At 40.2% G+C, this 63,098-nt stretch overlaps 2 protein-coding genes, 1 long non-coding RNA gene and 2 pseudogenes across 4 annotated transcripts; all 5 read left to right on the plus strand.

The window, feature by feature from the left end:
* Positions 1-2,019: 2,019 nt before the first annotated feature.
* On the plus strand, positions 2,020-5,273 carry LOC121649980 (UDP-glucuronosyltransferase-like). Its single transcript, XM_042001158.1, has 5 exons — positions 2,020-2,995; positions 3,728-3,859; positions 4,267-4,354; positions 4,462-4,681; positions 4,807-5,273. The coding sequence occupies exons 1-5, from the start codon at positions 2,135-2,137 to the stop codon at positions 5,087-5,089; spliced, it is 1,584 nt and encodes a 527-aa protein (XP_041857092.1). The 5' UTR covers positions 2,020-2,134; the 3' UTR covers positions 5,090-5,273.
* Positions 5,274-15,061: 9,788 nt separating this feature from the next.
* Positions 15,062-23,015, plus strand: LOC121649977 (annotated as a pseudogene).
* Positions 23,016-28,532: 5,517 nt separating this feature from the next.
* Positions 28,533-47,069, plus strand: LOC121649979 (UDP-glucuronosyltransferase-like). Of its 2 annotated transcripts, XM_042001157.1 has the most exons (6): positions 28,533-28,615; positions 41,323-42,206; positions 42,766-42,897; positions 43,546-43,633; positions 43,727-43,946; positions 46,627-47,069. In XM_042001157.1, exons 2-6 carry the CDS (start codon positions 41,346-41,348, stop codon positions 46,907-46,909), a joined length of 1,584 nt encoding a protein of 527 aa, XP_041857091.1. In that variant the 5' UTR covers positions 28,533-28,615; positions 41,323-41,345; the 3' UTR covers positions 46,910-47,069. The 2 variants fall into 2 exon arrangements, with proteins under 2 accessions (XP_041857091.1, XP_041857090.1); XM_042001156.1 differs by lacking the exon at positions 28,533-28,615 and having other exon boundaries at positions 41,252-42,206.
* Positions 28,644-34,813, plus strand: LOC121649849 (annotated as a pseudogene).
* LOC121649988 lies at positions 37,648-53,130 on the plus strand. Its single transcript, XR_006012193.1, has 3 exons — positions 37,648-37,660; positions 39,809-39,815; positions 53,048-53,130. It is a non-coding gene; the product is annotated as an uncharacterized LOC121649988 (long non-coding RNA).
* Positions 53,131-63,098: the final 9,968 nt, after the last annotated feature.

A 63,098-nucleotide genomic window follows, 5' to 3' on the forward strand; every position in this document is an offset into this window, starting at 1 on the left:
AAATTACTAAAGGACTGAAACGGTTTCTTATGTAAGGATTTGGTAACAGTATTTGCATTATACAGATACAGTAGTGTCGTTTTAATTTTTTGCTTTGTTGAAAAAAGATTTATTAGAAAAGTTGTGCACATAGTAAGGTTTGTGTACTCCACCTTTTCTTCTGCTTCAGCTCAAGCATGTCAGTTTCAATGGTCTCTAAAGGGGAGGGGCGAGTGATGAAATTCCTCCAGAGTCCTGCCTCTCTTTCAACAGTTGCCTCATGCTGAATAAGCAAATGTTGAATGAAATCACCCTTTTTTCTTTCTATGGTTGTAGCTATCAGGATCGCTCTGTCTGACTGAGAGAGGAACTGTGATTATTTCATGCACGTGGTAGAGCTGTGGTAAATTTCTTAATGGCTTAACTCTTCTAGTAGCCTTATTAACCTAAAAGCTTTTCTACACAGCCAACACAATGAAGTCATTGAAAGAAAAAAATAAACCAAATGTATAAGTCATGCACTCTTCTTGACTTCTGCTTGGCATTTCATTAGCATAGCTCCTGTGATACTGGTAGATGTAGCCTGCAGTAAGAACTTCAAGGTGTTGGGGTCATTTCAGGCTGTCATTTTTACATCATGGACACAATGTAAATGGCGTAAACCAAAGCTCATTCTAGGAGATTATAATGTGTTTTATTTAAAGCTTAATATCTTTACTTGTCAATGTTCTTCACACACATTCTACTTATCCGTTATTTTCAGAACCACTGTGATAGTTACTCACTGAAATTGGTTCCTCCGGGTGAAGTAAGATGTCACCAAAGTTCATATTCTGTGCATTACATCATCGCTTTAAAAGAGAAGGGTGTTGGTTTCCTGTTGCAAACAGCTTTGGACACCACCACTCCTAGTAGGCACACAGTGACTTGCAAATGTATTCACCCTCTTTTCATAATGGATTTTAATTTTTTTTTTTAATTTCACATACAAAAAAAAAAAAAAAACAACAGAAAAACAAAAACCCCACTAAGTTTTGGTTTTGTTCATGTGACATGGAGTTAAATGTTAAAGGGATCAGGGTCCCGTCAGGCTTACAAAACACATCCAATTGATATGGAAAAGATAATTTACACTTTTTGTCATTCTACACAACCAACACCCACAAAAAAAAAGTCTACAGCTCATCTTGAAACTGCTGTATTGAAGAAACAGCCTCTAATGTTCCCAACCCCCCAAAACCTCATTGGATATGACCCTCCCCTTCACTAAAACAATAAATTAACCCCTGATGCCCACCCACCCGTTTTTACACTGTGGAGAAAAATGCAGCAAACCACAGCTCATTCCAAGAACAGAGAAAGTGTTTCTTGTTTCTTTTTATGACTTAATTGCCTTAAATTCTTTATTACCAACTTTTCCCTTGTTCTTTATTATTTTAAAGAGTTTATGCCATTTTTAAAACTTCTGCAACAGATACTCAGTGAAATCTGTTCCTCTGCGCAAAGACTGTTGTAACCAAAGTTCAAATTCCATGCATAGCACAGTTAGTTTGATGTTATCAACCATCTGCAAAGACAGGGGTGTTGGTTTCCTTTTACAGGCGGCTTTGCACGCTACCACTCTCATTACAATAGCTGTGGATATACCTGTGTGCGTGACACTGAAACACTGTGAAAAAAAGGGCAAAAACCCTCAAGGCACGCATGTGTATATTATTCAGAGGGAGGACCGAGGGGAACGGCCAAAGTAAACAGAGGACTATGCACAAATGGGCAAACAGTACATGCATAATAACCGCCATGAACTGCAAGTTACTGAGTGCTTTGGTTCACAGTTTTACAGTCAGAATTACAGAAATGCACACCTTTAAATAGAAAATATTCATTCTCTTGAGTTTCAGCAACTGCAGCCAAATAATCAAGTCACGTTAGAGGGGGAGTAACTGGAGACTGAATGCTGAGACCTCCCCCCACTAGTTCAGCTGGGAATCACCCCTCTGTCTTCCTGGGTTTATGTAACAGCCTCAATCAAAACACAGCCTGCACTTCCTGCAAACTCTTAGCACACACTCACTCACACGCATAAAAAGCCTCCTCTAAACAACAGGCACCACCAGTTTTCCCAACAAGGCAGCTTGCAGTGCGGAGAGAGGCAATGAGCAGCGGGGTGTGGTTTCCTGCAGTGGGACTGCTGGCTTGGATATGCTGCCTCAGACTGGGGCCCGTTCAGGGGGGGAAGGTGCTGGCTATGCCTGTGGATGGAAGCCACTGGCTCAGCATGAAGATACTGGTGAAGGAACTCAGCCACAGGGGCCATGAGGTTACCGTTCTGGTGCCAGAAAGCAGCCTGTTGATCAAAGGCTCAGACAGCTACAAGACTGAGATCTACAACGTGCCGTATACCCAAGCTGAGCTGGATGAAAGTTTCAATCAGCTCAGAGAAGGATTGTTCATCAAGGCGCCAGGAATCACAGATCTATTCGTCAATGTCCAGCGTTTGGTGAACTTTACTTCACTCCAGGTGGTGGGTTGTGAAGCTTTGCTGGACAATGAGCCTTTAATGGGACGACTGAGAGGAGAGGGGTTTGATCTCATGCTTACAGACCCCTTCCTTCCTTGTGGCTCCGTCCTGGCTAAACTCTTCTCAATTCCAGCTGTTTATTTCCTGCGGGGACTTCCATGTGGATTGGACATTAAAGCTAACCAGTGCCCGTCTCCTCCTTCTTATGTTCCATTGGCCTTTACAGGTAATACAGACCACATGACCTTCCCACAAAGAGTGAAAAACATGATGATGCTTTTTATGGACTCCTACCTGTGCAAATTAATGTATCAACACTTTGATGATCTGACCAGCAAGCGTTTTGGAAACGGCATGACTTATACAGAACTTATAAGCCATGGAGCTATCTGGCTTCTCAGATATGACTTTGTATTTGAATGGCCCAGACCTCTCTTACCAAATATGGTTTTAATTGGTGGGATCAACTGTGCAAAGAAAGCTCCTCTGCCGGCGGTGAGTATGTCAATAAATGTATACAAGGATAAACAAGCATATGGATTCATTTATTCCTTTGAAGTTAGTCAGGTTAAACTAAATCCTTCACTCCCATCACTCTGTACATTTATACTGTCTTAATAAACCTATGCTATCAAAAAACATGGCAATGCTTTAAAGACATTTGCATCTGTACAAATGTTGTAAGAAAATTTAAAACAGCATTTTGTTTGTTTGACTGCTTGTTCATATTTTTGATTTTTCTTTCTTTCTGGAGACAAAAAAGCTGTTTCACTTCTAAAGTAAATGTGAGGACAGAAGCATCAACAGTCAAACATCAGCTGTATTTGGCAGATTCATTTGATAGTTTTTCTTTTAGATTTACCTCTAAATGTTGAAGCTGGTATGTCTAATGACCATGTTCTAGATTCCTGGACTGCAGCCAACATATTCTGGGAAAAGAGCTATGGGCTCTGTTGTGTCAACAGGGATCAAATACTTAAAAACAATAGGTTTGTGTATATTGGTACAAAGTGTAATTGTGCTTGAAAAATTAAGAAAATTGGAGGATGTTTCAAACATACATGTAAATGAAATAATTTCTCTTATATATTGACAAAATTGCAGGTTTCAGCGATAAGGTGATGTAACAGCAAAAATGTATAATAGCTTTGTTCTTAAGTCACGTGAACTGAGTGTTGTTCCTCACATTTTTGAAGGAATTTTTTGTCCTCTCCCACCTCCCTGCAGGACCTGAAAGAGTTTGTGGATGGCTCAGGAGATGATGGCTTTATCGTCTTCACTCTGGGTTCAATGGTGTCCAACATGCCTGAGGAGAAAGCTAAACTGTTTTTTGATGCATTTACACAAATTCCTCAGAGGGTAATGATAAGCTCAATACATCACTTCACATCAGCTGACTTATAATAATCAGATAAAATGCTGATTAAGGTTCAAGGTTCCTTTCATTACTTCCATTTGCATGTTTCTATATGAATTTTGTCTTTTGACCATGGTCAGATAATAATGTTATTTTACATTTGTTTAATTTAATCAACATACTTTTATCTAACTTTTTTATACTATTTGGATAAAAGACTGATTATTTAACTGAAACTACATAAGCAAACCAAAACTTCAAAAAATAACCAGAAACTTTTACTCTTTGCATACATTCCTAAATCTGATAAGGTTCAGCTACTAGACTTTGCCCTTTGCCTTGAAAAATGTCAAAGCTGTTAGCTCTGCAGTTTGCATGTGCTCACCAGGTGCTATGATTTGTGTTTCAGGTTGTGTGGAGATACACTGGAGCTCTATCCAAAGACGTACCCAAGAATGTCAGAGTTATGAAATGGTTACCTCAGAACGATCTCCTAGGTACTTAATTTCTCATGAAAATATAAAATACTTTACATGTTATTGAACATTCTAATAAAATGGTCTAAGTTATATAATAAACTTTGTAACTGTTCTCTGTTACCCAGCCCATCCCAATGCTAAAGCTTTCATCACTCATGGAGGTACCCATGGCATCTATGAAGGCATTTGTAATGCTGTACCCATGTTGATGTTTCCACTTTTTGGGGACCAGGGAGACAATGTTCATCGAATGGTGGTTCGTGGTGTGGCAGAGAAACTCAGTATATATGATATGGCAAGTGAAACCCTGGTGGCTGCTCTGAAGAAACTCATCCATGATAAAAGGTAATCCTAGTAAATGATGTCTGCATGGAGATTATTATACAGCAAAACATTCATCCATTTTAACAAATATAAGATGATCCCTAACTTGAAGCCATTCTACTTAACAAAATGTTGCTCCCTCTCAGTTACAAAGAACGGATGGTGGAGTTGTCCCAGGCACATCTAGACCGCCCTGTCCAGCCCGTGGACCTGGCTGTTTTCTGGACCGAGTTTGTCATGAGACACAAAGGAGCCACACATCTGAGGGTCGCTGCACATGACTTGAACTGGATTCAGTACCATAGCTTGGACGTCATCGGCTTTCTAGTCATTATCCTCATAACTGTTTTGTGGCTGACAATGAAATGTTGCTTATTTTTTACACGCAAGTGTTTCAGAAAGAGTAATGCCAAGAAAAAGTCTGAGTAATGTCTCTTATGATGTGAATGGTATGAACACTGCTGTGAAGTGTGTTGTGCAGTTTTAATTTTGTCATTTTGTACTTTCATCTGAAACACATGTATAAAAATAATGCTGACAGTAATTGTTTAAAGCCATCAATCCCTCCTTAAAACTAAATTCTAAATAAATAAAATTAGTTTTGATTCATAGACACACGTCCATGGATTTGTGTGTACAATCTAAACAAGCTATGAACAGTTTTCAGGTATATACGGTGTTCATTTTATATCTCTCCGTTTTTTAGGCTCCATAGTCTTTAACTTCTGATTAGTAGAGTTAATTTTATGAATACGTTTTATGTTTACTTTTGATAAGCATTATTTTTAAATTGTTCAATTTTTTTTTTTTTTTTTTTATTAAACAACATTTCCAGTGAAAAAAAAAAGTGGCTGAAATTTCAAATTCTTCTCGTCCATCTCTCCTGGCTTGACATCTTATTCTCTGCTTTGAAGAGGACAGCAAACAGACAAAACTGCAGGCCCTGCGCAGCACTGACATCAGCAAAGCACCAGGACAAGATAGAATATCAGGGAGGGTGCCGAAATCTTGCGCTCATCAGCTTGCTGCAGGACTCACAAATATCAAAGACCCCATTTACCTGAAAACTGCCCCCGTAAACCTTGTGCTCAAGACTCCTGTGCCGGTGGTCATGAGATGTTTTGAAAGACATGTGCTACAATAAATAATTCATATCACCCCTTAGCCAATGCTAGTTCATCTACAGGTCCAGCAGGTCCACAGATGATACCATCTCCATTGCCCTCCACACTACTTTCAGTCATGTGGAAAGCCCCAACATACGTCAGGACGGTGTTTCTTCATTATAGCTCGGCATTCAGCTCAATCATCCTCAGTCGACTTATTAGCAAACAGCAGACACTGTAACTTGGAACCCCTCCTTTGTCTGTGAATCAAACACTTCCTCATCCTCCACAATCATCCCCAACTCTGGTGTTCCACCGGACTGCACCCTGATTCCAGTCCTGTTTAAACTGTAAACCCATGACTGCAATGCCACCCACAGCTTCAACACCCTCTTTAAGGGTCTTTCAGGGCTCTTTAAGTAAAGTCCAGATAAAGGCAACATGAATTAAAGTCAACCATCTCAACCTTTAAAATGCACTATGTATCTTTCTAACCTTGTAACTTCACTTTCCCGACTCATTTGATGGCACAGTGACATTTATTGTGAACATTTCTGGAGCCATTGGTGCCCAACAACATCCCAAGGCTGAGAAACTGATGATGAGGTCATTAGGATCAAATCTACTCTCTGTTCCCAGAGTCAGAACTAAATATGGAGAGGCAGCATTCAGTTTTTATGTTAATCACATGTAGAAAAAAACTCCCAGAAAACTGCTGGTCTGCTAAAATTCTCAGCAGTTTTAAATCAGATTTAAAAACTTTTCTGTTTGTTTTTCTTGTTTGTTTTTTAAAACAGTTAATTCCTCATACTGGAACTTTTATTTCTTTTATCTATTTTATTTTAGCTTTTTGTCTGCGTTATTTATTTCCTTTTATTTCTTTTTAAAGTTTGTTTTTAATGTACTTCTTAATGCTTCCTATCTCCCACTGTAATGGTTTTAATGTTTTACTGTATGTAAAGTACCTTGATTGGCCTTGTACATGAAATGTTCTATACAAATAAATTTGCCTTGCCATTACAACTTTTGCTTCTGAGACAACACGTGACGTTGCAGCCAAGTGTGACAGACACTAGCAAGCAGATAACAAAACAATAGCTGTTTTGAATGTGCACAGTGGCTGATTCAGCAAAGAATGTTAGGGTTCCTGTCTGTTTCCCCTGTGTGTGTGTTCCTGGATTGCCCTAGTGTGTGCGTCTGGCTCCCTCTGTCTGTCTTGTGTGTCATGTCTGTTCCCAGCCAGGAGAGTTACCAAGGCAGCAATCACCTCACCTGGGCTGATCTCCACACCAGCATCTCATCCACCAATCAAACCACCACAGTACTTTCTACATTCCTCGCCGGATCGTCCAGTTACCTACCTGGTATATCGTGGCCTCTCTAGTTCTCTGTCGCGATCCTACTCGTGTCTTACAATCCTGTCTTGTGTCTAGACTCCTGGTGCTCCGGATCCTGTCAGTCCTGCCTGCCTCACGAACCTCCTGGATTGTTTTCACCCAGCTCCGATTCATTCCCCTCATCTCCAGCTCCTGCCAGCTCCACACTATGCTCCGCCTGCCATCCGCTCTGTCTGGTCAGCTGTGAACCACTGTGGTCACTGGATCCCGCACTTGGATTAAACTGTTTTCCTGATTCTGCTCAAACTTCCATTAAACCCTTTTCTAATCGACCCATCCTCTGTCGTCTGGTTGCTCTGTGTCTGCATCTTGGGGTCCAAAACCATTACCTGTCTGACTCGCCGTAACAAAGAAACACGAAAGGATGTTATCGGAGGAAGAAGGGAAAAGCAAAAGAGAGTTGTACAGCGCAAGAAATAAGATAAGTCAGTATAAGACCAGGCGAGAAACCACAGTACCGGTAGGATGCAAGATGGATGTCAAATTAGCCTTCATTAAGGGGGGCATCACTGGGAAAATCCTACTGAGTTCCACAGTGCATTTTTAACACCAGAAAGCCGAAATATATCATCATTAACTTCAAGAAGTCAAAGACCCCATGACACTTAGATCTGAGGACTAGCAGAAAGGAGGTGGAAGGTGTCACAGACTTCCTCGGACAATAGAGAACATTCTAACTTCCAGATACATGGTGTGGTACCCCAGCTGCATCGGAGATGAAACAGCTGCAGTGCGTCATTAAGAAGGCTCAGAGGTGGTGTCACAGATGGCAGGGCAGTGAATAGTTGTACGGCAAACTCACAAAAGAGTCCAGCTTTGGACCTTTAAAATGACAAAGAATTCAAATACGCAACTAATACAATTCGAAGTTCTTCATAGAAATCACTATACAGGACAAAGGATGTTCAGGATGGGACTGTCACAATCAAATATCTGCTCACATTGCACTACCAACACGACTGACAACTACTTTCACATCTTGTGGTCCTGCAGGTTCTGTCTTCAGGTATGTGAAGACATGTCAACATGGTTTAATGTAATATTCCTGTGCCTACAAGGTGACTTGGTTAAAATTAGCATGGTAATTACTCTCCACACATGATCCTCACAGTCTAATACATTGCAAAGAAAACTATCCTTGTGAACTCAAAAACCAAAAATAATCTGTGTATTCAGCAGTTTAGGAACCTCTTATTAAACCACATCAGGACTTCCGGGCTCTTGGGGCCTAGGCCCTGCACTCTGACTGCCATGGATGGCTGGTGCAGCAGCTGCCACTGGTGGAGTCAGTAGCTGCTGATCTTGGCCCGCTGGGGCCTGTGCATCATGGCCGCAGGGTGCTCTGGCTGGGGCCTTCCTCTGCTACTCTCTGGCTAGGTCAGGGGTCGTCTTTGTGATGGGGTTGCTGGGGCTCCGGGATTACTGCTGATCGCCCAGGTCTGTAGGATATTCTCTGTTGTGTTTTTGTACAGGTGTAGCAGTTAGTTGTCTGGTGTTTGTTTGGATTGAAGGGTCATTGAAGGCTTCTATCTGTTGTAGATTGTCTCCTCTTTCTTTTTTTTTCACTAACCTATTTACTTAAAGCTGTAAAGCTGCTTCCTTCTAAACACAGAAGGAACAATATGTGATGAATATCAGCCATCAGGTGAACAGACAGAAAGCAAGATTAGAATCTCACAGATTCTAGATGGTGAGGAGAGAGAAATATTCACAATATGCACAATAACGTGTAACGTCAGGTCTGTAAATGCAACTATGAACGTGTGTGATATCCACAGAAAGTCCAGAACCTCAGCTTCCAGCTCAGCAAAATCATTTCTATGACCACCAAACACAGCTAAGACAGCAATAATTAAAAGACCAGGTGCACAAAGTCCAAAAACACATGTAAACACAGATGATGTCCCCTTGTGTTAACCTGACAGCATGAACATGGACAAACGACTTTGCTACTGAAAGCTCACATCTCACAGATTCCACAGCTGGAAGTCTCATCTTGATATAACCAAGATTCGCCAAACCAGAGGCAGAAGAAGGCTACGCTTTACGTTTGTAAACAGTCAGAAAACATGTCTTACCTTTGCTGTCTCGCCTAAATTGAAACCACATTTATTTAAAAAAAGAAATAATAAATAAACAAAAACTTTCTCATTGTCCTTTGGGAGCAGTTTCCCAGATGGGCAGATGGGCAGTTTCACGATGTTCTACCAAGAGCCATCGATATACTCAGAGTTGCGACATCCGTTGACTTCATTGTAAGAGCGGTCACGTGGGTCATGGAGCCTCCAATAGTTCCAAACAAACCCCGCGTTGCTATACTCTACTACGGAACAGACAGCAACGGTCGGATTACTGAGGGTGAAAACTAAATAAACATATTCTTGCTGCATAAATACTTTTGTCAGTGAATGCATTATTATGTTAATGTTGATTTACGTGACGATCAAGTCATGTTATAGAATAGATTAAAAAAGTGTAACCAGCATAATAATTTCATTCATTTTGGAGGGAAATGTTCATCTCAACCAACAAGCTAGCATTTATTAAAGATCAGACATGATGGTCCTTATTAGCCTCTATATTTCTTACTCATAACCACCCATACAATTCACTTTTGTAAGGTTAAATGATTAGGTTGTTAGAGCTTACTTTCATCTAATTATTAAAGCCAGCCATGTGGTAGCATGGAATGTCAGTACTTAAAGTCAAAAACTAATACAACACTGAATATCAGACAACACTGTGTCTCTCAGCTGCATTGTTTTATGTAAATCCAAATCTGCACTGTCTTTCATAAGCTGAAAAAAAAAAAAAAACTTGATCTTGCTTAGTTTATGTTCTTCCATTCTTGTCTTTTTATTTATAAATTATGCTTCATATATTCTTATGTTGTTAATGTTATTGTAAAGCCCTTTGAATCTCCATGTTGTTGAATTGTGCTGTATAAATAAACTTGCTTTGCTTTGAATGTAAAAGGAAACATCTCACTGAGCAACTACTTGGTTTTAATAAAAACTCACTTGACCTACTGGTGGGACTGGCACTGACAGGCACAAGAAAACAAGGGAAACCTTTCAAAAAACAAACTTTTTATTGACATAAAACAACAGGGCAAGGCAATAAAGTAAATAAATCAGTTACAGCATGTATAATGAAATGATAAAAATAAACATTGGGGAAGGAAAAATGACAAACTGATGGATGTCAGTGTTCCTGCCTGCTGCACCTGAATAAAGAATAATAAAAAAAAAAGAAAAGAAAATGGCAGTAATGACTAATCGACTACAAAACATGAATGTAGAGCAGCTGTAAGGGTAGAACATGAGCTAATATCCAAATAAGTGAACAAGTATGTGTGAAAAAATAATGCAAGGGTAAAGAGGGATAATAAAAGAGTTATAATGAATGAATAGAGATGCACAGGGAATTGGTGAAATATAAGTTAATTAGGAATCATGATTACTACTTAGTTATTGTTGCATGGAACATGGAAAGCAAAAGGGGACAAGGCAGTTTTAATAAATATTTAAACAGTTTAAATGAAATTTAATGGATACAAGTCAGTAGGCTCTGGATAATTACCTAACAGGTCATCTGCTCTGTGATTTTCTATTATATGTAATAGAGAATTCATGAAAAGCATTACAAACTCCCGAGCTTTCCCTGTTACTACGCAATAAAATCCCCAGTACATGAAAAAACTGTTCACCTTAAAATACAACACAGGACCCCGAAATGTCATCTCTCGGCACCGGGCTAAACCGAATGTCCGAATGTTCACCCTACTCCCTACATAGTGCCCTATATAGGGGTTACGCCATTTTGTCAGGGTGTCCGAATGTCCAGAGAGAAAAAAGTAGGGCACTCAAAATTACCCACAATGCATCTTGAAAAGTAGTGAGCATCGATGGTCACTAGATGGGTCAATATAGACCGCAATGCATTGCGGGCAGAAGGTCAACATGGTGCAAGGAGGCAAAAAAAATGAGCTGCGCAAAATTACCTATAAGCACGTTGACGTTGTGGTTTCTGTGGTGATGGCGGTAATCACATGGTTTGCGGCGACAAAAAAAATAGGCAGCTTCGTGTCCGAATCGCCAAAAGAATGAGTGCGCTATGTAGTGTGTTATGTAGTGCAGCCCTATGTAGTGAACGAGGGGTTAAGGAGTAGGGTGGACATTCGGACACAGCCAGAAAGTGTCGCAACTCTGAGTATGTCGATGGCTCTGGTTCTGCCCATCTGCATGGGTTTTGACAGACAAAGAGAACTGTCGGTTCTTTTTCTTCTCTCTTAAGTTCCAGACAGAAAACGTCTCTTCATGTTAATAAACCTGCTCTCTCCTGATTACATCAGACGCACCACTGCAGCAGTGGACTGCATGTTTCTGTAATCAAAGCCACTGAGCAAAAAAAAAAAAAAAAACCTTAAAGTGCGGTTTGAACAATTACCCGGTTAACTAATTGTTGCGTTAACGCGCGATTAAAGCGTTAACGTGCCCAGCCCTAATATAAATGATAAATGGTCTGTACTTATATAGCACTTTTATCCAAAATGCTTTACATGTATGTCATTCACACACACATTCACACACTGATGGCGGAAGCTGCCATGCAAGGCGTTCAACCACGACCCATCAGGAGCAATTAGGGGTTCGGTGTCTTGCTCAGGGACACCTTGATATGAGCTTGAGAAGCCGGGAACAAACCGACAACCCTTGGGTTACATGGTCTATACTGAACAGGACAAAAGGAAAAAGAAGAAAAAAACAGACAGCTTGTTTAGAAAATTGATGCAGTTTTATTATTTATTTATTTATTTTTTAGGAAAGTACAAAGCTGCCTAACTCCAAAAGATAAAGATATACTCTAAGAGACTTAAAGCTGTATCTGCTGTGACAGGTGTCTCTATAAACTATTGTGTTTGTGGGAGTAACTATATTTGCACACACCAGTTTTCATTTGATTTTTTTTTTCCTTTCTTAATTTTGCAAAAAAAAAAATAATAAATAAATAAAATAAAAACGATTTATATATATATATACTCCTCCCTGAGCCGCCACCTTATGGTGGTGGAGGAGTTTGTGCGTCCTGACGATCCTAGCGGCTACGTTGTCGGGGGCTCATGCCCCTGGTAGGGTCACCCATGGCAAACAGGTGTCTAGGGGAGGGACCAGACGAAGTGGGGCTCAAACCACCCTTATGATGATGAAAAAACAAGGACCAAGGTTTCCTTTGCCTGAAAGTGGGTCACCGGGGCCCCCCCCCTTGGAGCCAGGCCAGTGCATTGTGAGCTGGGTGGCTGCCAGGACCCTGGTGGTCTGATCCTCGGCTGCAAAAGCTAGCTCTAGGGACGTAGAATGTCACCTGTGGTGCTTTTTTGTTGGACTTCTGTGCTCGTCATGGATTGTCCATAACGAACACCTTGTTCAGACATAAGAGTGTCCACATGTGCACTTGGCACCAGGACACTTTAGGCCGCAGTTCGATGGTCGACTTTGTAGTCATGTTGTCGGACTTGCGGGCCGCATGTTCTGGACACTCGGTTGAAGAGAGGGGCAGAGCTGTCAACTGATCACCACCTGGTGGTGAGTTGGCTCAGATGGTGGGGGAGGATGCTGGTCAGGCCTGGTAGACCCAAGCGTGTTGTGAGGGTCTGCTGGGAACGTCTGGCAGCGTCCCGTGTCAGAAAGAGTTTCAACTCCCATCTCCGGCAGAGCTTCAACCCTGTCCCGGGTGAGGCGGGGGACATTGAGTTCGAATGGGCTGTGTTCCGTGCCTGTATTGCCAGCCGCAGCTATGGCCATAAGGTCATCGGTGCCTGCCGTGGCGGTAACCCCTGAACTCGTTGGTGGACACCGGCAGTAAGGGATGCCGTCAAACTGAAGAAGGAGTCCTATCGGGCCTTTTTGGCCTGTGGCACTCCAGAGGCAGCTGATGGGTATTGGCGGGCTAAGCGGAGCGCAGTTTCGGCGGTCGCTAAGGCAAAAACTCGGGCATGGGAGCAGTTTGGAGAGGCCATGGAGAATGACTTCTGGACGGCTTCGAGGAGATTCTGGTCCACCATCCGGCGGCTCAGGAGGGGAAAGAGGTGCTCTGTCAACACTGTGTACAGTGGGGATGGGGGGCTGCTGACCTTGACTCGGGACGTTGTGAGGCGGTGGAGGGAATACTTCGAAGACCTTCTCAATCCCACCAACACGTCTTCTGATGAGGAAGCAGAGTCTAGGGTAGCTGGTGCTGGCTCTCCTATCTCTGGAGCTGAGGTCGCTGAGGTGGTTAACTACAGGGGGGATCACACTCCTCAGCCTCCCCGGTAAGCTCTATTCAAGGGTGCTTGAGAGGAGGGTCCATTGGATAGTTGAACCGCGGATTGAGGAGGCGTAGTGTGGTTTTCGTCCCGGTCGTGGAACAGTGGACCAGCTCTACACCCTCTTCGGGGTCGTTGAGGGGGCATGGGAGTTTGCCCAACCAATCTACATGTGTTTTGTGGATTTGGAGAAGGCATTCGACCGTGTTCCCCGGGGGGTACTCCGGGAGTATGGAGTGCCGGACTTGCTGTCTGGACCCTGTACGACCGGTGTCAGAGCTTGCTCCGCATTGCCGGAAGTAAATCAGAATCATTTCCAGTGCGGATTGGACTCTGCCAAGGCTGCCCTTTGTCACCGATTCTGTTCATAACCTTTATGGACAGAATTTCCAGGCGCAGCTGAGGTGTTGAGGGGATCCGGTTCGGTGGCCTCAGGATTGGGTCTCTGCTCCTTGCGGATGATGTGGTTCTGTTGGCTTCATCGGGCCGTGATCTTCAGCTCTCACTGGAGCAATTTGCAGCCGAGTGTGAAGCAGCTGGGATGAGAATCAGCACCTCCAAGTCCGAGACCATGGTCCTCAGCCGGAAAAGGGTGGAGTGCCCTCTCCGGGTCTGCAATAGGGTCCTGCCCCAAGTGGAGGAGTTTACGTATCTCGGGGTCTTGTTCACGAGTGAGGGAAGGATGGAACGGGAGATCGACAGGTGGATCGGTGCGGCGTCTGCAGTGATGCAGACTCTGCATCGGTCTGTCGTGATGAAGAGGGAGCTGAGCCAAAAGGCAAAGCTTTTGATTTACCGGTCGATCTACGTTCCTACCCTCACCTATGGTCATGAGCTGTGGGTAGTGACTGAAAGAACGAGAGCGGCCAAAAATGAGTTTTCTCCGCAGGGTGGCCGGGCTCTCCCTTAGAGATAGGGTGAGAAGCTTGGTGATCCGGGAGGGGCTCAGAGTAGATCCCCTGGTCCTCCACATTGAGAGGAGCCAGATGAGGTGGCTCGGGCATTTGGCTAGGATGCCTCCTGGACGCCTCCCTGGTGAGGTGTTCCGGGCACGTCCCACTGGAAAGAGGCCCCGAGAAAGACCTAGGTCACACTGGACAGACAACATCTCTCGGCTGGGAACGCTTCGGGATCCCTCCGGATGAGCTGGTGAATGTGGCCGGGAAGAGGGAAGTCTGGGTTTCCCTGCTTAGGCAGCTGCCCCCGCAACCCGACTCCGGATAAGCGGAAGAAAATGGATGGATGGATATATATATAAATATATATATATATATATATATTTGTGTAGCCAAAGTATCAAGGGCATGTAGATCTTTTTTCTAAAACACTATATGTGTCTGTTTTCAGAGAAATTGTTTGGCATTATATACATATTTTGCTACCATCACTTGCAACTGACTGATTTAGTTCATCATTTTGCAGTCAGAATTTCTTCAATAAAACAATATTTTTTTTTTTGAGTTGAGTTTAAGCAGGTACATGGAAATAGCCATGTCATGTTAAAGAATGATTAACTCGGGACCAACTATGAATGCTGAGACATCTCTCTGTCTTCCTGATGTTATATAACAGCTTGACTCAAAGTCCAGCCTGCATGTCCTGAACTATTGAAAGACTCATTCACACCTGCTAAGCAACAGGCATCCAGTTTGCTGTGCAGAAAGAGGCAATGAGAAGCAGAGTGTGGTTTCCTGCAGTGGGACTGTTGGCTTGGATATGCTGCTTCAGTCTAGGGCCTGTTCAAGGGGGGAAGGTGCTGGTTATGCCTGTGGATGGAAGCCACTGGCTCAGCATGAAGATACTGGTGAAGGAACTCAGCCGCAGGGGCCATGAGGTTACCGTTCTGGTGCCAGAAAGCAGCATGTTGATCAAAGGCTCAGACAGCTACAAGACTGAGATCTACAAAGTGCCGTATACCCAAGCTGAGCTGGATGAAAATGTAAATAAAGTCAAAGAAGGGGTGTTCACCAAGGCACCAGGACTCACAGATCTGTTCGTCAATGTGCAGCGTTTGGTGACCTTTACTTCACTCCAGGTAGTGGGTTGTGAAACTTTGCTGGACAACAAGCCTTTAATGGGACGACTTAGGGGAGAGGGATTTGATCTCATGCTTACAGACCCCTTCCTTCCTTGCGGCTCTGTCCTGGCTAAACTCTTCTCAATTCCAACTGTTTATTTCCTGCGTGGACTTCCATGTGGATTGGACATTAAAGCTAACCAGTGCCCATCTCCTCCTTCCTATGTTCCATTGGCCTTTACTGGTAATACAGACCACATGACCTTCCCACAAAGAGTGAAAAACATGATGATGCTTTTTGTGGAATCCTACCTGTGCAAATTAATGTATCAAGACTTTGACGATCTGGCCAGCAAGCGTTTTGGAAACGGCATGACTTATACAGAACTTATAAGCCATGGAGCTATCTGGCTTCTTAGATATGACTTTGTATTTGAATGGCCCAGACCTCTCTTACCAAATATGGTTTTAATTGGTGGGATCAACTGTGCAAAGAAAGCTCCTCTGCCAGCGGTGAGTATGTAAATAAATGTATACAAGTTAATAAGCATGCATTGGGATTAATTGAACTCTTTGAGTTTAGTTTGATTAACATGGAGGAGTAAAAGTGACTCAATTAATTATTTAAATATATCATTAAATAATTACTTAAATCTGTAAATAAATAATTAAAATTATAATTAAATACATTAATGGGTTCTTAAATGTATTATTAATTAATTAAAAGTGACATAATGAAATAATTGCTCCTATTAAGGTGAAAGTTGTCTCTGGAAAGAAAAAGTCTACATGGAGAAATTCCACACTGGTAAAGCATGGAAAAAGACAGTGTCGGAAAGCCGAGCGCAGATAGAGAAAAACAAATCTACAGGTTCATTATGACATGTATAAAGAGAAACTTCACTCTTATAATCTACAACTGAAGAATGCAAGAAAGTCCTATTTCTCATTAGCAAAAACTGTCATAATGCTCAGGTCTTATTCGCTATTGTTGACAAGTTAACAAACCCTCCTGTGTCAATAGCACCTGAACTTTATTCCACCAAGGCCAGCAATGAGTTTGCCAAAATTTTCATGGAAAAAATCCAAAATATCAGACAAGGAGTTGGTTTATCAACAGCAGGTTCAACAGACATACTGTGTCCATTGAAAACCACTATAAGCACCATGACACAGTTTAATCCCATTAACAACAAAGATCTGGGCAACATCTCATGTCAGCTGAACTTCTCCTCTTGCTGCTTGAACATCCTGCCCACAGGTTTCTTCAAAAAGGTCTCAAAGACTCTGGAGCCAGATCTGTTACAGATTGTGAACTTGTTCTTAATTTCTGGCGTCTTCCCAGAACTTTTAAAAACAGCTGTAATCAAACCCCTGCTAAAAAGAGACAACCTAGACAAGACACAAATGAGCAACTACAGGCCGATCTCAAATCTTCCTTTTCTAGGATAATTGAAAAAGCCATTTTTCATCAGCTAAACGACATTTTAACACAAAACAACTGCTGCGATGTCTTCCAGTCAGGTTTTAGACAGCACCACAGCACTGCTGAGACTGCTCTGACCAAAGTCATTATTGACATATGTTTGAATACAGATGATGGAAAAATGTCAGTCTTAGTCTTACTGGACCTCAGTGCTGCATTTGATACAGTTGACCACAATATATTGCTTAAATGACTGGAGAACTGGGTGGGCCTCTCTGGCACTGCACTACACTGGTTTAAATCTTATTTAGAGAGTAGAAAGTACTTTGTGTCAATAGGTAACTTTACATGTGAGCAGACAAAAATTACATGTGGAGTTCCCCAAGGTTCCATCCTGGGGCCTCTTCTGTTTAACATCTACATACTCCCACTAGCACAGGTCATGAGGAAAAACAAAATTAGTTACCATAGCTACGCAGATGACACACAGATATATATTACAATGTCACCAGGAGACCGAGGCCCCGTACAGGCTGTTGGTAAATGCATTGAGGAGATTAATGGCTGGATATGTCTGAACATTCTTCAGTTAAACAAAAACAAAACTGAGGTGATGGTCTTTGGCGCGAAAGAGAAATGATTAAAGGTCCCATATTATACACTTTATTCCCAATCTGAGACCATTCATTAATATCTAAATGAAATATTTCCGCCATGGTATGGACAAATCGACCCTCAGTTTGAGTGCAGCGGCTTCTCTTCACCTCCCTCTTTTTAGCAGCTTCAGAAATGTGCCGTTTATGGTGGGCGGAACCCTGGTGGAGCAGCTCAGCTGTTGGCTCCGCCCATCGCATCGCCCGTCATGAGGTGATTGACAGGTTAGGCCTTAGCGGTTACTAGACGCTGATTACAGCGTAGTGAAGGATAAACAAACGCCGGAACACCGGAACCCATTCCTGAAGAAGTTCGAGCAAGAAGACTAACAGTACTTGCTCTTACCTCTCCAGCTGTGTCACGGACAGTTGGTATTGAACCTGGCTTCAGCTTCAAAACGGTTGGCGAAGCCTGCTTTCCATGCACCCATGTTGTGGAAACAGTCCTCTTTGAAATGCTGGCCACAGACATGCAAAACCTTTGGAAGTTTTCCGGGTACATTTCCTCCAAAAATAAAATTAATCCACTCAGTCCTCGTGGGTTCAGTGGATGGAGTAAAAAAAACGTTTTCGTGTTCATTTATGCAGCCACAAACAGAACAGTGCTTTTGTCGCTTAGCCATGTCTGCTAACGAGGGTTGCCGAAGAGGGAAAAACACTGGGCGCTAGGTGATTTTTAGAGGGCGGGCTTTGAGAGCCGGTAGACGGGTCCATCGCTCTATGGGGAGTGGTTATTGTCCCTTATGACGTTATAACGTACACGCTTTCAAACAAGCTCATTTCAGCGCTTACTTCCCTAGAGGTGGAGCAGGGGGGAGAGAGAGCGCCTGAAAGAGTTTCACACTTACGGGTCTCCTACACATGCGGGGGGACCAGTATGACTGTTCCAAAACCATTAAAAAGTGAATTTTGCATAATATGGGACCTTTAAAGGTCACCACAGAGCTTCCGTCTATACACCTAAAAACCACCAACCAGGCCAGAAATCTGGGTGTACTGATGGACTCAGACCTTAACTTTGAAAAACACATTAAGGGAATTACAAAATCAGCCTACTATCACCTTAAGAATATATCAAGGGTCTGCGCTTTCATCTTTAGTCGGCTTGATTATTGTAACAGTATTTTTACAGGTCTACCTAAAAAATCAATTAGACACCTGCAGCTGATTCAGAACTCTGCTGCTTGAGTCCTCACTAAGACAAGAAAGTGGACCACATCAGTCCAGCTCTGAGGTCTTACCACTGGCTGCCTGTTCGTCAAAGAATAGACTTCAAAGTTCTTCTGCTGGTCTATAAAGCTCTGAATGGGTTTAGGGACCAAAATACATCAGTGACCTCTTGACCCATTATGAACCTGCCAGAAAACCTCAGGTCATCTGACCCAGTTTCTTATCAGTTCCCAGAGCCAGAACCAGACAAGGAGAAGCTACATTCAGCTTCTATGCTCCGCATGTCTGGAACAAACCTCCCAGAAAGCCTCAGATCAGCTGAAACACTCAGTTTATTTAAATCAAGGGCTGAAGACATACCTGTTTCTCTGCTGCATTTCAAATAGTTTTTATTTAGAAGTCAAAAATCTGCATCTGGTTCTTTTAAGCTGGAATCATGTTTAATATTGTCTTTAACTTTATTTCTTGCATTTCATCTATTTTATTTTAACATATTCCTTCTGCCTTTATTTCATTAATTGCATTTCTTTTAATCTTTATATTTTTTTTAATGCACTTGTCTGCACCCTGCTGTAATGATTTATGTAAAGCACTTTGAATTGTCTTGTACATGAAATGTGCTATACAAATAAATTTGCCTTTGCCTTTAATTAAATATATCATTAAATAATTACCTAAATGTGTCATTAAATAATTAAAATGATAATTAATGCATTATTGTGTTACAAAAACGTACCAACTGATTAAAATGTAAATGAATGTATGTAAAAAGATATAGAATTATTTCACTAATTATTTTATTTATGGTCCTGTGTTGCAGTGCATCATGAATTTATTTTATCTGTCAGCCTAGCTCAAAGTCAGTGGGCGGATCCTGACACCTGATTGGTTACCCTTTCCACAAGTCCAGGCAAATGCACTCCAGATAATGGATCAATGCAGAGCTAGTGAACACATTCCAATACACTGTGTGGTGTTAGTCCTCTATGTTGATTTAGATACTCTATTAAACAAACCCATAGAACAAACTTTTATTGACAACCACAAAATATCAGGCAGCATGCAAGATGTAGGAACTGCTGAGCGACGCAGCGGATTTGATTGCAGAAGCTCTAAACGGAACTTCTACTTGGTGCTCCAGAACTGCAGTCAATATGTCAAACTCCAAACGTCCCTGAGTGTGTTCTGCTTGTTACGCCCAAGCAGCAACCTCAGGCGGTGAAATGTGAAGCCTATGCGGAAGTGCAAGAAATTGCAGTTCACCCCTCATCCGCTAAGGGCTGGCTCCAAAACAGAGCAAATCCTCAAAGACTCCACGTTAAAAAGACCAACATCACAGTGGAAACAAACAAGTTTAAAGCCTGGTACAAAAATCCATTTTAAGTTTACCTTCATGATAACTGCGAGGGGGGTGAATTTTTTCTAACTCATCCATTTGGATGATATTTAATCTTGAAATTCTGCATAATTAGGGGCTTGTCCTTTTGATTGACAGGTATCCAATATCTGCAGCAAGAAGGGAGAGTGCAGCACAACTGCGGTTTTTAGCCGTCTAACAGTGCACCTTAGCTTTAGCCCGCCTATCTTCATTATCATTCATCCACATGGAGAATTAAGACAAACCCTTGATAAACATAAACAAATGCCATCAGGAATCACAACAGTGGTTAAAAGAAATTATTCTCTAAGGACATTCAAAACTGTTTTTCTTGGCTTGATTGCATGCCTATTTTATTTATTTATTTTAATTTGCAGAGACAATGAAATTGTTTCAGTTCTGAAGTGAATGTGGAGAGAGAAGCATCCACCAAAACTCAAACATCAGCTATATTTTACATATTTGTTTCTTGATTTAAGTATAATTTAATTCCAAAAATTGAGGTAGAGCTTTTTTGTCTGATAATTGTGATCCAGATTTCAACCAGCACAAGAGGAAAGGAGTTGGAGACCTTGTTGTGTCAATAGGGATCAGATACTTGTAAAAACAGTAGGCTTGTTGAAATTAGTACAAAGTGTGATTGTGCTTGAAAGATTAAAAGAACGTTTCTTACATACATGTTGATAAAATTATTTTTCTCATGTATTTATTAGAAATGCATCTTTTAGAGACTGGGTGTAAGCTGAGTGTTTCAAATTTGTGGGTGTAATTTTTATGTCTTCTCCCACCTCTTTTCAGGACCTGAAAGAGTTTGTGGATGGCTCTGGAGATGATGGCTTTATCGTCTTCACTCTGGGTTCAGTGGTGTCCAACATGCCTGAGGAGAAAGCTAAACTGTTTTTTGATGCATTTCGTCAAATTCCCCAGAGGGTAACGTAGAACTCAGTAGTTTAATTCTATCAGCTGACTTCTGTTCTACTGCTCTTTATAATATCAGATAAACACTGATTAAGGTTCAAGGTTCCTTTCATTCATTTGTATGTTTTGACATGAAACAGGTTTTTTTCTTCTGACCACCAGACATAAGATAAAGTCCAATCATAAAACTTTACAAGCATATCTCTCATAAATCACAGAATAAAGAACTGAACAAAAAATTCAATTGCAGCTTATAAGAAACAGAGTATAATGTTAAAGCACAACAGCATAGCAAAGCAGAGCCATGTAGAGTGCATTCACGAGGCATGGAGGTGACCAGTTTTTCAGCTTCTTAGTAGAAGATGCATTTGAGCCTTGTGTTCTAGCCATGACACAGCCTCCCACCTGAGGGTAAGGGATCAGTTTATGGGTTGGCACCGCTCCTGATTATGCTGATAGAAAGGTCTTCAAAGAAAGAGAGGTTTCTGCAGATGATCTCCTGTGCTGCTTTTATCAATTCTTGCAGCACCCATGTTTTTTTTAAAAAACATTTTAACCAGACCTTTTCACTGTTTGCATACATCGGAAAAGTCTGATAAGGTTCAGCTACTAGACTTTGTCCTCTGTCTTGAAAAACATGAAAGCCGTTAGTTCTGCAGTTTGCATGTGCTCACCAGGTGCTATGATTTGTGTTTCAGGTTGTGTGGAGATACACTGGAGCTCTACCCAAAGATGTACCCAAGAACGTCAGAGTTATGAAATGGTTACCTCAGAACGATCTCCTAGGTGTGATTCATTTCTCATTAAAATAAAACAGAAGACACATTACATAGATTGTCGATTTAACCTCTGACTGCTTTTTGTGTCTGTCTTCTCCAGCCCAAACCAATGCTAAAGTCTTCATGACTCATGGAGGTTCCCATGGTATCTATGAAGGTATCTGTAACGGTGTGCCCATGTTGACGTTTCCACTTTTTGGGGACCAGGGAGACAATGTTCATTGAATGGTGGTTCGTGGTGTGGCAGAGCAACTCAGTATAGTTGATATGACAAGTGAAACCCTGGTGGCTGCCCTGAAGAAACTCATTTATGATAAAAGGTAAGACAATTCATAACTAATTAATCCCAGCAACCAAATACCTAGCACTGTGCAAAAGTTTTAGGCAGGTGTGAAAATATCATCCTAATTGGTATGACATGCCTTTTTGCCTTCAGTCCAGCATTGATTTGTTTTAAGTACACTTGCTCAAAGTCAGGGGTCATAATTTCCATAAAAACATAGTTATTAGCTGTAGCAGACACAGCTGTGCAAGAAATTTAAACTTGGTGAAAAAACAGCTAAACAACCAAATATGTCATATTTTGACTTATAAGCCCATCATTCTGCATTTTTTTTTTTTTGCAACCCAGTTCTTATACTTCTTATATTTGTGTACAGCAGCAAATTCACATAATTTAAGTTGATCACTAACTTGATGCCATAAAAAATCTAGATAACAACATATTGCTCCCTCTCAGTTACAAAGAACGGATGGTGGAGTTGTCCCAGATACATCTAGATGTCCCCGTCCAACCCTTGGACCTGGCTGTTTTCTGGACCGAGTTTGTCATGAGACACAAAGGAGCCACACATCTGAGGGTCGCTGCACATGACTTGAACTGGATTCAGTACCATAGCTTGGACGTCATCGGCTTTCTAGTCATTATCCTCATAACTGTTTTGTGGCTGACAATGAAATGTTGCTTATTTTTTACACGCAAGTGTTTCAGAAAGAGTAATGCCAAGAAAAAGTCTGAGTAATGTCTCTTATGATGTGAATGGTATGAACACTGCTGTGAAGTGTGTTGTGCAGTTTTAATTTTGTCATTTTGTATTTTCATCTGAAACACATGTATAAAAATAATGCTGACAGTAATTGTTTAAAGCCATCAATCCCTCCTTAAAACAAAATTCTAAATAAATAAAATTAGTTTTGATTCATAGACACATGTCCATGGATTTGTGTGTACAATCTAAACAAGCTATGAACAGTTTTCAGGTATATACAGTATTCCTTTTATATCGCTCCGTTTTTTAGGCTCCATAGTCTTTGACTCCTGATTAGTAGAGTTAATTTTATGAATATGTCTTATGTTTGCTTTTGATAAACATTATTTTTAAATTGTTCTATTTTTTTTTTTGGTAACACATCTATGTAAACACCATTTCCAGTGATTTTTTTTAATCTTGCAAGCATGATGATTATTTTGTTTGTTTGATTAAAGCAAACGTGATGCAGACAGGTGATCAGTGGCAGCTAGCTAATCATGCTAGTTAGTTTCAACAGCATGGACAGTGCTTGCAGATATGAGTTCAGATGATGTGGAAAAACAAGGTATTTTGAGGTTGTATTATAAGTAATGGTAGTAGTGAAGCCACAGTTTCATTTTAACAGCAAAAGTTATTGTAATGAAGCAACTTCAACAAATTGTGTCTGATGTCAAAGACAAACTACTGTGATTCATTGTTTGTTCATTGTCTTTAATTTACTTTCTAATAGAAAAAAAATTGAAAAGACTAAAAAAAAAAGTGGCTGAAATGTCAAATTCTTGTCCATCTCTCCTGGCTTTACATCTTTTTCTCTGCTATGAAGAGGACAGCAAAAAGACAAAACTGCAGGCCCTGTGCAGCACTGACATCAGAAAAGCACCAGGACAAGATAGAAGATCAGGGAGGGTGCCGAAAGACCCCATTTACCTGAAAACTGCCCCCATAAACCTTATGCTCAAGACTCCTGTGCCGGTGGTCATGAAATGTTTTGAGAGACATGTGCTACAATAAATAAAGGTTCATATCACCCCTTAGCCAATGCTAGTTCATCTACAGGTCCAGCAGGTCCACAGATGATACCATCTCCATTGCCCTCCACAGTACTTTCAGTCATGTGGAAAGCCCCAACATGTGTCAGGATGCTGTTTCTTAATTTTAGCTCGGCATTCAGCTCAATCATCCCCAGTCGACTGATTAGCAAACAGCAGACACTGTAACTTGGAACCCCTCCTTTGTCTGTGAATCAAACACTTCCTCATCCTCCACAATCATCCCCAACTCTAGTGTTCCACCGGACTGCACCCTGATTCCAGTCCTGTTTAAACTGTAAACCCATGACTGCAATGCCACCCACATTTGAAGTGTTTATTGTGGTAATGTAGACTAGTTCCTTTCCACCAGGTCCCCATAGCTATTGTTTGTCTCAGACCAGCAGCTATGTTCCGCCTGGTGTGATCTGGAAAAAAATAGTCTGGAGACATTTCGTTTTCAAGTTGAAAACGACATTTCCATATGACTCTGGTGCGGCTTTACCACAGGTCTGTAGCGGTGGCGAAACATTGGACTGTCACCACGTCTTTCACAACACCCTCACTACACTCATCATACAGGGAAGAAAGAGACAGTCAACTAAAATGGTGTTGAGATGGCAGTGATACCGTTTGTCCAAAGTGTTGATGAGTTTCTTAAATCCAGGATTATTCACTGTGTTAATTGAGAAAAAAGTTCTGTTTGTTTATAACGTTTGTCTCTCTGTGACTCTGGGAGCTGGTGGATTATTTAGTTGCAACTCACAAAAATTGAATATTTTTCTATTGTTTTGTGTTGCGTCGCAAGCCCCTGTGTGCATGCCTGCGTGCACGAACGCAATATTTTACATGTGTAACTGGGTGGTTTTACTCCAGGGTAATTATGGCGGTGTGATTTCCGACCCTATGCATGGTCGTGAAGGCATTACGGGCCATACTGCTTCCGTTTCTCCGCTTGGGCTCATCAGCTCATAAACAGGTGCGGTAGCTTCCTCTCTCTACCTTTGGGAGTGTTGGCGGCAGTGCGGTGTGTCGCCACGAGCTGGTTGCCATGGTTAGAGCCAGGTCGTCTGGTTTTATTGTTTGGGCCGTGGATTTTCTCCAAGCTTTGCTGGCGAAGGTAAATGCTGGTATGACGTTGTGGGATGCATATTATGTATACACCAGGCTAATGTGTATTCTTCCACACTAGACGGAGCTGCTGGTAATTCTGGAGTGGCGTTGGAGTAGAACTACGTTGCTCGGGACGGAGGTATGGATAAGACTAGTTGGCTTCTTGGTTAGCATGTATTGTGGCTAACTGTGTGTTAGCTAGCATTTATTAAAGATCAGACATGATGATCCTCATTAGCCTCTATATTTCTTACTGATAACCACCCATACAATTCACTTTTGTAAGGTGAAATGATTAGCTTGTTAGGGCTTACTTTCATCTAATTATTAAAGCCAGCCATGTGGTAGCATGTAATGTCAGTACTTAAGGTCAACAATGAATACAACACTGAATATCAGACAACACTGTGTCTCTCAGCTGCATTTCAATGGTTTGTATGTAAATCCAAATCTGAACTGTCTTTCATAAGCTGAATTAAAAAAAAGAAAAAACTTGATCTTGCTTAGTTTATGTTCTTCCATTTTTGTCTTTTTATTTATAAATTATGCTTCATATATTCTTATGTTGTTAATGTTATTGTAAAGTCCTTTGAATCTCCATGTTGTTGAATTGTGCTGTATAAATAAACTTGCTTTGCTTTGAATGTAGAAGGAAACATCTCACTGAGTAACTACTTGGTTTAACTAAAAACTAACTTGACCTGCTGGTGGGACTGGCACTGACAGGCACAAGAAAACAATGGAAACCTTTCAAACAACAAACTTTTTATTGACATAAAACAAAAAGGCAAGGCAATAAAGTAAATTAATCAGTTACAGCATGTATAATGAAATGATAAAAATAAACCTTGGGGAAGGAAAAATGACAAACTGATGTCAGTGTTCCTGCCTGCTGCTCCTGAATAAAGAATAAAAAAAAATGTCAGTAATGACTAATCGACTACAAAACATGAATGTAGAACAGCTGTAAGGGTAGAACATGAGCTAATATCCAAATAAGTGAACAAGTATGGGTGAAAAAATAATGCAAGGGTAAAGAGGGAAAATAAAAGAGTTATAATGAATGAACAGAGATGCACAGGGAATTGGTGAAATATATGTTAATTAGGAATCATGATTACTACTTAGTTATTGTTGCATGGAACATGGAAAGCAAAAGGGGACAAGGCAGTTTTAATAAATATTTAAACAGTTTAAATAAAATTTAATGGATACAAGTCAGTAGGCTCTGGATAATTACCTAACAGGTCATCTGCTCTGTGATTTTCTATTATATGTAATAGAGAATTCATGAAAAGCATTACAAACTCCCGAGCTTTCCCTGTTACTACGCATTAAAATCCCCAGTACATGAAAAAACTGTTCACCTTAAAATACAACACAGGACCCCGAAATGTCATCTCTCGGGGTCATATTATTATATATATATATATATATTAAGTCATATTGAACATCAAATTCTATGAATCTATGAATAACAATGCACTTGATCAGTACACAGAAATAAATAATATAAGACCGTGACCACACTTTTTTAAACTAAAACATAAAAGCTGGGAGGCCATGGTGTAAAAACACAATAGCTATAACATGCAAAGGCAAAATACATTTAAACAAAATTTTATCACATTTAACAGATGCAAATATGTTAATGCAGGACGTCCTACAGAATGTACATACATTTTCGTGTCTTTTAAGACTGATATTGCATCGACTTCCCTCTGAAAATGAATGGAATGCATTGGCGATGAATGCAGTCTGATGTGGTGTTTGGAACTATTGAACGTCTCCAGTAACCAGGAAGTGCGCCGCCATTTTTTGTACACGGGAGTCAGAGTCTGTGTCAGAATGTTCACCCTACTCCCTACATAGTGCCCTATATAGGGGTCACGCCATTTTGTCGGGGTGTCCGAATGTCCAGAGAGAAATAAGTAGGGCACTCAAAATTACCCACAATGCATCTTGAAAAGTAGAGCGCATCGATGGTCACTAGAAGGGTCAATATAGACCACAATGCATTGCGGGCAGAAGCTCAACATGGCGCAAGGAGGCGAAAAAATTGAGCTGCGTGAAATTATCTATAAGAAAACAAACAAAGAATAAAATACAACATAAGGAATAAAAACAAAAATATTTACACACAATTTTGGATTGGATTTGGAATGGCATCTTGACGTTGTGGTTGCCGTGGTGACGGCGGTAATCATGTGGTTTGTGGCAACGAAAAAAATAGGCAGCTTCGTGTCCGAATCGCCAAAAGAATGAGTGCACTATGTAGTGTGTTATGTAGTGCAGCCCTATGTAGTGAACGAGGGGTTAAGGAGTAGGGTGGACATTCAGACACAGCCAGAAAGTGTCGCAACTCTGAGTATATCGACGGCTCTGGTTCTGCCCATCTGCATGGGTTTTGACAGACAAAGAGAACTGTCGGTTCTTTTTCTTCTCTCTTAAGTTCCAGACAGGAAACGTCTCTTCATGTTAATAAACCCACTCTCTCCTGACTACATTCAGTACGCACCGCTGCAGCAGTGTTGACTGCATGTGTGCTGTGATCAACGCCACTGAACCAAAAAAAAAAAAAAAAAAACCCTTAACGCGCGGTTTAAATAATTATCCCCGTTAACTAATTGTTGCATTAACGCGTGATTAACGTGTCCCAATCCCAATATAAATGGTAAATGGTGTGTACTTACAGTATATAGCACTTTTATCCAAAGTGCTTTACATGTACGTCATTCACACACACATTCACACACTGATGGCGGAAGCTGCCATGCAAGGCTCTCAACCACGACCCATCAAGAGCAATTAGGGGTTCGGTGTCTTGCTCAGGGACACCTTGATATGAGCTTGAGAGGCCGGGAACAAACCGACAACCCTTGGGTTACAGGGTCTATACTGAACAGGACAAAAAGAAGAAGAAGAAAAAAACAGACAGCACGTCTAGAAAATTGATGCAGTTTTTATTATTTATTTATTTATTTTAAGAAAGTACAAAGCTGCCTAACTTCAAAAGATAAAGATATACTCTAAGAGACTTACAGCTGTATCTGCTGTGACAGGTGTCTCTATAAACTACATTTGCACACACCAGTTTTCATTTGATTTTTTTTTTCATTTCCTAATTTTGCAAAAAAAAAAAAAAAAAAAAAAAACTAATGATAATAAGTAAAAATTATATATATATATATATATTATATATACTATATATAGTATATATATATATATATTGTATAGCTAAAAGTATCAAGGCATGTAATCTTTTTGTAAAACACTATATGTGTCGGTTTTCAGAGAAAGGTGGGTGGAAACAGCCACATAAACATAAAAATTGTAGAAATTGTTTGGCATTTTATACATATTTTGCTACCATCACTTGCAAACTGACTGATTTAGTTAATCATTTTGCAGTCAGAATTTGATATTGAGTGTCTTGAGTGTAAGCAGTTACAGGATAATAGCCATGTCAGGTTAAAGAATGATTAACTGGGGGCCAACTCTGACCTCTGTGTCCTGAGGTTATATAAAAGCTTGACTCAAAGTGCAACCTGCCTGTCCTGAACTTTTTAAAGACCTACTCACTCACATAAAAAAACTCCTCTATCAATAGGCACCACCAGTTTACCCAAGAAAGAGTCTGCTGTGCAGAAAAGGAGGGCAATGAGCAGCAGAGTGTGGTTTCCTGCAGTGGACTGTTGGCTTGGATATTGCTGCTTCAGATCTAGGACCTGTTCAAGGGGAGAAGGGTGCTGGCTATGCCTGTGGATGGAAGCCACTGGCTCAGCATGAAGATACTGGGTGAAGGACTCAGCCGCAGGGGCCATGAGGTTACCGTTTCTGGTGCCAGAAAGCAGTCTGTTGATCAAAGGCTCAGACAGCTACAAGACTGAGATCTACAAAGTGCCGTATACCCAAGCTGAGCTGAATGAAAATTTCGATAAACTCAAAGAAGGGGTGTTCACCAAGGCACCAGGACTCACAGATCTGTTCGTCAATGTGCAGCGTTTGTTGACCTTTACTTCACTCCAGGTGGTGGGTTGTGAAGCTTTGCTGGACAACAAGCCTTTAATGGAAAGACTGAGGGGAGAGGGATTTGATCTCATGCTTACAGACCCCTTCCTTCCTTGCGGCTCTGTCCTGGCTAAACTCTTCTCAATTCCAGCTGTTTATTTCCTGCGGGGACTTCCATGTAGACTGGACATTAAAGCTAACCAGTGCCCATCTCCTCCTTCCTACGTTCCTTTGTCCTTTACAGGTAATACAGACCACATGACCTTCCCACAGAGAGTGAAAAACATGATGATGCTTGTTTTGGAATCCTACATGTGCCACATAATGTATAAAAGCTTTGATGATCTGACCAGCAAGCGTTTTGGAAACGGCATGACCTATTCAGAACTTATAAGCCATGGAGCTATCTGGCTTCTTAGATATGACTTTGTATTTGAATGGCCCAGACCTCTCTCTTAGCCAAAGATGGTTTTAGATTGGTGGAAATCAACTGTGCAAAGAAAGCGTCCTCTGCAGCGGTGAGTATGTAAATAAATGTATACAAGGTTAATAAGCATGGCATTGGGATTAATTGAAGTCTTTGAGTTTAATTTGTTGACATGGAGGAGTAAAAGTGACTAAATTAATTATTTAATTTATCATTAAATAATTACTTAAATCTGTCATAAATAATTAAAATGATAATTAAATACATTAATGTGTTCTTAAATGTATCATTAATTAATTAAAAGTGGCACAATGAATTAATTAAAAAATATCATTAAATAATTTACTTAAATGTGTCATTAAATAATTAGAAATGATAATTAAATACATTAATGTTGTTACAAAACACGTGAATGAATGTATGTAAAAACATATAGGAATTATTTTCACCTAATTAGTTTATTTATGGTCCCTGTGTTCAGTGCAATCATGAATTTATTTTATCTGTCAGCCTAGTTTATCAAAGTCAGTGGCAAATGCACTCCAGACAATGGATCAATGCAGAAACTAGTGAACACATTCGCAATACACTGTATGGCGTTTATTCTCTATGCTGGTTTAGATCAGGGGGTGGCCAACCAGTCAGAGACCAAGAGCCACATTTTTTACTGTGTTTAGCCGCAAAGGGCCACATCAGACCATGGGTACACATGAACATCACCCATTCCTTATCACACACACACACACACACACCTCTGCTAAGCCAGATTTATTCTAAATGTCACACACCAACATAATGACAAAAAATTGATTCTTACAGTACTAGGAGCACATGCCAGTCATTTTCAACAATGAACATTGTGTGCTTTTTTTCTCACAGAACAAACTCCTCAGTTCAACCAAGTCCCAAATAAAAAGTATAATTATTTACAATAGTGTTTTTCTTTTATTATGCATGTTGCTTAGTGGGACTTCTGGCATTCCTTGCCTTGAAGAATTCTCTTCAATCTGGCTTGTATTATGTTGATTCGATGCTTTGATTTCACAAGGTTTCAGGTAGAAAACACAGACTACGCAGACGTATGTTTGACTCAAGCATTGACAGTATCTTAAGCGCAGCCCGTTTGACATTGGGGTATTTTCCATTGCACACTTTTCCAGAACTCAATGGGCCCTTCCCTTAAAGCAGGTTTCAGTTGGTCCTCCTCACAAAGATCAATCATCTCTAACTCAGGCCGCTGCCTCATCTGTGACTAGCGGGGCTTTCAAACAGTCCTGTCTCCACATTAAATGGTCAACGACACAAGTTGCTCCCTGTGGATGATGCATTGGAAATTCCAAAAGCTTGAGAAATGTTTGGTCAGCTTTGGCACAGCCCCACAAGCCTGTTTCACAGATCCGATCATGGCTGGTGCTCCATCCGTGGCTATTGCAGTTAGTTTCAGTATGGGGCAGATTTGCTTTCACAAATGCAGCCAGCATTGTTCTTTCACATCTATGGCCACGGGTTTCTGTCTTTTAATGGCACAATATCAAGGAGTGCTTCTTTGATCACACAATCGTTTGACACAGACCGTGCAAATATTGCCAGACTGTAGGCTTGTCTTGTATGTCACAACTCTCATCCAATGCGACACTAAAATACTCACATGCTTGAAGGTCAGAGTGCAACTGTGATTCAATAGCCGTGTTAATGTCCGATATTCTGTGTTCAACAGTGTGGCGGGACAGTTGGATGTCTGTTACCATGCGTTTTAGTTTGTCGTTTTCAGGAGACAAGATTTCAACAATGTCACTGAGGCATTTTGTAACAAACTCCCCTTCATTGTAAGGCTTTTTTGCCCGTGCAATGTTCCAAGCTAGTTGATACGATGCAAGCGTTAGGGTTTCTGAGTGCTTTGTAATTTTTTTGAAAAACTGCATTTGCTTTTCTGCCTGACTTTTCAAAGTGACCAACTTGTGCTTGCGAAGTTCAGTCCCTTTTGGAAATTCCTGGTCGATGTTAGCATGGAGTGAGCTGAAGTGGCGCTGAAGATTTGAAGCTTTGAAATGCGCTAATGACGCCTGACATAGAAGGCAGAATGGCTTGCCATTACGTTCAACAAAAAAATATGAACTCTCCCACTCTGTTAAAAACGTCCTGTGTTCATCTTCAGATTTTAGTTTTGCTGTGCATTTTTTCCCTGCCATTTTGAGAGCAAACTTGACACAAATTGTTTACGTCCTACTGGTAAACTTTATTGAACTCAAACAAATCGAACAGGCATATAAAAAAAAATAAAATAAAAAAAAAGCACACACTTTGATACTGAATGTAAGAGCCGCATGAAACCAGGCAAAGAGCAGCATGCGGCTCGGGAGCCGTGGGTTGGCCACTCCTGGTTTAGATACTCTATTAAACAAACCCATAGAACAAACTTTTATTGACAACCACAAAATATCAGGCAGCGTGCAAGATGTAGGAACTGCTGAGAGAAGCAGCAGATTTGATTGCAGAAGCTCTAAACGGAACTTCTACTTGGTGCTCCAGAACTGCAGTCAATATGTCAAACTCCAAACGTCCCTGAGTGTGTTCTGCTTGTTCGGCCCAAGCAGCAACCTCAGGCGGTGAAATGTGAAGCCTATGCGGAAGTGCAAGAAATTGCAGTTCACCTCTCATCCGCTAGGGGCTGGTTCCAAAACAGAGCAAATCCTCAAAGACTCCACGTTAAAAAGACCAACATCACAGTGGAAACAAACATGTTTAAAGCTCTTGTTGGGGCTCTCCTCTGCCGCCATTCGGGTGGAGCTGGAGTCGTCTTCGTGGTGGGGTGGCTTGGGTTGGTGCTGAGGGTCTGAGTCTCTGGCCCCGGTCTGCCTCTGACCTCCGTAGAGGCATGGTCACATTTGCACGATCTCACTCACCACTCTTCATCACTGATCACTCCTTATTCCTCATCCTCTGCATGCTGACACAGTCACTGAGTTGTCCAGTTTTTTTTTTTTTTTTCCTGTGGGTTAGTATCTGGTCGCTGTTATGTCTTTTTGATTTGGTTATTATTTAAAAACTCTTAATGACTAGCAGCTCTGTTTTTTCTGTGTGTGTGTTTCTGTTTTTGTAAAAGTTGTAGGAAATTTTCTGGTGTGTTCATGTACAGGTGTAACAGTTTGTTGTCTGGTGATGGTGTGGATTGAAGGGTCGTTTCCTTCTGTCTGTGATCTTTTTGTCTCCTTTCTTCTTTCCCTTTTGCTCTTTTTACTATTTTCCATCTTTTTCTGTCCCCTCCGGTCAGCTCCAACAAGATTACATAGATTCCGTGATTCAAAGCAAATAAATAAATAAATGAATCAGATTATCAAGGGGAGCCTTACCCATAGGCCTCCCCTTGGCAGAGCAAATTTGTTCAGCACGATACAGCAACCAGATTATCATTTTGACTGCTATGATGCTGGACAGGACAAGTTAAAAAAAACAAAAAAAAAAAAAAAACAGTAGGCTTGTTGAAATTAGTACAAAGTGTGATTGTGCTTGAAAGATTAAAAGAAAGTTTCTTACATACATGTTGATAAAATTATTTTTCTCATGTGTATATCAGAAATGCATCTTTTAGAGACTGGGTGTAAGCTGAGTGTTTCAAATTTGTGGGTGTAATTTTTATGTCTTCTCACACCTCGTTTCAGGACCTGAAAGAGTTTGTGGATGGCTCTGGAGATGATGGCTTTATCGTCTTCACTCTGGGTTCAATGGTGTCCAACATGCCTGAGGAGAAAGCTAAACTGTTTTTTGATGCATTTCGTCAAATTCCCCAGAGGGTAAAATAGAACTCAGTAGTTTAATTCTATCAACTGACTTCTGTTCTACTGCTCTTTATAATGATCAGATAAACACTGATTAAGGTTCAAAGTTCCTTTCATTCATTTGTATGTTTTGACATGAAACAAGTTTTTTCTTCTGACCGCCAGACATGGGACAAAGTCCAATCATAAAACTTTACAAGCATATCTCTCATAAATCACAGAATAAAGAACTGAACAAAGAATTCAATTGCAGCTTATAAGAAACAGAGTATAATGTTAAAGCACAACAGCATAGCAAAGCAGAGCCATGTAGAGTGCATTCACGAGGCATGGAGGTGACCAGTTTTTCAGCTTCTTAGTAGAAGATGCATTTGAGCCTTGTGTTCTAGCCATGACACAGCCTCCCACCTGAGGGTAAGGGATCAGTTTATGGGTTGGCACTGCTCCTGCACATGCTGATGAGAAAACTCTGCAATGAAGGGAGGTGTCTAGCAGATTGATCTCCTGTGCTGCTTTTTCAATTCTTGCAGCACCCATGTTTTTTTTTAAAAACATTTTAACCAGACCTTTTCACTGTTTGCATACATCCCAAAAGTCTGATAAGGTTCAGCTATTAGACTTTGTCCTCTGTCTTGAAAAATATGAAAGCCGTTAGTTACTGCAGTTTGCATGTGCTCACCAGGTGCTATGATTTGTGTTTCAGGTTGTGTGGAGATACACTGGAGCTCTACCCAAAGATGTACCCAAGAACATCAGAGTTATGAAATGGTTACCTCAGAACGATCTCCTAGGTTGGGATTCATTTCTCATTAAAATAAAACAGAAGACACATTACATAGATTGTCAAATTTAACCTGTGGACTGCTTTTTGTGTCTGTCTTCTCCAGCCACAAACAATGCTAAAGTCTTCATGACTCATGGAGGTTCCCACTGGTCTCTATAGAAGGTATCTGTACGGTGTGCCCATGTTGATGTTTCCACTTTTTTGGGGACCATGGAGACAATGTTCATCGAATGGTGGTCCGTGGTGTGGCAGAGCAAACTCACAGTATAGTTGATATGACAAGTGAAACCCTGGTGGCTGGCCCTGAAGAAAACTCATTCATGATAAAAAGGTAAGACAATTCATAACTAGTTAATCCCAGCAACCAAATATACAGCACTGTGCAAAAAAGTTTTAGGCAGGTGTGAAAATATCATCCTAATTGGTATGACATCCTTTTGCCATTCAGCATTGATTTGTTTTAAAGTACACTTGCTCAAAGTCAGGGGTCATAATTTCCCCTAATAATAAGCCCATCATTCTGCATTTTTTTTGCAGTTTTTATGCTTCTTGTATTTGTGTACAGCACAAATTCACATAGTTTAAGTTGATCACTAACTTGATGCCATAAAAAAATCTAGATAACAACATTTTGCTCCCTCTCAGTTACAAGAAACGGATGTGGAGTTGTCCCAGACACATCTAGATGTCCCCGTCCAGCCCTTGGACCTGGCTGTTTTTCTGGACCGAGTTTGTCAGAGAGACACAAAGGAGGCCCACATCTGAGGGTCGCTGCAACAGTGAGTTTGAAACTGGATTCAGTACCATAGCTTGGACGTCATCTGCTTTCTAGTCATTATTCTCATAACTGTTTGTGGCTGCAATGAAAATGTTGCTTATTTTTTACACGCAAGTGTTTCAGAAGAGTAATGCCAAGAAAAAGTCTAAGTAATGTTTCTTATGATGTGAATGGTATTAACACTGCTGTGAAGTGTATTGAACAGTGTGTTTCAATTCTGTGTCATTTTCTACATTATCTGAAATGCATGTATAAAAATAATGCTAGCAGTGATTGTTTAAAGACATCTATCCCTCCTTAAAAACAAAATTCCCAAAAAATAAAAATATTTTTTGATTCATTAACCTGACGTAAACACTGCTGTTTACGTGTTGAGTGTGCTGTACAGTATGTATGCATTAATTGTGTATGTAAATTGTATGCCATTCTCATAACCAAAATTCCTAAAAATCAATGTGTTTATTTTCTTCTTTTTTTTAAGCACTTGATCATCAATTTGTGTGTAATATTTAGACAAGCTAAGAACAATGGACCACATTCACTAAAGTCCTTAATCCATTCCTATTTTGCAACCACAAGTGACTCACCTGCGACTGCGCTGACTGAATGTGGTCTCACCAAAGGACTGGGTTTGATTTTGACATTGGGACATAGATGTGACCTTCAGAGGCCCCTGAAAGATAAGTGTTTTTGTGCACTTTTATTTGCAATGTGTAATTGAGCAGAGAATATATGTGCAAGCAGTTGTTAATAAAGTCAAACATTCAGAGACATGAAAACCATTACTTAAATGGTCTGCATTTAAATAGCGCTTTACTGTACCTAGAATGATACCCAAAGCGCTTTAGATTATACATCACATTCACCCATTCACACACACATTCACACACTGATGGCGGAAACTGCCATGCAATGCGCTAACTACGACCCAATCAGGAGCAATTTGGGGTTCTGTGCTTTGCTCAGGGACACCTCAACCTGAGCTCAACAGGTCGAGGATCAAGACGACCACCCTACTCACTGAGTCACACAGCCTGTAAATAAACTACTCAAATAAACTGAAACACTGAAGGGAAATTTGCTCATTAAAATGTATAATTGCAAACACAGTAATCAACCATTGTTTCACAGGGTATCATCATCCTCACAGTTATAATTTGTTAAGAAAAACAAAAATCTAGTTGTGATCATTTTGACTCATTGCAACTGCACATCATTAGTATATTCAATTTAATTCAAAAACATGTTTAAATTATCATGGCTCAATTTTGGGGGGGATATGTTCCAAAAACAATGCTAAAATAATATATGGGGGTCAAGTAAACACTTCAGTATGTCATATTATGATTGATTAAATAATCCAAGCCCACTTGGAGTTAAAATGTGTGCAAGGCTAAACTGGTGTTACTCAAGATTAATTATTAATTGGGAAAGGTCACGTCGGGTCCTTTTAAGGGTTATTTTATCATTGATCTATGTTTGTCTTGGCTGTTTGCTCAACTTTGTTATAAAATATGGCAACGGCAACCATAAATGCAAGCATTATCATTTCTCTGGAGGGACTTCAAGGAATTACTTGAATAACTCAGAAATTGTTACAGTGGGGCTGGCTAAGATTTTTACCCTTTTGTTATTTGAAAATTGTTGGCCCTATTTGCATTAATAACAGGAAATTTGATGAAATTGTACATGAACAATGATTTAATCTGTTTGTTTCAAGAAATGGCTTACAGTCAATATCATAAGGGACAATTTCCTGAAGCACATGTTATACCAGCAAGTTAATGACTGGACTCTATTATCCTAGTTCATATTAGACTGCTTTTAACCAAAAATGTATAGAGCCTTTAATTAGTAGCCAGCTGTTTAGATATTGACATGTTTACTTTACCCTTTATTCCCACTTTTTCTTTGATACTACAACTGCAGTTTTTAGCTCAGATTAAATGTGGGACGGATATTAGAATTTCACGGATTGTTGGCTCATAATTAGTGTAAAAAAAATCCACAATAGAAAATTGAAGTGTGTATAAGCCTTAGGCACCCAAAAATGCCAAAAAAAAAGTTTCTGGTTAGGTTTCCAATAACTGGGATTAGTTTAGTTTTTACAGATTTTGGTATACATGCAGCTATTTTCTGGGTCTTTTGGTTAACTCTCTGCTAGCCTTGTATGTTGGGTTATATTGATAGAAACCTCTTTTTGGTCAAACAGATGTAGATGCTTTCCTTTCCTCAGAAAATTTATTAAGTCTGAACAATGGCATTGTACAAACACGAGGTGGCCGTGAGAGGACGCTGTAGGGCGCAACTAAAACTTTCCCTCTTTTCCTGCAGTTTATGTTGTGTTGCGGTTAGTATTTTGGTATAAACATTTTGATATGCATTCAAATAAAACTAATCTTCTGTCTGATTTTCCTGCTTTTTGTTCCCCTCTGTATCTATTTTCTTTTAAAAAAGATTAGAAATGAGGGCTGGCTTGTACCCCTACTCTCTAGCAATGGCACGTAGGGAAATAAAAAACTTCAGCTGTCAAAGGCCCTGACAGAACTCTTATAGATAACAATGCAGTCTAAAACTACTTTACACTGGGACCTATTCAGATACACAGTTAGAAGGAAATGTAATTGTATTTTCTACATTTCTGACACTGTAAGCTCTCTTTTACAGATAATAAATAAGGGGAATATAAAAAAAACTAAACAAACAAAAAAAAACTGAATTGTCATTATCATTGCATAACTACAAAACATAAGTTTATTAAATTGTTTATATTCAAACAAAGGCATTATTTTCCACAGAGATCACCTTTGTAATTTATATTATACATCAATTTGTAAGGTATGGATCAGCTTATTTGTCTGCATGACTAAAGGAGTGCGTAAAACAGTAAAACAAAAAGTTGTTATACAGCGTCATGATTTTGACAAATGGACCAAATATATCTTAATGGTGACTGACTGAACAAATTTTACCCAGTGGACTGCAGAAGCAGAAGAATTAAGAACTTGGTTTGGCTTTAGGACATTATTCCGTTAGTGTTTATTATGTTTCGTAACTCTTCAGCTGCAATACTTAATAAAAAAAAAAAAAAAAAAAAAAAAAAAAAATTGAATTAATGCTAGGACCAAGCATGTGGTGAAATACTTTAGTCAAAAAAATTACCACCATTTTTTTTTTTTTTTTTTTTGTAAATCTGTGTAGTTCTTGGCCTTGATGGCGGACTTGAAATATCGTTATCATCGTTAAGTGGTCGACAGATAAGCATTTGTAATTATCCTACTTAATTTACGCTCATAATTTGGTCTGTTTTTGATGGCCTTGGGTAAACAACTTTATAGCGGTGCATTACTGCCACCAACCGGTGTCTGAAACTGACACCAGAGTATGGAAGTGAACTCTGAACTCAGCACTGCCACTAATATATGAAATGACTTAACAACCATGGCAACATAAAAGACAAATGGAAGTATGAGGGAGGTGACATATGAGAACTTTTGAAACAGAGATACCTATTTACATACGAAAGGGAGCATAAATGGGTCATGACACTTTAAGGATCTCCTTAAGCAGTATATTTGTAGTAATGTTGACGTGGTTTACAGGTGGCCGGTAAGGGCACTGTTATTGTATGCTGTTTTGACAGATCTAAGGCTAGAAGAAGAAACAGGAAAAATGTATGAATGCCCGAGGTCTATGGTTGTTTGCTAACAAGAGCAATAAAGTTATGTTCAGTACCGCTGTGTGGCCAATTACTACATATTTGGCAAGAGGATAAACTACCGGAGATGCCTCGCATGGAAAGTTTGGATGCTTAAGGCAGAATGTGTAGTTGGAAATTACTGCTGAAGAGTGTGCGTGAACATTGTGGAAACCCCAGGCATAACCTGGAGACTTCTATGGGAGGAAGCATGGTTCCTTTTGATAGCCATTCCCAAGCGTGGGAGGAGTACTGTAAGGCTCTTAACGATTTTTTTTTGGCTAATGAGACAGAAGATGCGCTCGTTGGAAGGCTATACTGTTTAGCTCGATTGGGGAGTCAGACATATAGTCTGACAAGAAACTGGTCAGCCCTGCAAAACCAGTAGAAAAAACTTTCGATGAACTGGTGAAATTGCTGAAAGGTATTTCACCCCCAACCAAGTGAGATTGTTCAATGTTACCGTTTAACACTCCAGAGGAAGGAAACCGGGCAAATCCGTAATGGTGTATGTGGCGGTGCTACGGAAATTGGCGCAGGACTGCAATTATGGACACAGTTTATCAGAGATGCTACAGGAACCGATCTTACCTTAGACAAGACACTGAAGCTGGCTCAAGCTATCGAGACTGCGAGCCAGGATGTTAAAGACTTACAGTCAGGGTCCGAAATTAACACTCGCCAGGCACCAAATGCGAGTAAATTTTTCGTTTGGCGAGTAAATCTCAGTGGGCTATCCGGCAAATGGCGAGTAAATGTTTGTACCAAATTAGTCATGTTTTTCAGTCTTCCTTTTGGTGGATTTCCTTGTTGTTGTTGCCCCTGCTGTCTACAAGTATGAACAACACACACGTACACAAACATGCACTGACACAAACATGCACTGACACAAACACTCACAAGCGCTCACACTATTTCAGTTCTGTTTACCGTTTAGCTCATAGCTAATTAAGTAGGGTAAATATGTGGAGATTTTTAGCAGGAATCGGCCAGCTTTCCAAAAGAAAGCACAGTGAACTAGAGGATAAAATCAGCAGGGCTTACAGCCCCAACCAGAAAGTTCAGTGAAAAGTGATGGTTTGGATATGGCAGCGCCTTCTATCTGCTTCACGGCCCGGTTTTGCTCGCTTCTCACGCACTGACTGTAGGTGGTAACACACCTGCGCTGTCAGCACAGCGGCACTCTGTTTGATGTGATGTTAGCCTGTTAGCTTAGCTTAGCTGTTTTAACCTGAAGGGTGACGACAGCTGCATAACGGGCGTGACGTGACTCTGCGAGACTACGAACAGCTGTCAACCAATTAACTTATTAATATAATAATAATGATGCTTATTATTATTATATTAATAAGTTATTAAGTTCATTATTATTATAAATCAGCTTTTATGATTATTGATAAGCTATTTATATTCAATATTTCTGATCAATAAGCTTTAAATTAATTTATTATGAATTTTTGTTAAGTTTATTTATTTTATTTTTTAAACAAGCAGGAGGCCAGACTTCACGGACTGTGTGAAATTACCAAGAGTAGAGAGGGAGGAGTCTGATTAGGTTTTAGTTAATTTTCTTGTTGCCTTTGTTTAATGTTACTGTGGCTTCCACTTTCAGTTTGGATACAACACAACATAGTATTATAGAAAATAATGTGCGTAGAGGTATGTGTGTGTAAAATAATTTAATAATTTGGCCAGTAAAAAATATGTTTGGCCGGTGGATTTTTTCATCTACTGGCAAACTTGGCCGGTGAGTCAAAAAGTTAATTTCGGACACTGCTTACAGTCCCTGAATTAGTTCACACACAAACAGGATCACTGCAGGCTGTGCACAGAATGCAAAACATACGTACAGTAAGCAAAAAATTGAGGTTTTTATAGATGTGGTAGTGAGCACCATAAAGAGGGACACTGTAAGTTCGCAAATGAAAAGTGAAAAGTGTGGAGAAAGATGGATGCATATTTTGGGGAGCAAGACCATCATTCTGTTTGCTACAATGCTGGACAGGGCGAAAGAAAAAAAAAAAAAAAAAAAAAACATGACAGGAAAATTAAACCATTTTCTTGATGCCATTATGTTGTTTCTGCGATGATGAGGTGGCTCCATTGTGTGATGACCTTCTCTGGATCGTGATGCCTTTTGTAGTGAAATACTTGAAGCAGGTGAAGTGGCAAAAATACTTTGAGATAAAAATAATGATAATGATCTAATTAAAAATGGTTTTTTATCACAAAAGTGACATCTTAAACAGATTTGCTTCTCTGTGACATCTCTCGGCCAATTGTAGAAAACCTCCAAATATACATGTCAGCGGCTTTATATACGCTTTCACAAACAAAGAACATTCCTAAGTTCAAATCTGAAACCACTTATCAGAGCTCCTGAGATTTGTAAATGAAACATGTAATGTTACACGCTATAACATTTGTGTGCTCCCCAAAATTTATGTAGTACAGACTGTTCTTAAAATCGCTGAGTCTGCTATGAAAGGTCATTGAGTTTGCTATGTCCCTGTGACACATTTTTTTTATAACTATGTGTCTGTTTTTCAGAGAGAGGTGTGTGGAAACAGCCACATAAACATATTATTTGTAGAAATAGTTTGGCAGTATATATATATATATATATTTATATATATATATATAGAGAGAGAGAGAGCCATGATGACTTGCAACTGACTGATCAGTAACTACAGGAAAATAACCATGTCATGTTAAAGAATGATTAACTGGGACCAACTCTGAATACTGAGACATCTCTGTCTTCCTGATGTTATATAACAGCTTGACTCAAGTCCAGCCTGCATGTCCTTAACAATTGAAGACTCATTCACACACATAAAAATCCTCTGCTAAGCAACAGGCATCCAGTTTGCTGTGCAGAAAGAGGCAATGAGCAGCAGAGTGTGGTTTCCTGCAGTGGGACTGCTGGCTTGGATATGCTGCTTCAGTCTAGGACCTGTTCAAGGGGGGAAGGTGCTGGCTATGCCTGTGGATGGAAGTCAGTGGCTCAGTATGAAGATACTGGTGATGGAACTCAGCCGCAGGGGCCATGAGGTTACCGTTCTGGTGCCTGAAAACAGTCTGTTAATCAAAGGCTCAGACAGCTACAAGACTGAGATCCACAAAGTGCCGTACACCCAAGCTGAGCTGGATGAAAATTTCGACAAGCTCAGAGAAGGAGTGTTCATCAAGACGCCAGAAATCACAGATATGTTTGTCAATGTGGAGCGTATTGTGAACTTTACTTCGTTCCAGATTTTGGGTTGTGAAGCTTTGCTGGACAACAAGCCTTTAATGGGACGACTGAGGGGAGAGGGATTTGATGTCATGCTTACAGACCCCTTTCTTCCTTGTGGCTCTGTCCTGGCTAAACTCTTCTCAATTCCAGCTGTTTATTTCCTGCATGGACTTCCATGTCAACTGGACTTTCATGCTAACCAGTGCCCGTCTCCTCCTTCCTATGTTCCTCTGCACTTCTCTGGTAATACAGACCACATGACCTTCCCACAGAGAGTGAAAAACATGATGATGCTGTTTTTGGAATCTTACCTGTGCAAAATAATGTATCAAAACTTGGATGATCTGGCCAGCAAGCGTTTTGGAAACGGCATGACCTATTCAGAACTTCTAAGCCATGGAGCTATCTGGCTTCTTAGATATGATTTTGTGCTTGAATGGCCCAGACCTCTCTTACCCAATATGGTTTTAATTGGTGGGATCAACTGTGCAAAGAAAGCTCCTCTGCCAGCGGTGAGTATGTAAATAAATACACTGGGAATAATTTAATTCTTTGATGTTAGTCTGATAAAACTGAACCCTTAATAATCAAACCTCTTGATAAACAAATGCCATCAGGAATCGTGGCAATGTTTAATAAATTATTCTGTATTAATGTTTTAAGGACATTGAAAACGGTATCCATCAAAAACAATAGCTATCCATCCATCCATCTATCTACTTTTTACTGCATATCCGGGGTCAGATAGCGGGGGCAGCTGCCAAAGCAAGGCAACACAGACCTCCCTCTCCCTGGTCACATTCATCAGTTTGTCCAGGGGGATCCCGAGGCGTTTTCAGGCCAGCCGTGAGATATAGTCGCTCCAGCATGCCCTAGGTCTTCCCCAGGGTCTCCTCCTGGTGGGACGTGCCCGGAACACTTCACCAGGGGGGCGTCCAGGAGGCATCCTGACCAGCTGCACAAGCCATCTCATCTGACTCCTCTTGATGCGGAGGAGCCCCTCTTGGATCACCGAGCTTCTCACCCTATCTCTAAGGGCTAATTTTTATGTCTTCTCCCACCTCTTTTCAGGACCTGAAAGAGTTTGTGGATGGCTCTGGAGATGATGGCTTCATCGTCTTCACTTTGGGTTCAATGGTGTCCAACATGCCTGAGGAGAAAGCTAAACTGTTTTTTGATGCATTTCGTCAAATTCCCCAAAGGGTAACATAGAACTCAGTAGTTTAATTCTATCAACTGACTTCTGTTCTTCTGCTCTTTATAATGATCAGATAAACACTGATTAAGGTTCAAGGTTCCTTTCATTCATTTGTATGTTTTGACATGAAACAAGTTTTTTCTTCTGACCGCCAGACATGAGACAAAGTCCAATCATAAAACTTTACAAGCATATCTCTCATAAATTACAGATAAAAGAACTGAACAAAGAATTCAATTGCAGCTTATAAGAAACAGAGTATAATGTTAAAGCACAACAGCATAGCAAAGCAGAGCCATGTAGATGTGCATTCACGAGGCATGGAGGTGACCAGTTTTTTCAGCTTCTTAGTAGAAGATGCATTTGAGCCTTGACACAGCTTCCCACCTGAGGGTAAGGGATCAGTTTATGGGTTGGCACCGCTCCTGCACATGCTGATAGAAAGCTCTTCAATGAAAGGGAGGTTCTGCAGATGATGCATTCTTTTTTTTTTAAAAAAAAAAACCAAAAACATTTTAACCAGAGATTTTCACCATTTGCCAGAAGTCTGATAAGGTTCAGCTATTAGACTTTGTCCTCTGTCTTGAAAAATGTTAAAGCCGTTAGTTCTGCAATTTGCATGTGCTCACCAGGTGCTATGATTTGTGTTTCAGGTTGTGTGGAGATACACTGGAGCGCTACCCAAAGATGTACCCAAGAATGTCAGAGTTTTGAAATGGTTACCTCAGAACGATCTCCTAGGTGTGATTCATTTCTCATTAAAATAAAACAGAAGACACATTACATAGATTGTCGATTTAACCTGTGACTGCTTTTTGTGTCTGTCTTCCCCAGCTCATCCCAATGCTAAAGTCTTCATGACTCATGGAGGTTCCCATGGTATCTATGAAGGTATCTGTAACGGTGTGCCCATGTTGACGTTTCCACTTTTTGCGGACCAGGGAGACAATGTTCATCGAATGGTGGTCCGTGGTGTGGCAGAGAAACTCAGTATATTCGATATGACAAGTGAAACCCTGGTGGCTGCTCTGAAGAAACTCATTTATGATAAAAGGTAAGACAATTCGGAACTAATTAATCCCAGCAACCAAATACCTAGCACTGTGCAAACGTTTTAGGCAGGTGTGAAAATATCTTCCTAATTGGCATGACATGCCTTTTTGCCTTTGGTCCAGCATTGATGTGTTTTATGTGCACTTACTCAGTCAGTTTTTTTTTTTTTTTTCTTTTTTTTTTTTTTTTGCAGGATTATGGTTCAGAGTATGATAAACCAGTTTTACCAAACAGTTGTTAAAGTTCATAATATTCATCTGAAGCCTAGTCAGTCCATATCTGAAATAGAAGCAGTTGTGCAAGAGATTTAAACTGTGATAAGCAAACTAAACAGCCAAATATGTCAAATTTGGATACATAAGTCCATCATTCTGCAATGATATATATATATATATATATATATATATATATATATATATATATATTAGTGCTGGGCAACGATTAAATTTTTAATTGCGATTAATTGCACGACATGCTGCGATTAATCGCGATTAATCGAATCGATACGCGCAAAATGTCTCTTTCCTTTAAAAGAAGGCCTACAGGTATAAAAAGAAAATGCAGTAAATTTTGGTTTACTAACACACACCAGGGGTGTTTAACCTGTGACTCTGGACCTTCCACAATGCCTCTAAATACGTGGCTAAAATATTTTTTTTAAATCTATCTTTCTTGTCATTAGGTTGGAAACCAGGGACTTTTTTTTTTCCTTTTACAGCATTTTCCACAAATATCTACATCCCTTAGAAGAAAGTCTGTCTATCCTCATTTTATAAAGGTTTTATGTGTTTCCGCTATTTTAAAACCTTAAAAATTGAAATTAAAAATGTGATTCTTCAAAAATGACAAATATCCTATGGTGGCTTTTTATTTAAAAATATATATTAAGCTGACTTTTTGAAAAGTCTCATAACATTTGCGTCTCTAAAGGAGTTTTATTTAGCTGGCTGAGGGAAAAATGTCTCTTTGGATTGGAAAGGCTGCAGACCCCTGCACTAAACACATAAACAGATTTAGCATCAGTTTTCTCTTTAAACAGCAGCAGTTAAAATATTTCTTCATATATATTTATAAAACCAAATATTTATGAGAAAGAAGGATGAAATCCTCAGGATTTACTAACTAAAAGGTAAAGAGTCAGCAGGATGAATTTAAAGCTGTGAAGCTGCTTCCTTCTAAACACAGAAGGAACAATAAGTGATTAATATCAGCATCAGGTGAACAGACAGAAAGCAGGATTAGAATCTCACAGCTTCTAGATGGTGAGGAGAGAGAAATATTCACAATATGCACAATAACTTCCATCCATGCTCCTTCAGTGCTTCATTATCCAGATTTCTGGCATATAAATTCTCTAAACTTTCATTTTTTGTTTGACTGCACCTGCAGCCTCCGCTACTGGGAGTTAAGGGGTTAACATCTCGCTCGGGGAGTAGCTTCAGGTCTGTAGATGTAGCCTAACTCTAAACATGTGTGGTATCCACAGAAAGTCCAGAATCTCAGCTACCAGCTCAGTAAAACCATTTCTATCACCAACAAACACAGTTAAGACAACAAACAATTTAAAGAGCAGCTGCACAAAGTCTGAAAAATATGTAAACACAAATGATGTCTCCCCGTGTCCACCCCACGACATGAACACGAACAAACGGCTCCTCTACTGAAAGCTCACATCTCACAGATTCCACAGCTGGAAGTTTCATCTCACTATGACCAAGATTCACCGAACCAGAGGCAAAAGAAGACCCGATTTATGCTGCACGTTTGTAAAAGTGAGAACGCATGTCTTACCTTTGCTGTCTTGCATAAATTAAAAAAATTATTTATTAAAAAAAATAATAATATATAAAAAGTTTCCCGTCCAAAAATCACGATGTTCTGTCCATCTGCATGTATTTTGACAGAGAGAAAAGTCGGTTCTTCTTCTTCTTTCTTAAGTTCCAGACAGAAAACGTCTCTTCATTTTAATAAACCCGCTCTCTCCTGATTACATCAGACACACCGCTGCAGCAGGGAAGAGACATGGACGCCATGTTTCTGTCATAAAGCGAGATTAAAAAAGTTAATGGCGTTAATTAAGCGTTGCGTTAATTAAGCGTTGCGTTAACGCGCGATTAACGCGTTAACGTGCCCAGCAATAATATATATATACGTATACTGCAAGTGAGACAGCAGAGAGCCACGAGGAGAGTACATGAGTGAGTGCTGCCTGTCATCAAACCCTACTCACAGAGAGGAGAAACCGAATCAGCCCATCCAAGTCAAGGCATTTTATTTTTCTGAATGCCAACCTGCACTGAGGACATTAATGCTGCTTTCTTCATTCTCGTTCTGTTTGTGGATTTGTGTGCTGTTTTTTGTTCATTTATGTAATATAAGATTTTTGTTGAAATATTAAACAAAAGAAAGTGGTTTTGTATCAGAATAAATGCACAAAAAGAGGGACATATAAGGCTTCTCGTAAAAATGCTTAACACAAAATTGTTTTCAAAACACAATTCATTAATTCATAAATTATAAGGCTAAAAAGAAGTTACATTAGGAGCGGTTCGGGAGCCAAAAGAGTCGGCTCTCTGAAAAGTGTTGAACATCCCATAACCAATATATATGTGTATATATATATATTCATGAAACAGTTCTTCTATAGAATATCTACATAACAACATTTTGCTCCCTCTCAGTTACAAAGAACGGATGGTGGAGTTGTCCCAGATACATCTAGATGTCCCCGTCCAGCCCGTGGACCTGGCTGCTTTCTGGACCGAGTTTGTCATGAGACACAAAGGTGCCACACATCTGAGGGTCGCTGCACATGACTTGAACTGGATTCAGTACCATAGCTTGGATGTCATTGGCTTTTTAGTCATTATTCTCATAACTGTTTTGTGGCTGACAATGAAATGTTGCTTATTTTTCACCCGCAAGTGTTTCAGAAAGAGTAATGCCAAGAAAAAGTCTGAGTAATGTCTGTCATGATGTGAATGGTATGAACACTGCTGTGAAGTGTATTGTACAGTGTGTTTTAATTCTGTGTCTTTTTCTACATTCATCTGAAACACATGTATAAAAATAATGCTGACAGTGACTGTTTAAAGCCATCAATCCTTCCTTAAAACAAAGTTCCAGATAAATAAAATTAATTTTGTTTCATGACCATGATGTAATCATTGCCTTTAAATTTCAGTGTGTGTATGTGCTTATTGTCTGTATGTAAAATGTAAGTCATTTCTACATTTGGATGTAACAAACACAGTGTGCATAAAAAAAATGGTTGAAATGATTGAAATCATCAAGCCAAAATTCCTAAAAAATCAAATGTGTGTGCTTTTTTCCTTTTTTCTAGCACTTGATCATCAATTTGTCAATTTGTCAGTAATATTTAGACAGCCTAAAAACAATAGACCACATCCACTAACAGTCCTTGTTCGTCCATTCCTATATCTCAACCACAAGTGAACATGTCCAACTCATCTGACCAAGGGACTAAGTTTGATTTTGACATTGGGACATAGAAGTCACCTACAGAGGCCCCTGGAAGTGTTATTGTGTACTTAAATCGTTATTTGCAATATCATGTTATTGAACAAATAGAATACATGTGCAAGCAGACGTTAATAATTTCCAATATTCTATTCAGAGACATGAAAAACACTACTTAAATTCCATCTTGGTTGCCTGCATCCCTGGCTTACAGTAGCCCTAAAAGTTTGTTCGGAAATGGGAGGAACTGAGACGCAAATGCAGCTGACAGATATTGGAGAGATTGTTGCAGATGTATAAACGTTAAGCTTGAGTTGACCAGCATCCCTGAAAATGGATGATCTGGTCAGGGAAGCTGAGCTTAGATGCCATGGATGCAAAATTAATGGATTGAGTGTGTTCTGGAGGTATGCTGGACATTTTAACAACATGTTGGAAGTATTTGTTGAACCAAAATCTAGCAGGTAGTCTTCCAGTTTCTGTGATGCAGAGAGGGTCATGAAGTGTGAAGCAAACATTTTTTGCCATAGGCTTGGAAGGGCTGAGTTAGGAATCCGGTCTAAAACAATAAATAGGGAATGAGACCCAGAGTAGATCTGTTTGCTTCATTCAAGTCTGAATATGAGACAGTCTGACATGTGGACAGTAGTATTAGACAGACATGGGAGTAACACACAACTCCTTAACTCGACTCAGCTCTTACAGAGCTGCTCCATGGGCATGCACTTCCAACAGGAAGTAGATGGTAAGCCATGGATCATTAATGCACATCTTTTAATGGTAAAAGAAATCTAATACAACAGCGGCTTCCCATTCTCAGCCAGGAGTTGTTGAAGATCAACTAGTGTGGTAGTGTTGGTCATTCTGGTACATACAACATGCAGCAGCTGATACTGTTTAATTGGGTTGAGGTTAAGGTACACATCAGGCCTTTCCATTCTCTCCACTCTCAAATTCTGGAGGTACTCAGTGATGCTGGCTCTGTAGCAGAGAGTGTTGTCATTCTGTTCTCAATTTTATGGACAAGCTTTCCATAGGAAAAAGCTCTCTTTAATTATAATCAGCCTATTTGGAGTCAAGATGTGTGCAAGGCTAAACTGGTGTTACTCAAGATTAATTATTATTAGGGAAAGATCACGTCAGGTCCTCTTAAGGGGTATTTTATCATTGATCTATGTTTGTTTTTGCTGTTTGCTCAACTTTCTTGTAAAATATGACAACCACAATGATAAATGCAAGCATTATCATTTCTCTGGAGGGACTAAAGCCCCAGTGTGTAAGAATTACTCCCATCTAGTCGTACACCAATATAATGCAAGCAACCGAGTAGCGCTCTACTGGAACCTCACTGTTTAAGAGCGTTATTACAACCACAGAAGCTGCGGAGAATCATAAATGTGAAAATATCAACAATTTTTTTTTTTTTTGTTATGCCAATAAGGTACAAGCATGCCCGCCATGTATTTGGTACCAAGCTATTGCTAATAACTAATGTGAAATCGTTTTTCATGGCTTGCAGACTCAGAGATCATCTGATGAAGGGAGTGAAAGAGGTAGAGGAAGAGGGAGAGAAAGAGGGAGTCAAAGCAGGGGCAGTGGACCTGTCGGCGCTGCAAGAAAACATGTAACATGTATTTCAGCTGATTTATCAAGGGAGTTGGGTGACATATTGATTGGAAATAGTTATTTGAGAGATGTTTTGCGTTAGAATGCTTACAGTTTTAATGATTAAATCACGACGAGAAACTGATATTACTTTGGTCTATTTTGTCTGACTAGAAGGAGGATAACTACCCCCACCCCCATTGACAAATCAGCTGAAATAAATTATGAAACACGAGGAAAAGCTATCAGAAAATACGTCTGAAAGAAGCGCACGGTTGCCTACTGGAATGACTCCTGTGAAGGGTAACAACTGAAAACTGTTACAATGGAGCTTTTCTACTGTAGGCTAACTAACAAATTAGGTGTTTCCACCATTTTATATAGCAAATAACAGTAAATGATCCGACTTAAACGGGAGGATAAAGTAGTTGCTGGAGTACCCTGCCCTGTTTCTAACATAATGCCAAAATAAACTTCACTGTTAGATTGAATTAACTTACCTATGCAGCAGAAAGCCTGCAACTTTGAAGCTTTGAAGTCCCTCTCTTTGATCAATTTTAAATGCTCCACTGATGTATACACTTGTTTGCTCCTGGTTATTATTTCTTTTTTTAGGCAATTTTTTCCTGTGTCGCAGGGCAAAGAGTATGGATAGTCCTCCATTTCAATGTAAACTGGCAAGCTGAATGATCCACGGTTGTCTTTGCTTGTTTACACCACCCACTTCCTCCCGAAACAGAAGGACTCGTAGGTAAAACATGTAAAGGCAGATTTATGCTTGCGTGGTGTCCAAGGGCGGACTGACGTACGGGGAAACCGGGGAATTCCCCGGTGGGCCGACAAGCCGAAAGGCTGTCGGGCCGCTTTGAAATTAATATATCAAAATTGATGCGGCCTACACAACTGACAGTTGGGCCTCCTCAATGAACGGTTTATAAGGGTAAGGGTGGGCTGCTTTTGGGCTGAGCTAACGTGATAGGCTATACTTGTGGAAGTAATGACATTTCACCTATCACTGGCACCACCTATGATAATGGCCAATCGTCTTGGGTCCCTCCCTGTGAGTGGGTGTGTCCCACGTGGTTCCCCAGGCTTTTAGAATTGTCACTCACACGTCAATCAACACACTTTTGCGACATGGATGACCCGAAGCAGTCTGGAATAAAGGAGCACAGAAAACAAGCAAAAAAACGGAAAGGTGGAGCTGAAAAATTAAGAGATAAAAGGAAAAAAGCGCTCGAAGAAGATGCATCCACAAGCAAAAAAATTACAGATATGTTTTGTGGTCGTGGTGCTCCCATTGCATCCTCTGGTAATGCTATCGCTAGCATTAGCAGCAGCAGCAGCGGCGCCAGCTATTCTAGTGAGCTGCAGACTTCACATGTACAAGACCCCGACAACTCTGACCGTGATGATGATGAGCCCAGTCAGAAAAGCTGCGATGTAATGGTAAGTTATTGCAGAGACTTGTGCATGTTTTATTTGAAAATATGAATTTGACCAGCTCATGTTATCATTTAAATTACCCATGCTTTTGCTGGCATATGATAGATTTGGTAGAATCTGAAATTATCACCATTAAATCGTACCAATAGATAGCTTACTGTCTTAAATTAACCAGTGTATCATGTATTTGTTTTTATTTTTACTTTTGACTTTGCATGGCTGCTACTTTGACCAGCTCCCTAGTTTAAAAGAGAGGTCTAATCTCAATGTGACTTCCAAGTTAGATAAAAGTAATATAAATAACAAAAAATATGATTACTGCACTGGTATGTATGTAGCAGGCCTAATAAAATGTTATACATCCTTAAATCAAATATGTCTGATATTAAATATGTTAAATATTTAAAGTGTTATGATACTGATTAAGCTCTTAACAACAGCAATCTTTTACTTAGACTGAAGATGATCCAGCTCACGTTGGAGGAAAAAGGGCCACCAGCGGAAATAATGACACCCAGAGAGGAGTCCGGTTGAGGAATGTGGCTCCATTTGAACCCAGCCTCCAAAAGCAGAAGACTGTTAAGTACTCAATACACTGATAGTACTTAATAAACTCAACTGATAGGATGTTGAGTTTACTATAAGTTTTGTTATTCCATTTCATAAATGTTTGAAGTGACATTATTCCTATCTTTAATATATTAATAAATAAACATTTTTTAAAATGGCTTTTTGTCGTAATAACGTTCACCTATAGTGGCTTATTTATGGTATAGATAATCTAATTCTAATGTCCAACATCCTGCTGAATCAATGAGTACTGAAGTTATAGAATCATTTAATTGTCAGCATTAAAATCCCAGCAGACATAAATGTTGCTTTTTAGGTTTGTAAAAAACACTTACAGTTACTGATAAATGCATCAATCAAAACACCAAATGCATACATTGTTTTTTTTTTCATTGAGTTACATAAAACTTGTGCTGGCAGCAGCCTTGCTCCCCAGACTCAGAATTAAGTGGGCTGGTCTGACACTGACTCCCGGGCTGCTTTCTCCCCCCAGTCCGCCCCTGGTGGTGTCTGTGTCTACGTAACGGCCATAGGCTCAGCGTAGCTCCATAGAAGCCCGACGCACACCTGTTCCAGACCTGATGTGCAACCCTGCTACGCAGACGGTTATATGGAGGTGCTCCCTTGTGACTGGTCAGTTTGGGATCACGTGTTGCCGGATATCTGGATCTTCTCGCTGAATTTGTGTGGTAACCACCGTTTTTAAAAACAATAACCAGTGGATCCAGTTGCATCCACAAGCCAATAAAGACACTGAACCATACTGGACTCTATTGTTGTTTTAAAACAGAAAATACCTACAGAACTGAAGTGAAAACTCTGACCTGGTGAGTTTACCAGCCAATACCACCCCTGCTGCCACCTTCATATTAGGAGAAGAAACTGCAACATGATACCCCTCCACGTTCAAGTGCGAGAACTCACCAGCGTCAGCTACGCCGTGGTCAAACACATGCAGATGCCGCGTGAGCATAAATCCTCCTTAAGGCTAACAAGTTTGTCCCCTTTCGGCTACTGTATTCAAAGATGGCGATGCAACATGGCAGCCTCCTGTTGGGTGTGCTGCCCATAGATATATATAGAACGCTAGATGCCTTATGGCGGAGTCTTAAACGGCATCACAGGTCGGCCATCTTACCACAGGTTCGCTTCCTGGCAGAATCTGTCGAACCTGAGGTAAACCAAGGTAAGGTCAGTGATATGCTGAAACATTATTATTCTTATCTCGATGAAATTTTGACGGATTTACAAATGGTTGGATTTATTAGAAACAGTATTAACGTGGTTATAATCCTGGATGCTTGGACATGTTGAAATCGCAGATTTTCTCTTCAGAAAACGGTTTAGTCAACGTTGTGTATGGCTAGGCTGCTAGCTAGCACCTAGTAATTTTACGTCGAAGTCAGAGGCAGAATTGGTGTTTCTTTTCAATATAACTAAAGTTGCACATGATTTTCAATTTGGGTTTGGTTTGTTTAAAACATCTTCCATTCTTATTTCTACAGGAAATTTGTTTTTCAAAGAGAACATGCCGGATGTTGGGTCTTCGGACACCGAGTTTCAGCTCCTAATTAAATATTTCTAAACAATGTGTTTCAGACTGGTTTTCTATGATTTCATATATGTAAATGTAAATTATACTGTACATTGAGGACATTTGATAATGCTGAAGGTTACCGTTTACTGTTTATACCAATATTAGTGGTATTAACCCTTTCAAGCATGAATTATAAGAAACAGTGCCACATGTTTTTTGCATACAGTATTTTACTTCCAGAGACACATACAGTGATGCTTTTTTATTTCTTGATCATATTTTACCTTATTTTTTAAATGTATTTTGACAGTTTATTCAAAATTATTAATTAGATAAGCTTTTCATATTTATATTATCTGGCTATTCTATAAAAATATGGCTATCATTTTTATTTTCCTGTTTATCACTAAAGAAAGTTTGGTTATTACAATGTATGAATTTACATATATAAATATTCATTCTAGAGCAGTGGTTCTTAACCTGGGTTCGATCGAACCCTAGTGGTTCGGTGAGTCGGTCTCAGGGGTTCGGTGGAGCCTCCGCCGCAGAGGTCCACCCCTCAGTCTAGTCTGCAGTTAGTGAAAGCGTCCTGCTCTGAGATTTCCAACCGGTCCGCTTTGAGGTCGCTGGTTTATGCAGCAGAGTGAGACCTCCCTATCAGACCGCTAGGGCTGTATATGTGTCTGAGTGAGACTCCCTACCGGTCCGCTTTGAGAGCGCTGGATAAGCAGCAGAGTGAGACCTCCTTCTCAGTCGGGACCACACATCGGAATTAGCCGAAAATAAATCATATTTTATTTTTTACTAAAGAAGGGTTCGGTGAAGGAGCATATGAAACTGGTGGGGTTCGGTGCCTCCAACAAGGTTAAGAACCACTGTTCTAGAGTAAGTGACAGTGTATTGCATGACTCACTGATGTCCCCTGAAGTGGCAAAATTACAAATATCCACCCAAGAATATACTAGAAAACAGCTGTCAAATAGGTGTCCACCGTAGTGGATGCTACGCATGAAAGGGGTAAATTTATATTGTGTATTCTGTGATTATGGTACATTATGAGCATGCATTATATTGAGAGACGGATGAAGTATTGTCAGAGGTGGGTAAAATGTTCAGTTAAGTTTATCCCCTACATGTATGGTCTCAAGGCCTCAATTATTCAAGTATGCAGTGTCTACAGTATATACATCTGTGTACAGGGTGGGGATTTCAACATAGAGCCTTTCTTATAGCCTATTTGTAATAGGAAATATTAATCTACCTGTTTCATAACATTATTTTTAGGACAACATAATCATTAATAACAATTGAGTATAATTATTACATCCACCCATGTTTATAACAAACCAAACCGTTTGAAAATCTGTTGAAATTTGATCAAGTTATGGTCCTCTGAAAAGTACTTTTACACTACCAACAGCGTTATGGGTGAGAGAGCTACCTGTGGTAAGATGGCCGCCAGGCACGGACGTTCGACTTTGTTGGCTGGCAACGCGGACGAGGCATCTAGCGTTCTATATATATCTATGGTGCTGCCACCTATGTATTTATAAACAACCCATTCTAAGCTACGAGAACGCTTTCATTTGGATGCAATTGTGATTTGAATTTGATAAAATACGTATTTATGAAAGCCATAACTGATTTTTGCTAACAAAAAGCCAAATAAGCTACACACTGAACCTTTAAGGACTTACTTGTATTACTCAGAAATTGTTACAATGACACTGGCTAAGGTTTTTACCCTTTTGCTATTTGAAAATAGTTGGCCCAATTTGCTTCAGTGATGGGAAATCTTATTAACTTGTACATAAAAAAATATTTAATCTGTTTGTTTCAAGAAATGGCTTACAGTCAATATCACAAAGGACAATTTCCTGAAGCAAAAGTTTTACCAGCAAGTTAATGACTGGACTTCATTATCCTAGTTCATATTAGACTGCTTTTAACCAAAAACGTGTAGAGCCTCTAATTAGTAGTCAGCTGTTTAGGTGTTGACATGTTTACTTTACCCTTCACTCCCACTTTGTCATGACTCCGCCTATCCTGGCAGTAGTCTGTGTGTGTGTGTGTGTGTGTGGGGGGGTGTGTGCATATGGATGTGGGCGTGCCTTCTTTGCAGGAGGAGTGTCTGACTCTGGCAGCAGGTTTCTCACAGCTGTGGATAATCTTCTCATCACCCAAACAGCATTTATGCCCTGGTCTGTTCACAAACCTCTGCCGGATCGTCGCTTGCATTTGTGTGGTAAAAGTTTGGTTTTCTTCAATTTGCTTATGGTTCTTTGCTCATGACCTGTGTGAAATAACTTTTTGATTCAACTCTGTTCAGAAGTCACCTGCCAGTTCACTGTCCCCGAGGACGCCACTGTTTTTGCCTGCCTGACTGCCTGCCTGCCTGCCAACCTGCCCCGACACCAGCATATTTCCTTTTTGTAAATAAAACCTTTTTGTGATTCAAAGGCTTCTCGTCTGCTCTTGGGTCCTTACAGCCTCCTCCATGCCACACTTTTTCTTTTGATTCTTCAACTGCAGTTTTTAGCTCAGATGAAATGATATATTAGAATTTCACTGAATGTTTGCTTATAATTAGTGTATAAAAAATCCATAATAGAAAATTGAAGTGTGTATAAGCCTTAGGCAACCCAAAAATGCCACAAAGGTGTCTGTTTAGGTTTGCCAAAAACCGGGATTAGTTATCATTTTTACAAATTTTTGTCAAACAGTGTAGATGCTTTCCTTTCCTCAGAGAATATCTTAAGTTTAAACAATGACATTGTACAAACATTGCAGGTGGCCTGTGAGAGGAAGCTGTAGAGCACAACTAAAAATATCACTGTTTTGTTTGCACGTCACTGTTCCTGCACTGCCATTAGTATTTTGGTAAAAAAATTTTGATATGCATTCAAAATAAAACTAAATTAATTTGTGTCTGATTTACTGCCTTTTGTTCCCATTTGTATCTTCCTTAACAAAAAAAAAAAAAAAAAGAAACTTGTGACTGACTGGTGAGTAAAAGGCAGCAACAAATATAAAAAAATCACAAAAAAAATCATAAATTAAATTAAAATGGCTAAAAGCTACATAGGTTAAAAGTTGCATTGTGCAGATTAGACATGAGAAAAGAAATGTTTTTAACCTGGATTTAAAAGTGTCTACATTTGGTGAATGTTTAATCGTTTCTAGCAGTTTGTTCCACTTATTTGGAACATAACAGCTAAATGCTGCTTCTTCATGTTTAGTTTGGACTCTGGTCTGGACTAGAGCCCAGATTCCACTGAACAGCTCGGTTCGGGCCGGTACGGTTCGGAAGTTTTAGAATGGTCCAGCTAATTTACGTGAGCATTCCCAGTGCACGTCGGACCACCAATGGGCATGTGGGGTTTATGCCTAGCGTGGCGTCATACTGCTTTAATAAATTCTGTTACATTGTTGATTTCCTTGCATTTTTAAATCCAGCCCAAAAGCACTCAGATCTCTCCGCTGCTAATCGCTCTTCACTGGCTTCCAGCTGCAACACACATCAGATTCAAAGCTCTGCTTCTGGCTTACAAAACAATAACCCAAATGGCTCCTGTCTGCCTTCACTCCTTAATTCAGAGCAACACTTTCTCTCGATACAGTGTCGGCGCCAGCACTCGTCTCACCAGGGGGCATATAATAAGTATAGGGGGGCATAAATTCCCGTTCAAGAGTTATATATGTAGATGTTTTAATATATATTACTGACACTTGTCGACAAAGCAAACCACACCAAATAACAAATCTGAAAAATCTCTCCTTTAAGCACAAGTGCGCTGTGCAGCCAAAGTAGTGTGTGACGCGGCGACGCAGGCCACGTCTCTCTCTCCCTCGATTTTCTCTCATTCATCATGCAACGCATGCATTAGAACGCGAACAGTAGTTCTCCAATTTGAAAAATCCATACAAACCAAACACAAACACTGTATTTCGTGTGCAAATGAAAGCCAAGGTGTTCACCACGGATACATTAAATGCATGTCTCACCTTAAAAGAGTTGCAGGCGAGTGTTGATGCTGAACTTCCACTCAGTTGTGCACTTTTTGGTCAAGTCTCTTTCAAACGCCAGCTGAACCAACTGGGCCTTTCTTTTATGAAGCATTGCACGTCTGTGGTCTGAAAATACGTTTCTCAGGGTGGAGAATGAGTTCTCACACATTGCTGTGGAAGCTCCAAATGTTAGCGCATGCTTGAACGCAGTCAAGACACTTGGCATTGTGGTGAGGTGCGCCTGGTATTTGGAGAGGATGCACTGCACAGTCCAGTCCCCCTCCATTTGATGTGATTGCTGTTGAGAGCTGAAAAAGGCCTTAGCAACACTGTACTCAGTTTCAATAACAGGCGAACCTGTCAAATCCATAATGGGCTTCACCGCCTTTACTTCCAGAAACATGTCACTTTGTGGGTTCAGTGCAGCAAGCGCATGGGCCAGCTCCGTGTTGCGCTCGCTGAATCTGTGGTCCATTTCTCCAAGAACTGCATCAATGGTACTATAGTACAGTCTTTTCATTTCTGTTTTGTTCTGGTTATCCCTGTTTCCTGTCGTTCCCACGAGGACGTATTCATCCACATTAGTGGCCGCTTTGAGTTTCCGTTTTGGGATTAAGGGTGTCAGTGGAGCGCCCGCAGCCGCATCCCACACCTTAATAAACTCCTCATCACAGCGGAGTTTCCGCACACAAGCTGTTGCACTTGCAACTACACTTAATCCTGTCATCAAATCGGTGTCCTCACTTTGAAGAAGTTTATTTGGTGGATCCAGCAGTGCAAGAACTGTGTGCACCATGTTTGCAATGAACGGGAAGCTGAGCTCGGTCATTGCGCGCAGCAAGCCCACAGCCTCCATTCGTGCCTCTGCGCCAAAGGCCGAAGATGTGTCAATCTCAGTCAGAAGACATGTCAGGTCATCAAATGATTTTAAGATGACTGACACTGTGGCAAGATGTCCTGTCCATCTTTGTTCCAGAAGACGTTTAAGGTGCGCCCCTTTATAGTGCAGAGCAATTGTCGGCTTTTTGCAGAATTTGTAAAGGGCATTACACACATGAAAAAAATCCACTATAGCTGTCTCTGCTGACATTGCGTGTACTATCACCAAGTGTAGCTGGTGGTTCAGACAGTGTACATAAGGTATATCCCGACCGAGCTTCTCTTGCAGTAGCTTCTGGACGCCATTTCCCTGACATCAGCGCGGCTCCATCAAACACCTGGCTAAGAATCTTTGATGTGTCAAGTCCAGCTCCACTTAGCTCTGCCAAAACGGTGTCTGTTAATGTCTGCGCATCACCCTTATCAGCAGTTGCTATGGTGAGAAGACGCTCTGTGACCTCATGCGACTCGTTTACATATCTGATTACAATAGAAATATTCTCACATCCTGTGGGGTCACGGGTTCCATCGACTTTCAAAGTGTAGAAGGAATCCCCCACCTCATTTACAATAGCCTCAGTCACCACACTGCTTAGTGTACTTATTATTTCATTTTGCATGTCGTGACAGGTGTATGTGGCGTTGCGTGGGATTGTTTTCACAACTGCTGCCAAATCGGGATCTTTTTTAATTGTGTAGTCCAATAAAGAGAGAAAAAGGCCACTCCCTCCCTCTGACATGTTGTCAAAAGCGTCAATCTTCCCTCGTAAAGGCAGTTGATTTTCTGTCAGAAACCCGATGATATCGATAAGAGAGGAGACATAATACCTGTTCTTTCGTAGCTGATCTGCGTTCACGAGTGTTGAAATCTCCTTGCCAGTATCGATGCGCCTCTCTCGCTCCTTCCAAAGGGTGTAACAAGAGATGTGCTCCTTTGAAGATTCGTGTTTATGAAATCCTCGATCTCTCTCAGTTGCATTTTTCCAGTTTCGGAATCCCACACTGACAAAAGCATCCAGTGTCTGACACCTGCGATGGCCGCTGAACTTCCGGCAACAATAACAGAATGCTGCATTTTCTTTAACGCTGTATTCAAGCCATTCTCTGTTGTGATACCAAGCAGCAACAAATGAACGTTTTCTTCCGTTGAAAATACTTGCAGGGTACTGATGTAAAACAACTTGGTTGGGCTGGTCAGTCCCGAGATCAACGAGTGTTTTTACACACGTAGTAGCACTTATGCTAGCAGTTGCGCCATGGCTGCTGCTGAGACACGGAGGCTCTGCTGTCTGTCCTTCAGAAACAGCAGTGCTGGAGCCAGGTCTATTTGCATCTTCTTTTGTTGATGGAATTGGCGGAGGCTTAGAAGATGGAGCACCGTGAAGCCACTTTCTTATGTCCATTTTCTGTAGACGAAATGCCGGTGTTGTCTGACCGCGCTCTTTTTTCAAACGACATCCAATTAGGGTTCAGGTCAATCCTTGGACCAATAAGAAACCACGCATCTTCACGTAACACAAAAAACTCACATCAAATGTATTTTATTGTTAATTTAATTTTTTATATAGTTTTTTGTGTGTTATATACTATATATACCAAGTGTGATTTTGCATTCTATAAGATTTATTTAAATCTAAAAATTTCAAAGTTTGGCACAAATGCTTGATAGTGGTTAGGCAAGTGGAGGAGGGGCACAGTGGCTCATATGGGGGGGCATGGCCCGCGAATGCCCCCCCATAACGCCGAGCCCGTCTTGATAGTTACACTCTGCCAGTGAAAGATGCCTAGCGCTCCCGCCACATCGCGGCACCAGATCAGTAGCTAGACTCTTTTCCTGTCATTTCCCAGTGGTGGAACAACCTACCAAACTCTGTCCAATCCGTAGAGTCCTTAACCATTTTTAAGAGCAAGCTAAAGACTCAGCTTTTAAATAAGCATTTCAGCACTTAGTTTAACTTTTCTACTCGTCGGAATGAGTTACAAAGATTAGTCCAGCTCTGTGGCTCAACGCTGCACTGTTACAGCCCTTGGCTTGTCAGCCTGTGGCCGTATTATTACAAACAGCTGTGCCCCATTAACAGCCGGCAGGACCTGCTCCTGGACTCCGCCCACCTCCACCGGGATTGGTCGACCGCTGATCCGGAAACACCCGAAGGCACGTTCGGATTAGTGTGCCTCTAGAGAGAGAGTGGCGCCACCGGAAGCTCAAAACGCTTGCCGATCACGTGGTCCATGTAGCCTCCAAAAGTTCCAGGAAGTGCTTGGCGGCCAATACAAAATAATAGGAAAACTACGATAATCGGTAAATAATGATCAATGAAGGCTTTGCTCTGCAATATTTTTATAGTTGTGTTCATTGATATGAATCATCAAAGTTTTACTAAACCTGTTTCACATCAACAGCAATGTAAATCATAATATTTTCTGTTTTTTTAACTTTATCTTTCAGACTGAGGCATACCAACAGGTGAAGACAATGATTTATCAAGTGACTACACAATAAATCTAGGCTCACAGCATAATGATAACTGTTCTTACAGGAAATCTATATCCAATAAATAAAATTTAGATCCCCAATTCATTTCAAATAAATGGGTTATCTATTCTTACTTATTAGTATCTACTTGTGTGAATTGCTTTTAAGTCTTAAGACTTATTTTGAGTGAGACAGACTGACTCACAATATAATGTGTTCTTACAGAAAATCCATGGCAAATAAATAAAATTTTGATTTCAATTCATGGAAAATACATGGCTTTCTATCATTATTTGTTAACTATCCCAAGACTTACTCCCTACATATACATAATAAATCAGACAAACACCCTTTGTTTTCCAAATGCATTTAATACCTAAAAGAATTCCTTTACAATAAAACTCGACTAGATCAGCATGTCTAGCCATTTCTTTTCTCTGCTATCCTTGAATACAGTCTTCACCATGGTATGCTGTGCTGCATGGGGATGCTCCAATCGCTCAGAGAAAGGCGTGCGTATGTATGGCTTCCCCAAAGACAGGGACAGAAGGAAAATATGGATGGCCAAAGTCAGCAGGATACATCTGACCACCATCAGGGACTGTGAAAACAAAAAATATGTGAAGTAATCATATTAAAACAATGCATTACACATTTTCAAAGACCATATCATTGGCAAGTTTATTTTTAAATTAAACACATCACAGGGAGATTTATATGGTTGAGGTTGCAGAATATAGAAAAAAAGACAGGAAACAACACTTTAAAGTGGCCAAAGCAGGAAGGTGAAGAAGAACAGTATCCCAGTTAACAGCAGACAACCCCAGAACTGATAATACAACATAATTAATATATAATAGTATAATATATAGTGAATATATATGACTGAACTTTTCACCCTGCAATATCAAATGACAGCCCTAATATTGTATAATTGTATGGGCTGTACTATTCGACAAAACAGCTCACTTTCTAGTTATTATGTAAAATGAACGGTGTAATTATTGGCCTGGCCTATAGTGTTAAATGTGTGAAATGCGGTGGTCACACATTATGACCCACATACAGAATCATCTTCATATCTTTGTCCATAATTCCACAGCCTTATAAATATATTAAAATTAAATAAAAATGTAACTACAATCGCTCTCCCTACACATTAACCTCGCTATCAACGGTGTTGGATCAATTTATATTGACGAACAGAATTTACATTCATCAGCCTGTGGCATCTGCTGCTATCAGTGTGCTAGCATAAACTTTTATCAGTTTGTAATCTCTAAATATATTAATCTAGACGGTGACAATCCGCCAACATATTTAATTACTCATGTCAAGTTGATTTAGATGCACAACTGATATGGAAATATGACTATTAAAACATCTTACCTTGAAGAAGTGTAGCTCCGACAATCTGCTCCATTGAAATACATTGACCGTCGCTTAGCTTTTGCTAACTTCCGGGAACTTTTGAGGGGCTCCATACGCCGCCATTGCTGTGAAAAAACTGAACCATTGCAGTGAACGGAGATGACGCCACTCTCTCTCTAGAAGCACTCTAGTTCGGATGACAAGCTCCGACCATAAAAGGCTCGCCCCGACGTCAATCGTGGCAGCTGTGTTCATGGAGCACGGTGTGCCGGTTTGGGAACTCTAGAGCTTGCTAGCGTTTGACTTTGAGCATTTCAGTGACAGGATTGAAGAAAAGACCCCTTTAGTTCGTTTAGTGTTATTGTATAGAGAATTTGGTTTAACTGTTTTGCATTCCCTCGTTAGGAGGAGGAATTTGTGTTACCGTTTAGTGATTGTTTGGTTTCTTTATTGGTTTGTTTTGTATCTGTCCCAGTACGTTAATTGACTGGTTGATCTTTTGTTTATAGCATTTATTATCGTTATTGAACCTACTTAAGACACCGTTTGTTATATTTGTTTACTTGCATACTGCCGGAGCAGGTATTTATGTTTATAGTTATTATTATTTGTACAAAATAAACTGTAATACAGTTGATCTTGACTCCGGCCCGTCTTTGTTATAGACCTTACACTCCTAGGCAAACTGAGGTCATAACAAGCACTGAATAAGCTGCCTGCACTTACACCCAAGATGATATTGTGGGATGAAATCATGAACTTGTAATTAAACAAATGACTATTGTAGAGAGGGAGAAAAAGTCACTGCCTCGAGCACTACATAACAGCACCTGGGTCCAATTGGACTCACAGCAGTCTGACTACCACTTAATTATAATGTCCCATCCTGTTTCAATTCTTGCTTGTGTTGTTCTTACTCTCAGATGCAAATCACCTTGGAGAAAAAGCATCTGCCAAATGACTGTAGAATAGAATATAATAGAATAAAATAGAATAGAATAAATATTAAACCTTTTGAACGTGAAATATCAGCTTAGCAGATGCGTAAGTGTTGCTTTGACAGAGCACTAAAACCTTTTTTTTAATAACTGGGATAATGACACTGGAAGTCCTATTTCACCAGTTGCAAAGTCAAAACTTGATCTATAATTTTAATTAGGGCGATTTATCAATTGATCGAATTGATTCAAATTATAAATTAATTATATCAATTATATCAATTCATAAAACTTGGAGACTGACTTTTGTATATGTCTTGATTTCTGGTGACGTGATCCTACTCTCATGTGACTTACCGAGACTTGGCGAGATCTTAGCATATAACTATAGTTTCCTGCGTTGCCTCCATCCAAAATCACCTTCTCTTGCTGAGATAATGTAGAATTCAGATGTTTTCATTCACCAGTGTGGATTACATTTACCTGTAAAGTCTTTTGCAGTGTATTACTGCTCACATTAGCAGCTAGTTCTAAGAGCGCAGGCACTCATATTAGCAACAAATGCTAACAAGTGGTTCCACAACCGGAAGTGATGTCACCACGCACGTACGTACTTTTAAATAAATCTGACACGGTCATTTAAAGTCACATTTCCTTTAGAACAGGTTTACATTTCATTCTTTTTATCAAAAGTAAACAGTCTGATGCTATTTTTCTGATTTACATGACAGCATGTCATAGCTGCACCTGCTCTCTGTGTCCATGAGAGTAAGTACACACAGACACATGCGCACACACACAGGTTAACACCAGAGGACAGAGTGAAGTGAAAATCAGACAAAA

Source organism: Melanotaenia boesemani, chromosome 12 (assembly GCF_017639745.1).
Source record: "Melanotaenia boesemani isolate fMelBoe1 chromosome 12, fMelBoe1.pri, whole genome shotgun sequence".
In the NCBI taxonomy this organism is placed as follows: Eukaryota; Metazoa; Chordata; class Actinopteri; order Atheriniformes; family Melanotaeniidae; genus Melanotaenia; species Melanotaenia boesemani.

Bases quoted from the DNA above. Each gene is read 5' to 3' on its own strand.
- LOC121649980 (XM_042001158.1), top strand. From the start codon at position 2,135: ATGAGCAGCGGGGTGTGGTTTCCTGCAGTGGGACTGCTGGCTTGGATA. The intron at 3,860-4,266 runs GTAATGATAAGC...TTTGTGTTTCAG, and splicing joins TTACACAAATTCCTCAGAGG to GTTGTGTGGAGATACACTGG. The intron at 4,682-4,806 runs GTAATCCTAGTA...GCTCCCTCTCAG, and splicing joins AAACTCATCCATGATAAAAG to TTACAAAGAACGGATGGTGG.
- LOC121649979 (XM_042001157.1), top strand. From the start codon at position 41,346: ATGAGCAGCAGAGTGTGGTTTCCTGCAGTGGGACTGCTGGCTTGGATA. The intron at 42,207-42,765 runs GTGAGTATGTAA...ACCTCTTTTCAG, and splicing joins AGAAAGCTCCTCTGCCAGCG to GACCTGAAAGAGTTTGTGGA. The intron at 43,947-46,626 runs GTAAGACAATTC...GCTCCCTCTCAG, and splicing joins AAACTCATTTATGATAAAAG to TTACAAAGAACGGATGGTGG.